We start from the raw sequence: 72,089 nt of genomic DNA on the forward strand, positions 1-72,089 counted from the left end.
GATTTGGTTTCATAGATTATGGAACCTATTGCCATTGATTCTATTCCGGATAGCATGCTTCATGATTTATATTGTGTGTATGCATGTGTACATGTTTTATACTGGGATTTGTTCTCACCGGAGTATCCGGCTGTTGTTGTGTCTGTATGTGTGCATAACAACAGGTGGGGCAGGATCAGGATCGAGACGAGGATGATTGAGAGGTCATAGCGTGGTGATCACGGGCGTAGCAGAAGAAACTAGTTGTTGTATTAGACATGTATTAATACTTTTAAACACTAGTTTGATTGTATGAATGAAACAAGACATGTATTTGCTTTTCATGAAATACAATAAATCTTATGTATGTGTCGTATGTTAAAAGCAAAATTTTGACCCACATTTTCTAACAAAGATCCAATTAATCCCAAAGATAATCGAGTTAGAGCCCGGGTCCTCACATTTTTCCATCCATTTTTAACCTTTCACTCACAGGTAAAGACATCAAATCCAACGGAGTCAAAGGATTAAAACCATACACAATTTCCAATGGAAAATAATTTGTAGTAAAATGCACGATACGATTATAAGCAAACTCAAAAAATGGTAAACATTCTTCCCAATTCTTTAATTTTTTTTTAAGAAAAGCACGTAAAAGTTTTCCTAAAATTCTATTAACAACTACAGTTTGTCCATTGATCGAGCAAAACTTTCACTGTGGAATCCTTAATAAAAATATGGTTTGGTATGCTCAAAAATTAATCGCAAGCGCACGATGTCAAGTAATAGTATAATGTACGTGAGTACGAGTATCGTTCCGCTGAAGACTGTATTTGACAATTATTATTTTCAATTATTAAATCTTTAGTAACGAAATTTGGATGATTGTTTTAATACTACTATGCTCAAATAAATATTCATATAAAAAGATTCAAGAATTGAATAATGAAATATAATATCTAAAATGGTTGATTAAAGTTAGCTACTCGAATTCATAATAAAAATAGACAAAACAATGTTTAAATGATAAAAACTAGATTAGAAATACTAGACTAGACGAGATCTGCGAAGAACTGTGCCCGAAAATCTTCGAATTTTCAACCTTAAGCGGAAAACTCCTCTCCAAGGCTTGTGGTGGCTCTGAATCCTCTCTCAATGCTCTCAAAAACGTCCCAAATCTCTTTCCATATCATCCACATCCAAAGAATAAGGTAAGAAATCGGCAAAGAACTTTTTCCAAAAATAGGTGGCGCTCGGGCAGTAGAAAATTATCGCTCGAGCGCCACACCTTCTGTAAATTGCTTGGGGAATGAGGCAGTCGCGCTCGGGCGGTAGAATTTCACCGCTCGAGCTCCGAGTCTTCTGTATTTTTTCTTCTCGGAAGGCCTCTCTCGCGCTCGGGCGGTAGAAAATTACACCCCGAGCGCCATATAATCTGTACTTTGGCTGCGCGAATCTTTTCTCGCACCCGAGCGGTAAATTTCTACCGCTCGGGCACCAGTCTTTCTGCCCAATTTTTCATATTTTGCTCCTATATCCATTTTCCGGTCATTTTTCCTGCAAATTCGCCACGCCCAAATGAGACATGATAACATGCAAATGCTTACTCTAAAACGAACAAAATGTAAATGAAATGTATGCATGCATGATGCAAACACACACAAAACTAATGCAATAAAACACGTAAAAACCATACCTATCAACCCCCTCGTACTAACATTTTTCTTGCCCTCAAGCAAAATAGGTTACAGACCACATCCAACACATGAAACAAACACAAAGTGAAAGTATTAAAAACAATTAAACTGATGGCGAAACAGCAAACTGACATTTCATGCCTCAGCGGGTTGTTGAACTACATCCAATTAGTCCACTCACAGTACTTATTAACACCCCTTCCAAAATATCGCAACACATTTTTATTTTGCCAAAAGGTGTGGTCGTGTGTGTGTGTCGTGGATTTTTCTAGCTTGTGCTTCAGATAGTTTACTTCGCAAATCATGTGGGTCGCCGAATCAACAATTCAACACAAGTTTCTCTCTCTTGAGTTCTGTTTTTATCCGATACCAACCAGTAAACACATAAAGTGGTAGAGTTTCATAGGTGAACAACAAAATGTAGGGAGTCAATAGCCATAAGTGCTCAACTGGCTCAGACAGCTTGGGAGTACGTAGATCATTTTTACTATGCGCTTGTCAGAAATTTTATCTGACATTCCTCAACGCCTTACATATCCATCTTTTTAGCCTTGGGATAGGATTCCATCCTTTTTTGGCTCCCCCACACCTTACATCCCCTTTTTATTTCATCCTTTTTTTTCCGCATAGTTTTCTCGTGCGTACTCCCTAGGATTGGAATAAAAAGTATGTTTGTTTATCTTGTCTATAGTAGAATTTTTAGATCCTATGCACAATTGGGATGAAGGGTATTTGAGGTATACTTCTGGTTTTCTAATCGAGTTCATGCTACTGGTCAGTCACTTATTTCAACAGAAATTCTTTTAAGTTCTACTCGCATCTCATATTTTTCCAGTTACCATCACATATTATTTTGAACTTAACTGTCATTCACACCACTATCAAAATCCACTATATGTGCATACAAGAAATTTCAATTTACCGGGGATTCATAACGAGTGATAAGACTAAGCAACACGCAGTTCATTTAGCCCAAATTCATCATTGGCTACCAATTTACCTGTTTCACCATCAACTGACACACATGCAAGACCCAACGAAACGACCCCCTCATATTAAGGGTGTGCAATGTCCCCATTGCACAAAAGACAAACACATAAATGAACACACGAATACATACACAGAAAAATAATGCAAGATAAATGCCATGCTGAAACAACAGTGAGAAATAAAACATAAAGCAGTGGAAAATAAAAATGTAAAGAAGGGGAAACAGTGAACTCCCCTGATCAAGGCTCCTCCTCGTCGTGCTCTGGTGGTGGCACTCCTGACGCATCCCCCTGCTGAAGATAGTCATACTGAAACTGGTAGGGAGAATGAATGGCGGAGGTGGTGGTATGGTCCCAGGGTCCACGCCCTCGTGGATGAGCGTAGTGCACATCATGGAGTCGAGATGGGCAAAATGTGCCGTGAAGTTGGTGTTGACCTGCTCCTGGTGAGCCATGAAGGCAAGCGTTTCATTCATTTTTTCATTTTGTGTTCGCCTCCGTGGTTGTTGCGGTAGACGACGTGGGGCGGCTGTGCTCGATCCACCTGTATCTCCCTCGTGAATGGGGAAATCACTACTTCGCTTAGCACGTTTCCGTTGGAGGTCGTCCACACAAATAGCCTTCATCGGCTGTAACCACTCCTCATCATCACAGAATACAACTCCAGCCCTCGCACACAGCTCTGAAATGATAGTGTGAAAGAAGAGGCCGACATGACTATTGTGAGCACTCAATATGATCTTAGAATTTATAAGTTTGCCCACGTTGATGTCGTATCTCTCGGTCAAAGCAAACAGTAGCATCGTCCGCTCTTTTTGCACTTCGCTCTTATGTGAGACTGGCATCATCCGTCAAGCCACAAATAGATACCAAAGGACAATTCCCGCTTTCAAATACTTCTCGTCAAAACAGCTTGGCGGTCCGCCCAACGGTTTCCACATCGTGCCCGGATGGCACAACGTTGCGAGTATCATATCATAGTTGGGGTCGGCTACCAATGCCCCAAATCGAGAGTCATCAACTTCAGCCCTCTCTAAAAGTGTGTTAATTGTAACAGAGTCACACGGCACAAGTCGACCTCTCACAAAAACCTTACCATCCTTCCCTTACGCCGCATTGGCGTAGAATTCCTGAACCACTGAGACCACTGCTGCCTTAGGTTGATTTCCAAATTGTTCCCATCCACGCCTCTCCAACTCCACAAGAGGATCTAAATATCTATCTTCAAACTGCCTACGGAATCCCCTCTCGGCAACGGGTTTTCTATGAATCTTAGCGTGATCATATCGACCCCTAGCAGCCTCACTCACAAAATGATGTCTATCAAACGACGAAGAGGAAGAGGAAGAGAAACCGGGAGTACCTTTCCATTTCTTGGGTGCCATGGGGGTGTTGATGGAGATGGTGGATGACCGGAAAGAGATGAGTCTTGATTCCCAAGGAAGAGTGTGCCACGTTGCCAAAAATTGGACTTGGACCGAAATTCCTGCACAAAGAAACGAGAGGCGGTGATATAGAGAATTAGGAATTTGAGGAATCTGCAGAATGAGAAAGGGGATCGCGCTTTTAATTGTAGGCGCGCTCGAGCGGTAGAAAATTACCACTCGAGCTCCGAGCTCTCTGGAATTTGTATCCAAAATCAGTGTTCGCACTCGAGCGATAGAAAATTACCGCTCGAGCGCCGAGCTCTCTGGAAATTTGCCCTTTTTTAAAAAAAATATTAATTTAGACTAAAACTAAAACAAAAGAATGACTAAAAGTAAAATAAAAAAAATAAAAACAACGAACATAATAAAATTGAATTAAGTGCAAGATAAGGGAGAGAGAGGTAGTTCTCAATTTATAGTCGAGAGCTGGACTGTCGGTCGGTTTCAATTCGGATTGTCTTGAAACCGGGTGATTCCAAGTTGTGGCTCAATTAAGCCACCCATGTAGTGCTTCAGTCCCTGGGAATTGACCGTAAACGTCCCATCCTTTCCATCTTGCAGTTCCACAGCTCCCAATGGGTAAACTTTAGAAATCACGAATGGATCAGACCTTCGCGACTTCAATTTTCCGGGAAACAGTCTCAACCGGGAGTTGTAGTGTAAAGGCCCGTATTTCGTATTCATAATTTTGCGGAATTATTAAAATTTTTCTAAATAAATAAATAACTTACCCAATTTATAAAATAAACACGTAAATAATTTTAACTTTAAAATAACAGCGGAAGTCAACATTGTAATTCAAAAAACAATTTAAAAATAATCCAACATGTTAAAATCGAGTTTGAATGATAAAAGGTGCATAAACTAAATCATGGGGTCCTCGGGTTTACTACTGCTGTCCCAAGATCGCTCACTGGTCTCCGTCCGCGGTCTCGACCTCATCAATACCTACAACAATCAAGTCCAGTGAGTCTAAAGACTCAACATGTATATATCGTGAATAACAAGTAAATATATCATAAAATCGCATGCAATGTAAAAATAAAGTATCGTAAAGCGTACGGTGAAAATCGTATCATGAATAATTATAACTACGTGCATCTCTGAAAATCATACGTAAAAGCTTTGCTCCATAGAGCTCTGTCATAACATATCATAATTTTCTGGTAGAGATAATGTTTCTAAGCTAGTGGCCCATAACATAACGTGAGCGCATGATCAGATTAAACCACAGTATACTGGGTGGTAGAGATCACCACAGCCCTTGGACTGGATATCAGTACCCATACATAATCGTAAACCGGTCGTAAGTCACCGGGTGGAGAGGTCCTCGGTTGCGCCTACCGACTTCCAAACCCATAAACATAAGGTGGCCACAAGACATATAGCATATATCTCAAAAAATAAGCATTTTATATTTTTGTGCACGTAATATAATTATAAACTTATTTTTACCGGATGAGTTGGATCGCTCCCAAGCTTGCTACGACTTACTTCTAATATGTGGCACATGCAAATAATATTATCTTTGTTTAAACTTGACAACCGAATAAAAAAAAAAACAAGACGATTAGGACCAACAACCTAATTTTTCAATCATGGCTTCGTACCAAACCGAACCAACGTTAAACGGAAGTTTAACAATGATTAAAAATACCCCAAACATACTGAAAAATATGCATAATAACTGTAAAACACGAAAATGGGTGAAAGAAATCCAAAAACATAAAACACTCTTTCGAGAGTCATTTTGGCACCTTTCACCGTAAATTCTCGTACGACCTCTAAACTCGACCAAATCACAAACAGACAAAAACACGACTTTTCTAACTCATTAAGGTAGTGTCCAGTCCAAGGCCGTGGGCTAAAAGCCAAACAAGAACTCACACCAACCTCATGAACCGAACTTACAGTTGCTGTAAAAATGCAGCAGTGGCAGTTTGTGTATATGTAAAGTAAACACTGAAAATAATGGCTTTTGGCTTGAAACATCAAACCGAGACTCTTACCAACATCCTAAGGCATGACGTGAACAATAGCTAAGGGCTAAAAGCCAACCACAAACCAATCTAACATCTAGGACATTGAAACATACTAGACGAGAACCCAAATTCTGTGCAATGGGATGTATTGAATGGTTTCTTTGTATTGTGTCGTTCCAGTGGCCATTTGATTGACCATGGCTCGATCTAAACATGTTGGAGTGTTGTATGAACCGTTGTTATGGCCTACAAGCCAACCACAATCAATTCAACACCCAACAACCGAAACCATACTCATACAGAAAATCAGAAATTTAAAACCGAAGAGCTCCTTTCTTGTTTATGTAAAAATCTGAAAGATCCGTGAATCAAGCTTGGAAAGGACACCTTGGTCACGTCCCAGACATGTGAAAGGAGGGTTATAACCATAGCTATAGTCCCTAGGGCAGCCATGATTCGAACTCACTCCTTAACCAACCAAGAACAAAAAAAACGTGGTTCAATTCTGCACCCTTAGAAAACGTTGCTGTCATTTCATTAATTGTGAGTGTATGGATGTAAACCAATGGACCAATAACACCCTATCACACTCTAAATCATGCCTATAAGCAGCCATGTATGCCTGGAATCGAGCAACCCCTGTCAACAACACAATACACTAAAACGTGAAGCGCATACCATTGGCCGAGAAGCTGTACAGATTTTTCAAGAGTTTTGCTGTCAAAATGCATTTTGTCACTTGATTTATGGACATATACTGATTTAAAATATCTAATATAACTTGATTGCAGAGACAAGGAATAATATATACATGCCTGGAATTTGTTTTGCCAAAAACAAATCAATACGCCGAATACGAGCGGCGGAGTCGGAGTTGGATTTCTCTTCTTTGTTTCTGTTGCTGTATCTCGATTCTAAGCTGCTGATTTCTCTGATATTTTCAAATGTAAGAGTGTAGGTATGCTAGAAAATGAAGGTGAATGCTATAAGATGTGTTAAAGGTGTCATAATATGCATTAAGATGGGAGTTACAAGTGAAGAATTTGAATGGTATTAGAATTGTTTCTCATTTCCTTGCTGCCGTTGGTTTGCTCTTATTATTGCTGCATTATCAACGATTTTTTTTTAGTCTAATAGGTTGAGTAAAAATGAGGTGTTTTATTGCATTTAAATTTACTACCCATTAGAGAATTAAAATGAGAAATGAATACCCCATTAAGTGCAATTAGGAATGGTTTGAATGGAGAGTTACCAAACCTTTGAAATATTTTAAATGTTGGACCCAAAATTATTACTAATTTGCATGGTATTTTATTGTTTAATTCTTGTATTTTAATTGCTTAAAGTTTAACACCCTCATTATATATTTTAGTGAATTTACACATTAAATTTAGGATATAACCTTGCATGGCATTGCATGGTTTAAAATTTAAGTATTTAAATGCTATATTTAATTTCTTGAACATACTAGACTTAGATTAATTTGTCCCCATTTGTTTACGTGTCTTATTTTAAGCTTTAATTAAATGTTGATTCAAAAGAACTTATTTAATTCCTTATCTCTAATTAATTTAATAAATCATATAACATTCTATTTCTTTAAATTAAATTATTCCTTGACTTAAATTAAATTTAGGAATATCTTTCTTATTATTAATCTTATCTCTAATCTCCAAACTCCGGTCCGGCCTCGCGTATTTATCCTGAAAAGGTAAAACTAAATATCTACTTTTAAAATAATTAATCATGATTTAATAATTATAAAATGAATTAAACACTTCATATATTTATAAAAATTCATTTTTAATTTAAATAGTAGCAATTATGCATGGCTTATACGTAATCTGATTTTCGGGTTCTACAACTCTACCCCCCTTAAAAGAAATATCGTCCCCGAAATTAAAACTTACCGAATAACTCGGGATAACGACTCCTCATCTCCGGCTCAGATTCCCATGTAGGTTCTTCCTCCGAATGATTAAGCCATTTTACTTTCACTAGCTTAACCATTTTTTTCCGAAGCTTTTTCTCTTGCTTGTCTAAGATTTTCTTTGGTCTTTCCTCAAATGACAAGTTCGGAGTGAGCTGCAATGGTTCAAAGTTCAAGACATGCGATGGATTCGCCATATACTTCCTCAGCATGGAAACGTGAAACACGTTGTGTACTCCGGCCAGATTCGGCGGAAGAGCAACACGATAAGCTACCGTCCCAACTCTGTCGAGGATCTCAAATGGTCCGATGAATCTTGGATGAGCTGTCCTTTCTTCTCGAACCGCATGACACCTTTCATCGGTGCTATCTTCACGAAAACATGGTCACCAACAGCAGTCTCCAGATCTCTCCTCCTCTGATCCGCATAACTCTTCTGTCTACTATGAGCAGTCCTCATTCTATCACGGATCTTGACTACTACATCAGCACCCTGCTGCACAATCTCCGGACCCAATTCTGCTCTCTCCCCTACTTCATCCCAATGAATAGGCGATCTACACTTACGACCGTACAGTGCTTCATATGGAGCCATACCTATGGACGACTGAAAACTGTTGTTATAGGTAAACTCCACCAACGGTAGCTTTGATTCCCAACTCCCGGAGAAATCTAGGACACATGCACGAAGAAGATCTTCCAAAATCTGGATAACTCTCTCTGACTGACCATCTGTCTGAGGGTGGAAAGCTGTGCTAAACAACAACTTCGTACCCATCACTGAATGCAATCTCTTCCAAAATGAGGAAGTGAACTTAGGATCTCGGTCAGATACTATCGAAATGAGAATACCATGAAGTCTGACGATCTCCCGAATATATAACTCCGCATACTGGGTCATAGAGAAAGTCGTCTTAATGGGCAAGAAATGAGCTGATTTTGTAAGATGATCTACAATCACCCATATAACATTCGAGCCTCTGACTGACTACGGCAAATCGACAACGAAGTCCATGGTGACATTCTCCCACCTCCACTCGGGAATAGGAAGAGGCTTGAGCATACTTGCTGGTCTCTGATGTTCCGCTTTCACTAGCAGACACGTCAGACACTCGGATACAAATCGTCTGATATTCCTCTTCATTCCTTGCCACCAATATAATAACTGAAGGTCTTTGTACATCTTTGTACTCCCCTGATGAATAGAGTACGACGACATATGGGCCTCAGATAAAATATCCTCTCGAATTGAATCGCTGCTAGGAACCCACATTCTGTCTCGATATCTCACAATACCGTCTCTAACTGTGTACAAGATACTGTCGTTGGCTTCATCTCTCTGTCTCCACTTTGCCAACTGCTCGTCTGCTAACTGTCCACTGCGAATACGGTCTAGAAGAGAAGATTGAATCGTCAAAGTAGATAGACGAGGAACTTTACCTCGAGGATATGCCTCTAAATCAAACCTCTGCATCTCAAACTGAAGAGGTCTCGAAATCATCAACTGAGCCATCACTGCGACTTTCCTGCTCAACGCGTCCGCAACTACATGAGCTTTGCCAGGATGATAGCTAATGTCACAGTCGTAGTCCTTCACTAGTTCCAACCAACGCCTCTGGCGCATATTCAACTCTTTTTATGTAAAGAAATACTTGAGACTTTTGTGATCTGTAAAGATCTGGTACTTTTCTCCGTACAAATAATGCATCCAAATCTTCAAGGCAAATACAACGGCTGCCAACTCCAGATCATGGGTAGGATAATTCTTCTCATGGGTCTTCAACTGACGAGAAGCATACGATATCACCTTCCCATGTTGCATCAACACTGCTCCTAAACCAAGTTTCGATGCATCGGTATACAAAACAAAATCTCCGGGTCCCGAAGGCATGGCCAATACTGGCGCTGAAATAAGAGCTTGCTTCAATGTATCGAAGCGCTTTTGACATTCCTCGCTCCACACATACTTAACATTCTTCTTCGTCATTGATGTGAGTGGAACTGCGATGGAGGAGACTCCCTGAATAAACTTCCGATAGTATCCTGCTAACCCAAGGAAACTACGGATCCCTGACGCATTTTGCGGCACAAACCAATCTCTGACTGCTGTAACTTTCGCCGGGTCTTCCTCAATACCGCTGCTAGAAACGACGTGGCCTAAGAAAGCCACCTTCTCTAACCAGAACTTGCACTTACTGAACTTCGTGAATAAATTTTGCTTTTGCAAGGTCTGTAGTACTGTGGTTAGATGTCTGCTGTGATCCTCTTGATTCTTTGAGTAGACGAGAATATCGTCTATGAATACTATCAAAAATTGATCAAGATACGGCTGAAATACGCGATTCATGAGATCCATGAAGATCGCTGGCGCATTAGTCAAACCGAACGACATCACAAGAAACTCGAAGTGGCCATAACGAGTCCTAAAAGCAGTCTTGAGAACATCGGCGTCTTTCACCCGCAACTGATGATACCCAGAACGCAGATCTATCTTGGAGAAGACAGAAGCTCTCGCAACTGATCAAATAAATCTTCAATCGTCGGAAGTGGGTATTTGTTCTTTACTGTAACTCTGTTCAATTCTCGGTAATCAATGCAGAGCCTCATCGAACCATTCTTCTTCTTCACAAATAGGACTGGCGCGCCCCATGGCAAAAAACTCGGGCAAATAAATTCTTTGTCAAGAAGTTCCTGAATCTGTTTCTTGAGTTCTGCCATCTCCGTCGGTGCCAATCGGTACGGTCCTTTGGAGATCGGCGCATTACCGGGCATAAGCTCAATAGAAAATTCCAGCTCTCGCACAGGTGGTAAACCAGAGACGTCATCAAGAAAAACGTCTAGAAAATCCCGGACAATTGGAACATCGGATGCTGACTGTTTGGATGTCTCGGGAACAGATACAAGAGTAGCTAAAAATGCTCGGCACCCTCGATGTATGAGTTTCCTAGCCTGGACATAAGGGATTATACATGCTAAATTAAAATACCTGTCTGGTTCGAATAAGAATTGTTCCATCCCAGGCGATCGGACTAGGACAGATCTCCGCTGGAAATCAATCAAAACTCTGTTCCTCAATAGCCAGTCCAGCCCCAGAATGATATCAAATTCTGGCATCGGCAGAACGATAAGATCCGCATACACAAGATTACCATGAAGTTCGAGGTCCATATCTCGGATCACATTAATAACTGTCTACTCCTCTCCCGAAGGCAATGCTACTGAATACGCTATGTCTAGCCCAATTGTCTTGACCTTGAGAGAATTTGCAAAGGTTTCTGAAATGAACGAATGAGTAGCCCCTGAATCTATCAAGGCTTTCGTAGCTGAACCGGCTATAAAGATTCTTCCTGAAAGATTGGAATATCATACTAAACCCAATAGTTTTACAAGAGCTATGTTTATAGACATGCAAAGGTCAAATTTCTTCTAACCTAATTTTCCGTAAATAACCCTGATTAGAACATGCAATCCTATAACAAATTATAAGTTAAAAATCTTAACTCAAACTCTTAAAACATTACATTTCAAATACGAACTTAAAGCTTTAGGATACCTGTCATGAGCCTCGTCTCCGGGTTAGTCTCCGCAGCATGGAGAGCAAAAACTCTGCATTGGGCAGGCAGATTCTTGTGAGGACAATTCTTCAATATGTGGTCAGTACTACCACATTTGTAACACTTTCCCGAACCATACATACAAGTCCCAGCATGAAGACGTGAGCACTTGGCACAGACTGGATGCTCCACTGTCCTCGGGACTGTCCGTCTCTGCTGCTGCTGTTGCTGCCCTCTGTTCCTGGGTGGACCGTGGAAATTTCTCTTATTCTGGTGTTGCTGCTAAGGAGGACGGTGTGGTGCCTGAAATGGTCGTTTACCCTGGCGATCGCGCTCAATATCGTTCTGGTCTTGCTCTGCAGCTAGAGCCCTGGAAACAGCAACATCATAGGTAGTAGGGCCAGCCACCCTAACATCTCGGCGCAAGATCGGCTGCAGAACATCCATAAAATGCCTCAATTTTGCAACAGCGTCATTTGCAATCAGGGGTACAAAGCGACAACCCCTCTCAAACTTACGGATAAACTCCGTAATAGTCATGTCTCCCTGCCTCAGGGTCATAAACTCCCTGGTCAACCTGGAACGCACCTCGTCAGTAAAATATTTAGAGTAGAATACCTCCGTGAAGCGCGTCCTGCTCAAAGTAGCCAAATCCAAAGCTATAGATGCTCCTTTCCACCAAAGACGAGCGTCTCCTCCAAACAGATAAGCGCGTCCTGCTCAAAGTAGCCAAATCCAAAGCTATAGATGCTCCTTTCCACCAAAGACGAGCGTCTCCTCAAAAATAACCTCAAGGGATTTAATCCATCCCTCTGCAACCAAAGGATCTGACGTCCCGGAGAATTCCTTCGGCCTCATCTTCATGAACCGCTCACATACAGCTTCAGGCCCCGTCTGTTTGGCTACCACAACATTATTCAACGCGAACTGTGCGAAGAACTGAGTCATCCCAGCTAGCATCTGGGCATTCATGTCTGGTGGAGGGGGTGGTGGTAAATCTCTTTCCTCGTTCTCATGATGATGCTCATCACCTCCCGTGCGATCAATAATGCGTCGAGGAGGCATGCTGTTCCATAATTATAATCCATACGTAACCAACATGCATAATTCCACTATTTTCTTTAAATTCAAACAAATAATGGATAATCATAATCTTGACATAAAATATTTCATGAAAACATGCTGTTAAAATATTTCATGCTTTAAACGAAATGCGTAATCGTAAAACTTACAGACCGAAGACGTGACTTCATGAGCTTCTCGAGAGCAGTAGTAGTACAACCCTTTACAAGAACATAGGCTCTGATACCAACTGTAAAGGTCCGTATTTCGTATTCATAATTTTGCGGAATTATTAAAATTTTTCTAAATAAATAAATAACTTACCCAATTTATAAAATAAACATGTAAATAATGTTAACTTTAAAATAACAGCGGAAGTCAACATTGTAATTCAAACAAAAATTTAAAAATAATCCAACATGTTAAAATTGAGTTTGAATGATAAAAGGTGCATAAACTAAATCATGGGGTCCTCGGGTTTACTACTGCTGTCCCAAGATCGCTCACTGGTCTCCGCCCGCGGTCTCGACCTCATCAATACCTACAACAATCAAGTCTAGTGAGTCTAAAGACTCAACATGTATATATCGTGAATAACAAGTAAATATATCATAAAATCGCATGCAACGTAAAAATAAAGTATCGTAAAACGTACGGTGAAAATCGTATCATGAATAATTATAACTACGTGCATATCAGAAAATCATACGTAAAAGCTTTGCTCCATAGAGCTCTGTCATAACATATAATAATTTTCTGGTAGAGATAATGTTTCTAAGCTAGTGGCCCATAACATAACGTGAGCGCCTGATCAGATTAAACCACAGTATACTGGGTGGTAGAGATCACCACAGCCCTTGGACTGGATATCCGTACCCATACATAATCGTAAACCGGTAGTAAGTCACCGGGTGGAGAGGTCCTCGGTTGCGCCTACCGACTTCCAAACCCATAAACATAAGGTGGCCACAAGACAGATAGCATATATCTCAAAAAATAAACATTTTATATTTTTATGCACGTAATATAATTATAACCTTAATTTTACCGGATGAGTTGGATCGCTCCCAGTCTTGCTGCGACTTACTTCTAATATGTGACACATGCAAATAATATTATCTTAGTTTAAACTTGACAACCGAATAAAAACAAAACGAGACGATTAGGACCAACAACCTAATTTTTCAATCATGGCTTCGTACCAAACCGAACCAATGTTAAACCGACGTTTAACCATGATTAAAAATACACCAAACATACTGAAAAATATGCATAATAACTGTAAAACACGAAAATGGGTGAAAGGAATCCAAAAACATAAAACACTCTTTCGAGAGTCATTTTGGCACCTTTCACCGTAAATTCTCGTACGACCTCTAAAATCGACCAAATCACAAACGGCCAAAAACACAACTTTCCTAACTCATTAAGGTAGTGTTCAGTCCAAGGCCATGGGCTAAAAGCCAACCAAGAACTCACACCAACCTCATGACCCGAACTCACAGTTGCTGTAAAAATGCAGCAGTGGCAGTTTGTGTATATGTGAAGTAAACTCTGAAAATAATGGCTCTTGGCTTGAACCATCAAACCGAGACTCTTACCAACATCCTAAGGCATGACTTGAACCATTGCTAAGGGCTAAAAGCCAACCAAAAACCAATCTAACATCTAGGACATTGAAACATACTAGCCGAGAACCCAAATTCTGTGCAATGGGATGTATTGAATGCTTTCATTGTCTTGTGTCATTCCAGTGGCCATTTGATTGACCATGGCTCGATCTAACATGATGGAGTGTTGTAAGAACCATGGTTATGGGCTATGAGCCAACCACAATCCATTCAACACCCAACAATCGAAACCATACTCATACAGAAAATCAGAAATTTAAAACCGAAGAGCTCTTGTCTTGTTTATGTAAAATCTGAAAGATCCGTGAATCAAGCTTGGAAAGGACACCTTGGTCACATCCCAGACATGTTAAGGGAGGGTTATTAATCTTATCTCTAATCTCCGAACTCCGGTCCGGCCTCGCGTATTTATCCTGAAAAGGTAAAACTAAACATTTACTTTTAAAATAATTAATCATGATTTAATAATTAAAAAATGAATTAAACACTTCATATATTTATAAAAATTGATTTTTAATTTAAATAGTAGCAATTATGCATGGCTTATACGTAATCTGATTTTTGGGTTCTACATGTAGAGTAGGACATTTTCGCCTTCCTTGAATTCCCTTTCGATGATCCGCCGATCATGAGCCTTCTTTGTCTTTTCTTTGTATGATAGCGCGAGATCATATGCCAGATTCCGGAATTCCTCCAACTGATCCAGTTGAAGCAGACGTCGTTCACCTGCTTCAGTAAAGTTAAAGTTTAGTGCTTTTGTTGCCAGTATGCCCGATGCTCTAACTCTACAGGTAAGTGACATGCTTTACCAAATAGTAGCCTATATGGTATAGTGCCCATAGGTGTTTTGAAAGCAGTTCTATATGCCCAAAGAGCATCATCTGACTTTACAGACCAATCTTTCCGACTGACACCTACCACTTTTTCTAAAATCCTTTTGATCTCTCGGTTAACTTCCACTTGACCACTCGTCTGGGGGTGATAGGGGGTAGCGATCTTGTGCATGACACCATACTTGCTCAAAAGTTTTTCAAAGAGTTTGTTGCAAAAATGGGTGCCACCATCACTAATGATTGCTCGTGGAGTCCCAAACCTGTTAAAAATATTTTTCTTTAGAAATTTCAGGACCACTTGAGCATCATTAGTGGCGTATGCTTCTGCCTCTACCCACTTAGACACATAGTCCACTGCCAACAAAATATACTTTTTCGTGAACGAACTGGGAAACGGTCCCATGAAGTCTATCCCCCACACATCAAATACCTCTCACTCAATGATATTATTCAATGGCATTTCATGACGGTTAGATATGTTACCTGTCCGCTGGCATTTATCACAAGTAAGCACATAAGAACGAGCATCCTTAAAGAGGGTTGGCCAATAAAAGCCACATTCAAGTACCTTGGATGCCGTCTTTGTTGTCCAAAATGACCACCTACCTCATGGTCATGGCAATGGTTAAGGATTTGACCGAACTCCTCCTCTGCAACACACCTTCTTATCATGGAATCTGCACAGATCTTAAACAAAAATTGTTCCTCCCAAAAATAATGTTTCACGTCAGAAAAGAATTTCTTACATTGGTTAAACGATAGATTGGGTGGTGGTGTGCTTGCGACAAGAAAGTTAGCAAAATTTTCATACCAAAGACAGTGGTTCACCTCAAATAGCTGCTCATCAGGAAACCAATCATTTATAGCATGATCTACACAGTCATTACTAATCAGCTCCAACCTAGACAAGTGATCCGCTACCACGTTCTCGACATCTTTCTTATCCCTTATTTCTAGATCAAATTCTTGTAACAATAAAATCCACCTAAGTAGTCGTGGCTTTGCATCTTTCTTAGATAGTAAATATTTCAGTGCAGAGTGGTCCGTGTAAATAACGACTTTTGACAGAACAAGGTATGAATGAAATTTGTCAAGCGCAAATACTACTGCAAGTAATTCCTTTCAGTTGTTGCATAATTCAATTGAGCCTCCTCTAAGGTCTTACTTGCGTAGTAAATTGTATGAAATACCTTATTTTGCCGCCGGCCAAGCACAGCCCCCACCGCAGTATCACTGGCATCGTACATGAGCTCGAAGGGTAGATCCCAATCTGGTGCCACCAAGACAGGAGCCCTCATCAAGTGCTCCTTCAAATCCTCGTATGCCTGTAAACCTTCAGAATTAAAATCAAAAGGCACATCTTTCATAAGCAAGGAAGATAGAGGCTTGGCAATTTTAGAAAAATCTTTGATAAAACGCCGATAAAAACCAGCGTGGCCTAGAAAACTTCTAACTCCCTTTATGGATGTCGGAGGAGGTAAGTTCTTGATAACTTCGACTTTTGCCTTATCCACCTCTATTCCCTGCTCTGATATTTTGTGCCCCAATACTATTCCTTCTTGTACCATAAAATGACACTTTTCCCAATTCAGCACCAAATTTGTCTCCTCGCATCTCATCAACACCACCTTCAAATTCTGCAAACAGTCATCAAAAGAAGAGACAAATATCGAGAAGTCATCTATAAATATCTCAAGAAAAGTTTCTATCATGTCATGAAATATAGTGATCATGCATCGCTGAAAAGTGGCAGGGGCATTACACAAACCAAAGGGCATCCGTCAAAAAGCAAAAGTGCCATAACGACAAGTGAAAGTGGTTTTCTCTTGGTCCTCGGGCGCAATCATGATTTGGTTATACCCTGAATACCCATCCAAAAAACAATAATACTCATGACCCGCTAACCTCTCAAGCATTTGATCAATGAAGGGCAGTGGAAAGTGATCTTTACGGGTAGCATCATTTAATTTCCTATAATCTATGCACACACGCCATCCCGTAACTGTCCTAGTGGGTATTAATTCATTTTTTTCATTTGTAAAGTAATCCCACTTTTTTTCGGCACACACTGAATAGGACTTACCCATGCACTATCAGATATAGGATAGATAATACCTGCATCAAGGAGTTTGATAGTTTCTTCTTTTACTACATCATGCATCTTTGGATTTAATCTTCTCTGAAGTTGCACAAGAGGTGAGTACTCGTCTTCCATCAAGATCTTGTGCATGCAGACTGATGGATTAATTCCTTTGATATCCGCCACCTTCCAGGCAAAAGCACTCGTGCGCTTTCAAAATTTCCAACAGTTTGTCCTCCATCACATCTGTCAAAGCAGCAGAAATAATGACAGGTAAAGTGTTATTCTCACCTAGGTATACGTACTTTAGGTGTGGAGGCAATGGTTTGAGCTCAAGCGTCGGTGGCTCCTCCATGCTTGACTTCTGAGGAATCAAGTCTCTTCGATCTCCCAAGTCCTCTAATCTCATCCTTATTGTCCCCTTCCATGGCTGGTTGGCATTGAGGTATGCCACTATTTCGGCTTTCTCTACATCCAATTCATCTTCTCTCAATTTAGTAGTGACAGTGGCTTCCAAAGGGTCCCTAAGAGCATCCTGCACATAGTTAGACACAAGAGCATCAAAAGCATCATTTCTATAACAACTATCAGAATGCAGTGTGTGCTTGAGTGCATTAAAAACATCAAAAGTAATCTCTTCTTCGCCCATTCTCAATCTCAACTTCCCTTCTTGAACATCAATTAGGGCCTTGCCCGTTGCAAGGAACGGTCTCCCCAAAATCAAAGGCATCTCCATATCCTTTTCCATGTCGAGCACCACGAAATCAACAGGAAAAATAAATTTATCCACTTCACTAGCACATCCTCAATAACTCCCCATGGATACTTGACAGATCTGTAAGCCAGCTGCAAAGACATCCTCGTTGGATTAGGTTCCCCCAACCCAAGTTTTCTAAACACAGACAAAGGCATAAGATTAATACTCGCACAAAGATCACACAAAGCTTTATGGAAAACTACATCACCAATCATGCAAGGAATAGAAAAACTCCCTGGATCCTTAAGTTTCGGTGGGATCTTGTTTTGCACCAAAGCAGAGCAATTTTCAGTTAGATTTACCGTCATGTGATCCTCCAATTTTCTCATGTTAGCTAAGATGTCTTTAAAAAATTTAGCATAACTAGGCATTTGCATCAAAGTATTGGCAAAAAGAATATTGATATGCAAATTTTTAAAAACCTCAAGAAACTTACCGAATTGTGCATCAAGTTTTGCTTTTTTCAGTGCTGCAGGGAAAGGAGGAGGTATAACAATTTTAGATTGTGCAGTGGGTGCTGGTGTAGAGTTAAAAGACTTACCTTTAGATGTCTCAGTCTGTTCATCCGGCACTTGATTTTTTTTTTCTCTTGATTCTAAAATTTTTCCACTCTTCAACTCAATGGCTTTCACTTGCTCTTTTGGATTGGTCTCGGTGTTACTTGGCAAGGTGCCCGGCTCTCTACTTGCTATCATCTTTGCCAACTGACCTATCTGATTCTCCAAGCCCTTTATTGATGCATCCTAGTTTTGTAGTCTAGTCTCAGTGGCTGAAATGAACTTAGATATCATCTGCTCTAAATTTGACTTTTCTTCTCTAGGAGGATCGGATCTGTACATCGGTTGTTTCCTATACTGTTGCCCTCCTTGTGGTCAATTCTGACTGTTTTGACCACCCCATGAGAAGTTGGGATGTTGTCTCCATCTAGGATTGTATGTATTTGAATAAGGATCATTCCTCGGACGGTTTTGAATCCCCACTTGATTCACCGGTGCCTCCTCATTCACATAGAAAGGACCACTGTCTTGACAGTCCTTAACATAGTGTTCTCCTCCGCATTTTTCACAAAATATCTTTTGCAGGCGCATCGCTGTCCCGTTTACATTCATGCTGTCTATTTTCCTGTTAAGTGCTTCTAATTGTGCAGTGACAGCTGAAAAATCAGTTACCTGGAGTACTCCTGCATTCCTTCGCTGAGTGTTCCTCTCAGATTGAGGGTGATAGCTGCTAGCAGCCATCTTCTCCAGTAACTCATACCCTTCTTCGGCTGTTTTCCTCAACAGATTTCCGCAAGCCGCAACATCTATCATGGTTCGGTTAGATGAAATTAAACCATAGTAAAAAGTTTGGACAACTAACCCAAGAGGCAACTCATGATGTGGGCATCTTCGCAGTAAGTCTTTCTAGCGCTCCCAAGCCTCGTAAAGTGACTCCTGCTCAAATTGAGAGAAGGTGGTTATGTCTGCTCGCAGTTTCATGGTTTTCGATGGAAGAAAGCATTTCAAGAGGAATGCCTTAGCCATGTCTTCCCAAGTTGTGATTGAACCTACAGGCAAACAATTCAGCCAAGATTTAGCTTTATCATGCAAAGAGAACGGAAATAAACGTAGTCTAACAGCATCATCTGAAACTCCATTAAATTTAAAAGTGTCGCAAATTTTTAAGAATTCGGCGATGTGGGTGTTCGGATCATCTAGCGCATTCCCCCCCGAATTGGACAGTGTTCTGGATCATTTGAATTATGGCTGACTTGATCTCCAATTGGTTTGCCCTGACAGTTGGTCGCACTATGCTTGGACGTGCTCCATCAAGCGAAGGTTGTGCATATTCAAGCATAAGTATGCGCCTTGGCTCCTCGACCCTTAGATCTTCATGATGCTCTTCCTCATGTTCGTTTCTATTAATCATGTCTCTAAGCCTCTGTTGTTGCCTTCTTCTGTGTAAGGTTCTTTCAATCTCAGGATCGAATATCTCTAGTTAAGACTCTAGAGACCTTGGCATGCACGAGAGAGATACCTGTAATTAAATCGAAGGTGTCAAACAAAGTAAAACAGAGAATGCCAAAGTAAATAATTGAAAATAAAATTGAAGATTAACAGTCCCCGGCAACGGCACCAAAAACTTGATCGAGCAAAACTTGCACTGTGGAATCCTTAATAAAAATATGGTTTCGTATGCTCAAAAATTAATCGCAAGTGCAAGATGTCAAGTAATAGTATAATGTACGTGAGTACGAGTATCGTTCCGCTGAAGAATATATTTGACAATAATTATTTTCAGTTATTAAATCTTTAGTAACGAAATTTGGATGATTGTTTTAATACTACTATGCTCAAATAAATATTCAAATAAAAATATTCAAGAATTGAATAATGAAATATAATATCTAAAATGGTTAATTAAAATTCAATGAGAAATGAATTTGTTGGGAATATCGGTTCACCTACCCCTCATTAATTAATTAATTTGTTCGATAATGATTTTATGCTTTCGACATGATTTCCTACTCAATTGAACACACTCTCTCGAGCTATGCCAATNTATATATATGTAAATTGTAGATCCACGGACTATGCTACTCGTTCATATCACAAGCTATTCTCTCGAACTCACTCGCAATAAAAAAACCGTTGTTAAAGTTAGTTACGCTCTAACAACACAATGAAAAACAGTAGCACATTCAAGAACAAAGCAACAATCGAAATATAAATTAAGTAAATCAAAGTTTGGGGTAGGATCCCCTTAAATCCCAACAAATATTTTAAAGTTAGCTACTCGAATTCATAAAAAAAATAGACAAAAAAATGTTTAAATGATAAAAACTAGATTAGAAATACTAGACTAGACGAGATCTGCGAAGAACTGTGCCTAGAAATCTTCGAATCTTCAACTTCAAGCGCAAAACTCCTCTCCAAGGCTTGTCGTGGCTCTGAATTCTCTCTCAATGCTCTCAAAAACGTCCAAAATCCCTTTCCATATCAACCACATCCAAAGAATAAGGTAAGGAATCGGCAAAGAACTTTTTCCAAAAATAGACGGCGCTCGGGCTGTAGAAAAATACCGCTCGAGCGCCACACCTTCTGTAAATTGCTTGGGGAATGCGGCAGTCGCGCTCGGGCGGTAGAATTTCACCGCCCAAGCGCCGAGTCTTCCGTATTTTTTCTTCTCGGAAGGCCTCTCTTGCACTCGGGCGGTAGAAAATTACCACCCGAGCGCCACATATTCTGTACTTTGGCTGCGCTAATCTTTTCTCGCACCCGAGCGGTAAATTTCTACCGCTCGGGCACCAGTCTTTCTGCCCAATTTTTCACATTTTGCTCCTATATCCGTTTTCCAGTCATTTTTCCTGCAAATTCGCCACGCCCAAGTGAGACATGATAACATGCAAATGCTTACTCTAAAACGAACAAAATGTAAATGAAATGTATGCGTGCATAATGCAAACACATACAAAACTAATGCAGTAAAACACGTAAAAACCATACCTATCATCCATCCATTTGAGGATGACACGTAGTAAAAAACAACAATTTTGTGCCAAGTTTAGCCCACAAAGTTTTTCAAAAGTAACTCAAAAATTTAATATTACGATCAGACACAATAGTCCTAGGCATACCATGCAACCTGATGACTTCTCTAAAGAAAAAATTCGCAATGATAGATGCATCATCAGTTTTGTGACAAGCAAGAAAATGTGCAACCTTTGAAAATCTATCAACAACAATAAATATTGAATCCCTCCCCTTCTTAGTCCTTGGCAACTCCAAAACAAAGTCTGTCACGCCCCGAGTCCGAAGCATCGGTGACATCCGGCATTGTTTAACAATTATATTGAAAACAATAAAGCCTCGTATCAAATCAAACAGTCTTTTTCATAAATAAAGTATTGTCTTACAATGACAATGAAATAAAATACATCAGAGTTGCGAAATGCGGAAAACTAAACAAAAGGGATAACTTGATTCTTGATCATGACCATCGATCACCAACCCCAAAAATCTTCCTGCTCTTCCTCATTTATTTGTTCTTCATTTTTATCTGAAATTTGTAAGGGGGTGAGTGTTTTGGGAAACACTCAGCAAGTGGGGGTCGATCGATTCCAAAGATACATAGAGAACTTAATTTTTTAAAAATTTTCTTTAACATGCTTTCAAAACTCAATATTCTTAACTTGACACGACAGAAACGAAACGAATAAAAGACAGAACTTATCAAATGATTCAGAACAAACAGAAACAATTCATATCATTTCATAACAGACAAAACACTGTTACTCATCTCATTTTCATGGTCAAATTGTCCCCAATATGTTAGTCCTCTAAGGGGTGAGGCCAGAACTTGGTTTTATACCCAACGGTGGGGGCCAAACAGAAATGGTTTTATACCCACCATTGGGGGCCAGAACAGAAATGATTTTATACCCACCATTGGAGGCCAGGACAGAATTTACAATTCTCGTCCCATTTCAAATTCGAGTTGTAACAGTGTACACAGAATACAGAGACAACAGACATAACTTATCATATTTTCAGAGTTCAGATTTTTAGATAGACACAGCGGAATCAAAGGAATTCGAAGCATAGAAGAAATACATAATCGATCGAAATTTTTAAACAGAACAGGTAACAAGTTTCAAAAATATGAACATTCATATAAGCATGTCATATTATGTATATCAAAGTTTAAAATAGAAACAAATACTTAATCAAAAGCCCACTTACCGTTGATTCAAACGTGCGACTTAGACTGGTTTAGCTTAGACGATTGATGACCGCACTCAAGCAGCACTTCGTTTATCTTGAAACGAATACTGTAGCGTGATTTTGGCAGCACTTTGACTGATTTTTGACTGACTGCACTGCACGAAATTCTCTTCCCTTCCTTGCTCTTCTTTGGCAGAAATTTGAGAGGCTTGGTGGTGTGTTTTTCTCTCAAGTCTTAAGTGCTGTTTATAGATCTTGGTGGTGTGTTTTTCTCTCAAGTCTTGAGTGCTGTTTATAGATGGAGAGTTTGGCTTTTCCTTACCCCTTTGGTCGACCACTTGGAGCCCAAGTAATGATTTAATGATGATCATAATGGTGGTCAAAGAAATGCCAAGCATCAAGAGTCATTCTTTGCACCATAAATGTGTCCTGATCTCCTAGCTCCTCCCTTAGCTCCTTCATGGATTATCTCAACGATCATTTCTTGAATACTTAATTTGTCTTAACCTTTAGCTCATCCCTTAGCTCCTTCTTTGGTTATCTCAAAGGTCATTTCTTGCACCTTTAACTTGTCCAAGCCTTTAGCTCATCTTTTAGCTCCTTTTTTGGTCATGTTAGGACAAGCTTGGTTGAGCTTCTTTGAGCTAAAAGATCGAGTCCTTGAGCTGGGGTTTTACTCCTCCAATGACAATACTTCAATGGATGTGGTTATTTGCAGCTCGGCTTCATGTTGAGTTAATCTCCAAGCTTTGAAGCTACTTCCTCGAGTTATGTTAGCTGAAAATCTAAGTTCATATTTAAGTTTACAGAAATGAAAGTTCTTTAAGCTTAGATTAAGCTAAATTTTAAGTTTGTATTTCTTACGTGATTTGCTTCGGATCGAATTTTCCCGGGTTCTCACATCCCTCCCTCCTTATTGAAAGTTTCGTCCTCGAAACTTGCATTAGCTTGATCTTTCGAATAGATGAGGGTATTGTGATCGCATCTTCTCCTCGAGTTCTCAAGTTGCTTCTCGTTCAGTAGGATTTGACCACTGTACCTTGACATAAGGTATTGTTCGATTTCTCAACACTTGGTCTTTTGAGTCCACTATCCGGGTAGGGACTTCTTTGTATTTGAGTTCTTCGTTGAGGTTTCCTTCAATCATCAGTGGTGCAACTTTGAGTACATGACTCGGATCTGGTACATAATTTCTCAGCTGTGAGACGTGGAAAATGTTATGTATTCTGGCCATGTCTGGTGGTAACGCTAATCGGTAGGCTAAGGTTCCTACCTTCTCTAGTATTTCGAACGGTCCCACATATCTCGGATTCAACTTTCCGGATTTATTGAACCGAACTACTCCTTTCATTGGAGTGACCTTGACGTAAGCCTTTTCACCGATCTCCAATTCCAACGGTCTTCTCTTCAAATCTACCCAGCTCTTTTGTCTATCTTGGGCTGTTTTGAGTCTTTCCTTGATTATGGCTACTTTGTCAACGGTTATTTGAATGAGCTCTGGTCCAGTAACAGCCTTTTATCTGACTTCATCCCAGTATACAGGCGACCTACACTTTCGGCCATACAGAGCCTCATACGGAGCCATCTCAATGCTACTGTGGTAGCTGTTATTATAAGTAAACTCTATCAACGGTAACTGCTCAATCAAATTTCCATGAAAATCCAGAGCACACGCTCTCAACATGTCCTCGATGGTTTGAATTGTCCTCTCGGTTTGGCCATCAGTCTGAGGATGATAGGCTGTACTGAGAGTGACTTTGGTTCCCATCGCCTTTTGAAAACTTTTCCAGAATCTTGATACAAATCTTGGATCTCTGTCAGACAGTATACTTGTCGGGACTCCATGTAGTCTCACTATATTGTCCATATACAAGGTAGCGAGTTTATCCAGGTTGTAAGTCATCCGTACCGGTAAGAAATGTGCAGACTTCGTCAATCTGTCAACGATTACCCAGATTCCATCATGACATTGTCTTGATTTTGGTAGTCCGACTACAAAGTCCGTGGAGATGTTATCCCACTTCCATGTTGGTATTTCCAATGGCTGTAAAAGTCCTCCAGGCTTTTGATGTTCTACCTTGACTTGTTGACAGGTTAGGCATTTGGAAACAAAGACGGCTACGTCTTTCTTCATTCCATTCCACCAGTAGTTGTTCTTCATGTCTCTGTGCATTTTGGTGCTTCCTGGATGTACTGAAAATCTCGATTTATGTGCCTCGGTCATTACTTCTTCTCGAATTCCATCGACATCGGGCACATACAACTGTCCTTCCATCCAAAGGATACCATTCTCATCAATTTGAGCGCAAATACCACTGCGGCTAACTCCAAGTCATGAGTGGGGTAATTCTGCTCATATGGTTTTAGTTGCCGTGAGACATAAGCAATTACCTGACCCTCTTGCATAAGTACACACCCTAATCCTCCTTTTGAAGCGTCACTATATACTGTGAAGTCCTTGCCATCTTCAAAGAGGATTAATACTGGTGTAGTTGCGAGTTTTGTTTTCAAGGTTTCAAAACTCTTCTCATATGCTTCATTCCAAATGAACTTTGAGTTCTTCTGAGTAAGTTTAATAAGCGGAATGGTAATTGACGAAAATCCTTCCACGAACTTCCTATAATAGCCAGCTAAACCAAGAAAACTCCTTACTTTAGTTACTGTCTTCGGTTGTGGCCAACCCTTGATTGTCTATACTTTCTTTGGGTCTACTGACACCCCAAATTCATAAATTATATGTCCTAGGAACGCCACACTCTTTAACCAAAATTCACACTTTTTGAATTTGGCATATAGTTCTTTCTCTTGCAATGTCTGTAACGTGAGACGTAAATGTTCTCTGTGTTCTTCTTAACTTGGTGAGTACACCAAGATATCATCTATAAAAACAACTACAAACCTGTCGAGGTATGGTTTGAACACTCGATTCATCAGGTCCATGAATGCTGCAGGAGCATTCGTTAGACCAAAAGGCATTACTGTAAATTCGTAATGTCCATATCTTGTCCTAAAAGCAGTTTTAGGGATATCCTCAGTTTTGACTTTCAGTTGATGATAACCAGATCTTAGATCGAGTTTTGATAAAACTTTGGCTCCCTTTAGCTGATCAAAAAGATCGTCTATTCTCGGGAGTGGGTACTTATTCTTTATGGTGATCTTGTTTAACTCTCGGTAGTTAATACATAGCCTCATACTCCCGTCCTTCTTCTTGACGAATAGTACTGGGGCTCCCCACGGGGATGCACTGGGATGAATCTGCTTCTTGTCCAGTAATTCCTGAAGTTGCTCCTTTAACTCTTTTAATTTAGCTGGAGCCATTCGGTATGGTGCCCTTGAGATTAAATTCTACTTCCCTATCGGGTATCTCACCCGGTAGTTCTTCGGGAAAAACGTTTGGAAATTCTTGAACAATTGAAATATCTTCCAACTTTGGGGTTTCTTCTTCTTTAATCTCATTGATCATTGCAAGATAAATTTCCTCTACTCCTCTAATGGCCTTCCAGGCTTGTGAGGCAGATAGCAGAGATTTTCTTTCTATGGATTTTCCGTGATATACGACTTCCTCTTTAGTTGGAGTTTGAAGTCTAACTTCTTTCTTTTGACAGTCTACTATGGCATGGTTTTTAGCTAACCATTCCATTCCAAGGATGATGTCAAACTCAACCATATTGAGTTGAATCAATTCTACTTCAAAAGTTTGTCCGCTGATACAAATTTTACAGTTTCGGTATACTTTGTGTGTCTCTATTATTTTGCTTTCCGGTGTTGCCACTCTTAATGGTTCATTAAGAGTATCATGTTCAAGTTTAAGCTTCTTAGCAAACCTTCTAGACACAAATGAATGTGTGGCACCACAATCAAACAAAGTATATGCATGCATTTCATTGAGTAAGATGGTACTTGCTACCACTTCATTGGTGTTATCAGCCTCCTCCTGAGTTATCGCGTACACCCGAGCATTAGTCTTGTTTTAGTGTTGCTTGTTGGGTCCCATCCCCTTGTTCTTGTTATCTGGACAATCTCTGATTCTATGACCCACCTGTCCACACTTGAAACATGCACCTTTCTTCCGATAGCATTCTCCGGTCTAATACTGTTTACAGGTGTCGCACCACTTCCCTTCCTTATTTCCAGTATTGCCAGAACTTTCTTCGTAAGGCCCTCTTGAATAATTTGGCTTCTTAAACTTGGGGCCATTCTGAGTGGATTGATTGACCATCGGTCGTTTGTTCTTATTTTCTTCTTCGCGGCGTTTGATATCCGTTTCTGCGCTCATTGCAGCGCCCATCAAATCTGCAAAACTGTTTGGCTTGAATACTGCCAAAGCTGACTGAATACGGCTATTGAGTCCCATTTTAAAACGATGCATTTTTAGCATTTCATCAGACATGATCGTTGGGACATAGGTTCCCAGATCATTGAACTGTGAAGTGTATTCCATCACTGTCATGCCCGGAGCCTTTTTGAAGTTTTCGAACTCGCTCAACTTCTGCAGACGAAATTCGGCTGGGTAGTATTGTTTCAAAAACTTTGTCTTGAAAATCTGCCATGTGATCTCTTCCACTTCAGCTAAAGATGGTGCCACAGTCTCCCACCATTTCATTGCTCGGTCTTCCAAAAATGGTGTCACAACCTCCACTCTCAATTCTTCAGGCACTTCCAGTAAGTATAGTTGTGATTCGACATTCTTAAGCCAGTTATGGCTGACTTCTGGATCTGGGTTCCCATCGAAAGTCGGGACTCGATTCTTCCTGAGAGATTCGTAATGGTATTTAATTCCACGGGGTTGTAGTTCAGGTGGTGGCTGTATGGCGTTGGCAAGAGGATTCACGATTCCTTGCAATGTAGCGGCTACAATGGTAGTTATTGCCATCATATCTTCTTCACTGAGATTCACTCTCGGTGGTGGTGGTGGATTTTCATTTTGGTTGGCGCCACGAGGATTTCGGTTGTTTCGGGGTGGTCTGCCTGCTATTTTCTATAATAAGTGGAAGAAAAATATCAGAATCGTATAAAGCGTAGAAAGACACAAATAATATAAATAAAGTTGTCGTGGAAAATTTTTGATATTAAGAGTTGCGAAACGATCGAAGGGATAGATTTTTGAAGTTGGTCGAAAGTTTATGGAACAAATGAAAGTTGGATTCAGATTAGGATACACTAGGCTTTTGCCAAAATTTGACTTCGCCAAATTTTGTCTATAAAAATCCCAGCAGGATTATGAACCTGGCGGGTCTGATACCACTTAAATGTCACGCCCCGAGTCTGAAGCATCGGTGACATCCGGCATTGTTTAACAATTATATTGAAAACAATAAAGCCTCGTATCAAATCAAACCAGTCTTTTTCATAAATAAAGTATTGTCTTACAATGACAATGAAATAAAATACATCAGAGTTGCGAAATGCGGAAAACTAAACAAAAGGGATAACTTGATTCTTGCTCTTGACCATCGATCACCAACCACAGAAATCTTCCTGCTCTTCCTCATTTATTTGTTCTTCATTTTTATCTGAAATTTGTAAGGGGGTGAGTGTTTTGAGAAACATTCAGCAAGTGGGGGTCGATCGATTCCAAAGATACATATAGAACTTAATTCTTTAAAAATTTCCTTTAACATGCTTTTAAAACTCAATATTCTTAACTTGACACGACAGAAACGAAACGAATAAAAGACAGAACTTATCAAATGATTCAGAACAAACAGAAACAATTCATATCATTTCAGAACAGACAAAACACTGTTACTAATTTCATTTCCATGGTCAAATTGTCCCCAATATGTTAGTCTTCTAAGGGGTAAGGCCAGAACTCGGTTTTATACCCACCGGTGGGGGCCAAACAGAACTGGTTTTATACCCACCATTGGGGGCCAGAACAGAAATGGTTTTATACCCACCATTGGGGACCAGAACAGAATTTACGATTCTCGTCCCATTTCAAATTCGAGTTGTAACAATGTACACAGAATTCAGAGACAACAGACAGAACTTATCATATTTTCAGAGTTCAGATTTTTAGACAGACACAGCAGAATCAAAGGAATTCGAAGCATAGAAGAAATACATAATCGATCGAAATTTTTAAACAGAACAGGTAAAAATTTTCAAAAATATGAACATACATATAAGCATGTCATATTATGTATATCAAAGTTTAAAATATAAACAAATACTTAATCAAAAGCCCACTTACCGTTGATTCAAACGTGCAACTTAGACTGGTTTAGCTTAGACGATTGATGACCGCACTCAAGCAGCACTTTGTTTATCTTGATACGAATACTGCAGCGTGATTTTGGCAACACTTTGACTGATTTTTGACAGACTGCACTGCACGAAATTCTCTCCCCTTCTTTGCTCTCATTTGGCCGAAATTTGAGAGCCTTGGTGGTGTGTTTTTCTCTCAAGTCTTGAGTGCTATTTATAGATGGAGAGTGTGGCTTTTCCTTACCTCTTTGGTCGACCACTTGGAGCCCAAGTAATGATTTAATGATGATCATAATGGTAGTCAAAGAAATGCCAAGCACCAAGAGTCATTCTTTGCACCATAAATGTGTCCTGATCTCCTAGCTCCTCCCTTAGCTCCTTCATGGATTATCTCAACGGTCATTTCTTGAATACATAATTTGTCTTAACCTTTAGCTCATCACTTAGCTCCTTCCTTGGTTATCTCAAAGGTCATTTATTGCACCTTTAACTTGTCCAAGCCTTTAGCTCATCTTTTAGCTCCCTTTTTGGTCCTGTTAGGACAAGCTTGGTTGAGCTGCTTTGAGCTGAAAGATCGAGTCCTTGAGTTGGGGTTTTACTCCTCCAATGACAATACTTCAATGGATGCGGTTATTTGCAGCTTGGCTTCATGTTGAGTTAATCTCCAAGCTTTGAAGCTACTTCCTCGAGTTATGTTAGCTGAAAATCTAAGTTCAAATTTAAGTTTACAGTTAGAATGAAAGTTCTTTGAGCTTAGATTAAGCTAAATTTTAAGTTTGTATTTCTTACGTGATTTGCTTCGGATCGAATTTTCCCGGGTTCTCACAAAGTCCATAGAAATATCAACCAAAGGTTCACTAGGGACAGGAAGTGGTGTATACAATCCATGTGGTTGTGTTCGAGACTTAGTTTGCCTACAAGTTTTGCACTTATCACATACTCGCTCAACATCACGTTTCATATGTGACCAGTTGAAATTTTCATGCAATGCACTTAAAGTTTTAGTCACATCAAAATGCCCCATCAAACCACCCCCATATGCTTCCCTAACAAGTAATTCATGAATTGATGATTTAGGGATGCACAATATATCTTCTTTAAACAAGAAACCATTATGCAAATAGAATTTTTAATGTGGACCATGCATACAAGTTTCAAACACATCCTTAAAATCCTCATCTAGCACATATAACTCCTTCTCATGCTCAAACCCCCAAATTTTGGACTCCAAGGGAGAGATCAGAACGTACCTCCGTGATAGTACATCAGCCACTACATTTTCCTTACCTTGTTTGTACTTGATTATGTAGGAGAATGTCTCTATGAACGCCACCCACTTAGCGTGTCGCTTATTCAACTTATGTTGCCCCTTAAGGTGCTTTAGAGACTCATGATCCGTATGGATCACAAACTCCTTAGGCTTCAAATAGTGCTGCCACATTTATAAGGTCTTCACAAGCGTGTACAACTCCTTGTCATAGGTTGGGTAGTTCAGGGCGGCCCCATTGAGCTTCTAACTAAAGTACGCCACTAGCGATCTTCCTTGCATCAAAACTCCACCAATACCTACCCCTGAAGCATCACATTCAATTTAAATAGTATTAGCAAAATCTGGCAAAACAAGTAAATGAGCATTAATTAATTTTTGCTTAATAAGATTAAACGACTTCTCTTGCTCTTCGCCCCAATGGAATGGAACGTTTTTCTTAATCATCGCCGTCATTGGCGCTGCCAGTGTGCTAAAATCCTTTACAAACCTCCTATATAAGTTTGCAAGACCATGAAAACTTCGGACTTGACCAACTGCAGTAGGCATTGGCCAATCTCGAATAGCATTTATCTTGTTTTCATCCACTTGTATCCCCTGTGAACTTAACAAAAAACCAAGAAAGACAAGTTTGCTTGTGCAAAAATCACATTTCAAATGTTTAACATGTTCATGCAAGTTTTCGCTATACACTAGGATATCATCAAAATAAACCACAACAAATTTCCTATGTATGCACGCAAAATATGGTTCATTAACCTCATAAAGGTGCTATGAGCGTTAGTTAAGCCAAAAGGCATGACCATCCACTTATGTAACTCGTATTTGGTTTTAAATGCAGTTTTCCACTCATCACCTTCCCTCATTCTAATTTTGTGGCGACCACTTTTCAAATCAATCTTGCTGAAAATACATGCACCATGCAATTCATCTTACATATAGGTATGAGATGCTTATACTTAATGGTTATTTTATTGATTTCTCTACAATCCACACACATATGCCATGAGCCATCTTTCTTAAGAACTAATAAAACAGGTACAACACAAGGAGACATGGACTCACGCACAAAACCCATATCTAACAAATCACTTACCTGCCATTGAAGCTCCTTAGTCTCCTCCGGATTGCTCCTATAGGCTGGACGATTAGGCAATGCACTCCAAGGCACGAAATCAATTTTGTGCTCGATTTCCCTCAATGATGGTAATCCTTGAGGTAGCTCCTCCGGAAATACATCTTCAAACTCCTGCAAAAGTGAAACAACAATGCTTGGAAGGGACCCGACTATATCGCTTGTGTTAAGGAATATCTCCTTGTAAATAATCAACATAAATGGTTCATGTGTGTGCAACATTTGCTTCAACTCACTCTTTTGGGCCATATACGTTTTTTTCTTGGCCTTTTTCCTCTTATTTTCTTTACCTTCATTTTCTTTTCTGTCTTTTTTTTTGTATGGCCGTCTCACTCTTTTGATCACTCTTTTTTTTCAGCCATTTCATTTTTGCTTTCAAAGGCCATCTCACTTTTTTGTTCACTCTTTTTTTCGGCCTCATATCTCATCTTTTTTTTTCAATTGGTCCTCCAATACTGCAATAGGGATAAAGGAAGTAAAACAATGGGTTCCTTCTTGAGGACCAAAGAATACCTATTCCTAAACTGTTCATGCGTCACTCACCTATCATATTGCCATGGTCTCCCTAACAAAATATGACAAGCATGCATTGGTACCACATCACACAACACCTTATCAACATACTTCCCAATAGAAAAAGATACCAACACTTGTTTGTTCACCTTCACTTCCGCACAATCATTCAACCATTGAATCCTATATGTTTGAGGATGCTTCAATGTAGGTAAACCCAATTTCTCCACCATCTCAACACTAGCTACATTAGTACAACTCCCCCTATCTATGATTAGATTGCAAACCTTTTGATTTACAAAACACCTAGTATGGAATAAGTTCTCCCTTTGGTTAGTATCCTCCTCCTTGACTTAGGAACTCATGATACGCCTAGTCACTAGTGCTTCACCTACAACCGTCTCATAACCCTCATCAGGATCCTCTAACGCAGGCATCTCATCATTATTATCCTCGTCATCTCCCTCACTTTGAGACTCATAATCACCATAGTCATTTAATATCATTACCCTTTTATTAGGATATTGACTAGCAATATGACCAACCCCTTAACTCCTAAAACATTTAATATCTCTAGAACGATTAAGAGGAGTTTCAGATTTACCTTGCACTCCTTGTTTAGGTGCTTCTTGCTTGGTCTCAGTTTTGGCCTTGGTCATCACCTTGCTCTCCTCTCGTTTCACCATATTTGATCGCCAAGAAGATGACGAACTCCCCATTGGATTGGTGCGGCCAACTCCTCGCTTCTTAAGTTGTTGCTACACCTTTATGGCCATTTGTACAATCTCGTCTAGATCCAAGTAGTGTCGAAGCTCCACTTGATCTTGGATTTCCCTGTTCAAACCACAAAGAAAACGTGCCATCGTTGTCTCACTATCATCCTTTATATTGGTCCTAATCATGAATACTTCTAACTCCTTATAGTAGTCCTCAACGCTCCTCGTACCCTGCTTCAAGTTTTGCAACTTCTTAAACATCTCCTTATAGTAATGGTTGCGCACAAACCTATTTCTCATGACTCTCTTCATCTCATCCCAAGTTTCAATAGGTCTCTCATTATATCTCCTCCTAATAGTCACTAGTTGATCCCACCAAATGAGAGCGTAGTCTAGAAATTCAACCACTGCCAACCTAACCTTCTTTTTTTCGGAGTAGTGGTGACATTCGAACACAAACTTTACCCTCTTTTCCCACTTTAAGTATGCCTCCGGGTCAGATTTCCCATGGAACGATGGAATTTTCATCTTAATACTACCCATGTTATCATCTTCCCTATCATCATACCTACCCCATACGGATTCTCTTCTTCCTCTACCAAACCCTCTACCTCGTCAGTTCCTACCCCAATTCTCATTTTGGCGCTCCTCGTCTCCTCCCAGATCATATTCCTCCTCATCTTCTCCTCTACCCAAAGCCTTAGGCTTATACTTATCCCCACTAGTACTAAATTCAAGTTTATCAAACCACTCATGTAATGGCTCCAACTCAGCCCTCATCATCCTGCTAAAATGACCAAATAATACCTCCATTTGAACCTTAGACAACTCTTGGTTAGAACTATCTCCTACCTTTCCTCTCCATTTTTCTTTCGGACATTGTACCTGCAAGAAAACGTTAGTACAATAACAAGAAATTTCTCACCCAAATCCGTACGGTCACTCCAAAGAAAATTGCTCGTCTCTCCCTTTTTTTGTCCACTCCTCACTTCAAATGCTCACCGGTCACTCCAAAGAAGATTCACTCGTACTCAAGTATTTTCACTCGAATTTGAGAGTTCCCTCAGAAGTGCTTAAGCTTTGTATCGATGTACATCAAACAATCAAGTTCAAATTGTGAACAATTGTGATCGACTCACTTGGACTGCGTAGACAAGAAATTTGAAAATACATTTTTTTTACTATGAGAGACTATTGAATATGACTCACTAAAGAGAATATAACAAAACAACAAAAAAAATAATGAGGAATTTTTGGAATTTTGGTACTCTTTTTTTTCTTTTTTTTTGTGCACTAGGATGGTTGTGCAACTCGAAAATCCCAAGATAAAAATCACAAAATTTTTCGAGAATCACAGATTCACGAAAAGACGACGAATGATAGAACAAAACAGATCTGCAAACGGAATGAAAGAATAAACAATTATGATAATAACAGTGGATACTTATTTGAATTCAATGAGCCAAAGCTCTGATACCAAATGATATGAATCATCGTACGAAGAAAGGCAAACACGATTAAATTAGAATCGCACCCTCAATTCAATAACGAACAAGAATCGTTGTTGTCCAGATCTTTTGAATCTAGTATGAGTTTTGTGATATTCACATCTAAGTTATGAAACTTCGCAACAAATATTCACATGTGAAACAATTGAGAAACAGACGAACCTTCAAAGAACTGGTCCTTGAAAATCCGTATGAGATCAATCGACAAATTCCTCAAGAATAAATCTGTAGAACCCAAATTCAGTACACGTAAAACCCATGCATTTATTTAAATTGTTAAATTATTTATTTAATTTTTAAAATTAGTTTAGCGATGCATGATTTATGAAATTTCATTATTTTAAATTATTTATGTTTTTGTGATGCACGTTAAACAAATGTTTTCTTGAGTTTCGTTTTTCAGATGATTATTCGATGCGGGATCGAGGAAAAGAGACAGGCGACGATTTTTGGCGATTTTTGAAATGTGGTATTTTATTTCAAGCCAAGAAAATGTCATTTTAAAAGGTTTATTAAGTTTTAGTATTTTTTTTAGCATAATTTAATTATTAGGTGATTTATGATTTTAAACTTTTAAAGATTTAGTATGGGTGTGCTTTTATTTTAAATTAGGGGATTAGTGTAATTAGTGTGGGTTAAAATTTTAATTAGCATGTTGATAATTTGTCTAAGCTAAATTAATCCCCCTAATTATCCAACTCACACACACGTTACAAATTTATACACTAAACTCACGCACACACACATTTACACACACACACACGTTCAACACACACAAATCACACATACACTTTCCATTTCATTTCATTTTTGAGAGGAAATTCTAGGGTTCATAGAACATGAGCAGCCGCCCCCTCCCTCTCCATTTTCCAACAAGTTTTCGTAAGTTTTCTTCAAGAAAAATCGAGCCACAAATCGTTCCGGATCAACCTCGCATCTTTCCCGTTTCGGTATCGTCGGTTCGGTAATTTTAAATATCAAAAGGCATGTATAATCTTTTTTCTGCATCGATCTTGTCATATTATATGTTGTGATGTTTATTTGAGGAAAAACCTGTCCAAATCCTAGATAGAAAGGAGCGGAGACTTCGGAACAAAGTAACCAAACTGGTCAAAGTCCAGTGGCTGAATCAATCAGTGGAGGAAGCCACTTGGGAGACCGAGGCAGATATGAGAAACTGTTACCCAGAATTGTTTGGTAAGACTTAATTTTGAGGACAGAATTTATATAAGTGGGGGAGGGACTGTAGAACCCAAATTCAGTACATGTAAAACCCATGCATTTATTTAAATTGTTAAATCATTTATTTAATTTTTAAAATGAGTTTACCGATGCATGATTTATGAAATTTCATTATTTTAAATTATTTATATTTTTGTGATGCACGTTAAACAAATGTTTTCTTGAGTTTCATGTTTCGGGCGATTATTCGATACGGGATCGAGGAAAAGAGACCGACGACGATTTTTGGCGATTTTTGAAATGTGGTATTTTATTTTAAGTCAAGAAAATGTCATTTTAAAAGATTTATTAAGTTTTAGTATTTTTTTAGCATAATTTAATTATTAGGTGATTTATGATTTTAAAATTTTAAAGATTTAGTATGGGCGTGCTTTTATTTTAAATTAGGGGATTAGTGTAATTAGTGTGGGTTAAAATTTTAATTAGCATGTTGATAATTTGTCTAAGCTAAATTAATCCCCATAATTACCCAACTCACACACACGTTACAAATTTATAAACTAAACTCATGCGCACACACATTTACACACACACATACACACATGTTCAGCACACACAAATCACACATACACCTTCCATTTCATTTCATTTTTGAGAGGAAATTCTAGGGTTCATAGAACAAGAGCAACCACCCCCTCCCTCTCCATTTTCCAGCAAGTTTTCGTAAGTTTTCTTCAAGAAAAATCGAGCCACATATTGTTTCGGATCAACCTCACATCTTTCCCGCTTCGGTATCGTCGGTTCGGTAATTTTAAATATCAAAAGGCATGTATAATCTTTTGTTTCTGCATCGATCTCATCATATTATGTGTTGTGATGTTTATTATGCGTAAAAATCTATGTATGTTGTGCAAAATTTGAGCAGAAAATTGTTGGATCGATTTTGAAATGTTTTTGGATCTAAAACTCTAAATTTGCTGTCATTTTAAATACTGCGACTTTTCGATCGATTTTCTGAAAAAACTTTCAACATATAAAACGTATTAATTTTTGGTACCTTCGATTTGATATAAAATTTGAAATATTTAAATAAGAAATGAGTGAGTTATGATCGTTTTCGTGGGACTGCTCAAACTGCGTTTTTCTGAAAAATGCGTTCTTGATGTGTTCTTGAAGTTTTATTTTTGCAGGCTTATTTGGGGGGATCGGCGGGTGTTCGCTGCTGTGTTTAGGTATGTTCAGTATGATGTTGGGATGGTTTTTGGTGTGTCGGTTCGTGTCGATAGGCATTTGATTTCTTTTGAAGTCGTAGGATGCGTTTTGGTGTCAAAAGGTCGTGTTTACGAGTTGTGTTGAGTTGGTTGGAGTGCGTAGTTGTTTTGGGACGTTTGTTTGAGTTTGTATCAGTGCCATAACATCTTAGGATGGGTCTCGAGGTGTTGGTTCACGGTCCGTATGATCGAGAGAGTAGGATGAAGTCACAAGTGTAGGGAATTCCGTTTGTTCACGATTCCAGCACCCACACGGACCAGAAGCCGAACCTGTACACGGGGTCCGTGTACTTTTTCCTTCAAAATTTGATTTTACAGCACCTACAGGGACCCTGACACCGACCATTACACAGGGTTTGTGTCCTTTTTTTAAAAAAAAAATTTTAGGGATTTTTTTGGGGTTTGATGTCATGATTTAGTACAATGATTAAACGAGGTTAATTCCTGAGAGATTTAGAACATTTTGTCATTTTTGGGTGTGAGCATGACTATAAGTCTAAGTTATACAAGATAGGTATTCGAACTCATGTTAGTATGTGCAGTAGTGGCCCCAAGCGAGATCCAACGAATCCCTCAACGCCAAGTAAGTATGTTTGACGTGCAAAAGAAAATACTTTTAAGTTTTTGAGGTATTGCTAAATGTCTTGTGACCAAATTATGAATGAGTTTGGAAGTCGGTGAACGTGGCCGAGGACCTCTCCACCTCGATAAAGCATGACTGGGTTGAGATCAGGATTGGAAAGCGGTAAAACATGACCAGGGACCAATCCACCCGTTAAAGCATGAACGGGGATCTCATGTATGTGGTAGTGGATTTTCTCTGCCAGCCCAGTACTGTGGTTTAGTCTGATCAGGCACTTTTATGTATGGGTCACTTGCTTTGAAACATATCTCTACGCAAAATTATGTTATCTATGCTCAAGTATGTATGATGCAATCATGTTTATGAAAAGTTTTATGACGATGGCACGTCTATGTTATGTATGTATGTCCAAGCTTATGTATGCAATGTTCAAGTTTCAAGTATGTACGCTCTAATTTAAAGATGCATGTGATTTTATTACGTATTACTTGTTATTTCGAGTTTATACATGTTGAGTCTTTAGACTCACTAGACTTGATCGATGCAGGTGAGGACGAGTATGAGGAGACGAGGGGTGGGGACCAGTGAGCCGGTTTGGACCGTGCGGGAGGCTAAACCCGAGGATCGCTAATGTTTTAAGATTTTATGCATGACGATTTTAATACTCTGATTTTCATGAAGAGATTTATGATGTTTAAACGATTATTACTTTTGGCAAACTTGGTTGTGGTTGTTTTTATTGCAAATGTTTTTAGACGAGCCAGTTATTTTAATGCAAATTTGAAAGTTTATTTTGTATTTAAGAAAATTTTTATTTACGTTACAAAATCTTTGAGAAGTTTGATTTGAAGAACAAAGCAAGACTTTGAATGTTTGAGAGGAAAACTCTAAAAGTTTTGAATAAACTCAAGATAATTGTGTCTAAAGTGTCAAATTTTCATCCATATAACGTTTAAAAATAAAAAATATACTCAAAATCTAGTTACCAAGATAATTAGGATTCTTAACAAGGAAACTAAGATTTCCAAACTTACTCTTATGCGTCACGAACCCTTCGGCACTCTGCACCTTGCTTGTAAGTCTGCTCATAAGCCCATGCAATGCTTCTTTGAATCTCTTCAATCGTCCCCTCGTGATTGGTCCCTCCGGCTAATCTAAAGGATCCCATGCCTTCCTTGGAGCTTGGCCTACCATGATCGCATCAACGCTTTTCTATCCGAATATTCAATAATAGGCTGGTGAAAGGATTCCGGAGATGACCAAGATAAAATATATTCAATAAATATTTTCAAGGCTTATTAATATGATTAAATTTATCTAAAAATAGTAGAGTGCAAATTATTTTATGAGACGAGCACGACTGGAACAGCCCCAAACCATTCCGAAACAAGACAATCAACTCTAGGCACGATTTGGTCCTTTTTTGAAACGTTCAGCTTCTATACGGCTCCAAACATACCAGGCTAAAACTAGCCCTTAACCAAGCCCTATACCATGACCTTAGACCCTTACCAAGTCACTGATACAACCTTTACCAACTCAGTTTGCATGGAGACATCGTAGAGCAACCGGCCGTGACAGCGCCTTGCGCGAGCGCTGTCTTTTCTTGTCTCCGGCGACTTTCCTACCTGACCAGCCCATAAAAAACCAGAACCATACCCAGCTTAACACCCTAAGACACGATCCAGACTCTAGCCTGAGCCCTAGACCAGCCCGAACCTACCCTGACCGACCAAACCCGTGCAACAACAACAACATGCGTGCGCTGCGGCAGCTAGCACTCCGCATATTCTATGCGCAACTAGACCAATTCATACCTTTCAATGGCTGATAGATAACATCTAAACACATCCTAATACATACCCATACATAACAGCAACAACCCGGACGTTCCACACGAAGCTTACGCATCAAAAATTCATGAAAACTTAAAGGATCATTCTCGAAAAAAATTCAGCATGCAAATACAAGTTTTGATTCAAAACATTCACATATATAAATGTTTTTCATGCATATATATCATCAAATAACAGTATATGACAAGATCAATGTGTCAAGAAGGGTTTAGAACATGCTTCTATGTATAAACGCTTGAATAAATGAATACCGGTGTGAGGAAACGCAGAGGATGAATGAGGAACGATTGGTAATCGTTTTTCCTTGACAAAACTTGCAAAAACTCACCAAATTATTGTAGGTAGGAGTGGAGAAGGGGTGGTGAAGATATCTTATGTGATATGATAAGTAAATAGAGCAAGGAATCTCTGGATAGAGTAAGAAATGTGCCTTTTTGAAAGGCGTTTCCTTAGTTGTACATACCATATCACTATTGTTACTCAAAGATATACCCCATCGTTATCGAATTCATTTGCAACTCTCGTTATACCAATGGTTGCATGTTCGATCGGTATATATGAGTTGAAAGGTTCGTACTGTACGTTAACCATAACTTACGGTAATATCAGTGATACATAGGGGATCATGACACAATGCTACTAAAGAATAAAGCTAATTAGGGTAAGTTTGAATAAGAATAAATGTTATTTTGAATCACATGAAGTTGTGAACCCACGACAAGCTATATCCCTTAACCATTAAGGGTCACACAAGTATCAGATTATGTGTTCTCGTTGAGATAGTCGAATTCAAGGAGTTGAATTTAGGAACTATAGTTTGATGGATATCAAATATATTGTTTATAAAGGAGTTTATAATATGATTCTTTCTGATGGAGGCTGTGGAAGTTAGCTTAACTGCAAATTAAATGATGAAAGTGGAAATGTAAATTTTAGTAAACGATTTCACAAAAATGGCATTTGCCAAAAATGGATCAGTAAAAATTTTGATCTTTGAAATTATCATTTTTCATTATATGAACAAGATTAGTATCATCGATACATCGGCACTATCAGATCGTCAATCGAAGTTATAATGAGTTCACAATTATTTATTAAAAAAAATTATAATATACTAATTAAATAATAAATTAGTAGTGGTTACTACTATGTACAAGAATCTAATAGAAAATTTTATAGAAGTTTAAAATTGATTAATAGTTAATAATTAATTAAATTATGATTATTTAAATTTATATTGTTGGTGTACTATATTCTCACGCCTAAGGCGCATCGGAAGTTTAAAAATTTTATTTTTGAGCGTCGTAAGATTTAAAAAATTAATAGGGTGTTAAGATATATTTACCTTTGCATATTTAACGCTGATTCCGACTATTCCAGTTTTTAAGTGGATATAGCACTTCTTGTAATTCCCTACGAACAGATCTCCCCTTTAATCGTCTAATGAGGTCCACAATCGAACACTGGATTTCTTGTTTAGAACACACTAGAGATCTTAAACAATTTTGTATCGATACTGGATCGCCTAAATTCTAGAAATCCGACGACGATGTGAATGTGAACATTTCTTGTGAAAATGAGAAGGCCGAAATATTACGAGGGAAGAAAGGAGTAAAACTTTTGTATTTTTTCTGTCAAATTCTACGTGTAAAACTCGTGTTATTTTTTATGACCCTTAATGAAATATTTATAAGCTTTAATCCTGATCACATGAGGAATCCCGATCATATTAAAATTCTTAATNCAACGTTTGATAATTTTGATATATATGTATATATATGTATATATATATATGTATAGGATCGGTTAATTGGTGAAAGAATGTTTAGAAAGGGGTTTGAATAAACACTTAACTATTTTTACAACCTTTTCGAATATTGAGTCAGTTTAGTGACAAACTGAAGCTCGGAATCTTGTCAGTAAATATCAATCAGTTAACAATAAAGTGAGGAATAAACTGACTGATAGATAGAATAAAAATTGAAGTAATAACACACAAGATTTTATGGATGTTCGATGATTTCAAACATTCCTACGTCACCCCTTCTATCACGAAGATATGATATTCACTAAAAGACTTTGATCGATACAAACGGTTGTACAGTCCCACTTTAGTTGGACTTAACAATGCCAAACTAAAACTCTTAGTTACAACACAATTTACAGTATACGACTGGATTTGAAATAACTTAGCACGACTGATTACAGTAATATCAGTTTGTGCTTGCAAACTCAAATTATAGCCTTAAATTCTATGGATGAATACAATATGCGTGAGCTTTGAAATATTTCAGCAGAGCAACAACTTAGGTAAGAGTTTTTCAAGAGTCGAGTTGAGAGTGGTTCAGTTCAAAGTTGTTTTAGAGGCTTCTCAGCTGCTCTTCCTCTGCTATTTATAGGCTTTGCCTCCAACGGTAATATTTAATGCGATTTGAACTTTTCTATCTATTGTTTGTCACGTCAACATTCTTCTGACAATCGTACACTTCTGTTTTTCCGAAATGCAGGGATCCCACTACCAGTTGCATTCTTGCTTTTGTACTATCTGTCGGTTGAATGTTCTCTTCCGCAACTGATGACGTGTAAAGCTGAAAGATCAGCTGATAGGCTATAAATTGATAAGCTTACAGCTGTTTTGTAGTAATTGATCAGTTTCCAACTGATCAGTCAGTTGTCTGCGTAGTCCAGTCAGCTGGTTCAGTTGCCATCGATTATCTTCGCATTAATCTTCAGTTATAGGCAACCGATAGTTTGCATATTTTAGATCAGTTACTATCAGTCTTCTTGATTAGTTACGTTCATTCTATTAATTTCTCAGTTTGTCAAACTTCCAAAATTTAGTTTCCAACAATTTATCCCTTTTTGGTGTTTGACAAAACTTAGAAAATATGAACTGATGTACTGAACTCATTGTAGATAAAATAATCTTTTATTGAAAACTCTTTCAATGTACAGATTCGTACAAAGAATGAAAGAATCTTCTAACTGACTTAAAATAATCTTCAAAATCTGCCATAATCTTCGACTGAGTAAGAGTAGAGACTATCTTCTAACTGATCTTTTATTTCTTAGCTTTCTTATCAGCGGACCTTGATCAGTTGGTTGACTGGGTCTTTTTTTAGATTCTGTTTGCTGATCTTCGTCTTCCTCCTCTTGTTCAAATGCCTCAACTCTTCTGGATAAAATGCGAACATCTGAGTTGACATTCAAAACAACATTCATCAGAAGATCTTGCATTAAATTTATTCGCTTTGTGACAATATTTTCCAGATAATCGAAGCGTTTGTTGAAAATTTCTTGAGTGTTAAAATGGGCTTCATTTGACGCTCTGTCTTTTCGGATTTGTTCCACTTTGAATAATAAGTTCATGATATCCTTGGTGACTTGTTGAAGAGTCTTGAACGTATTCTTCTTTATGGAATCAATTTTCATCGTATGCGCTAGTTGCGTTGATTTGATGTCAGAAATGGAGCTCATCATGCTGGCAAGGTCGGTCTGAATGGCTTGAAATTCATCGAATATAGAGTCTGTAGCCATTGATATACCAGGGGACTTGACTCCAGAGGTTTATAGTCCCTGTTCCCTGTTTTCTTGATTAAAGATCACCAAAGTCTTGTCAGTTACAGTACTTACCATTTCTGGAACATCTTCTGTTAAAGTTCTCTACTGAAGCTGTGGAGGAGAAGAAAGATTTGGATCAGCAACGGTGCTTGAAGACTCTTCAGTCTGTTGGTCAGCTGAGATAGTAGATGGTTCTTTAGATAATTGCTCAGCTGATACTGAGATTGATTGTTCAGTTGGTTGAACAACTGAAACTATAACTGGATCTTCAGCTGGAACCTCTTCAGTTGGTACTTGGTGCAGCTGAGCCTCTTCAGTTATTGCTACTTGTTCAGTCATGGTAGTTGACTGAACTGGCTCTTCAGTTCTTGTGAAAACTGTCTGTTCAGCCATGACAGTCGGCTAAACTGGATCTTCAGTTTGAATTGAAACAGCCTCTACGGCTGGTTGTTCAGTTGTTCTGGGTTCCTCAACTGCTTCTTTCTGCTGAATATCAGTGGCAACTGATTTAATAACTTCGTCGATATTTGCCAAAGATAGCTCGACATCAGTGTAAATTTGAATATCATCAGTAGAAGTTGGAAGAACTACAGAAGATGAGTCAGCTTCTTTGGAAGAGGGAGCGGCTACTGATTCAGTTGGTGCAGCAGCTGATTCCTTTGATTGCTCTTGTTGTTGAGCCAATTGTTCAGCTTGCTCTTTTGATGGACGATTATTAGAACTTGGTGGAATAGTCAATTCTTGGTCCAGTTCCCACTGTTTAATCGCCATCTGCAGTGTGATAAGATCCGAGTCCAGTTGATCATGAACTGCTTTGTCATTAAAGGCAGTTGGACTGTTAGGATCATAATTTTGCCTTAGCTGAACAATAATCTGACTTAGCTTCTTTGCACGAATTTGATCAAAGAAATACTTTTTTTTTGCAAAGCTTGACGAATTGTAGCCGCTTTCACTATCTTCAGCACTAAATTTTCTAGATCAATAAACTTCTTCAGAACTAACTTCTTCTCAAGTTTCCTGGCAAATACTTCAGTACTGAACCTGACCCATTCATCATAAGCTTTTAGCTTATTCTCTGAAAAACTCATTGATCTCGGTCCAAATCAGATCAATGTGAGTGTGAATCACATTTGTGGGTATGGGCTCTTCTGCCATTTTGCCCTTTCCCTTCATGTCAGTCAGAGCATGAGGGATATTCATCCCTGATGAAGTTGCATCAATGTTTTCTCTGATCACTATCCCCTTGGGTCTGGCAAAAGGTAGAGAAGTGGGGCCAGTGATAGTTATCAATGGAGCTTGAACTCCAGCAGATTTCTTTTTATCACAAGATTCGGGGATAGTCTTTTCGTATTGAGTAGCTGGAGGAGGTAACTGAACCTCAGTTGAAGTTTTGGTTGCAACCGCCCTTAGCGGTGTAGCCTTGATTGGCTGCTCAGCTGCAGATTGCATGAGTCTGTCAGTTGGAAAGGTGACGAGTGCAGCTACTGATTTAGTCTTTAGCATCCTTGGCTTTTTGGAGATCGTGGGAAAAGGAGTCTTCTCAAATTCAGTTTCACTGACAATCAGTTTGTGCTTGATTGTCTTTTTGGCTTTCTTGACTGATTTAGGAGCCTCCTGCGCCCCAATCTTCTTTTTCACTTTGATAAACTTTTCAAGAGTGATGTCCAGTTTTGGTTTTGGCAACTGAACACTTTTTACGTTGAAGATCTTAAATTTGGATAATCTCACAGAGGAATCATTCACCAATCCTTTGCTTTTTATCAAATAGCTTAGCTGCACGGCAAATCCCTTGGATTGTTTTGTAGACTGAAACATATTGTTCAGAAGATTGAATATGATTCCTTTCCACTGAAATCTTTCTCCAGTCATGATAGCAGTGATGACTTGAAATTTTTTTTTGGTAAGAGCCGCGAAGGATCCTACCTTGGCTAGTAATCCTTTGGCCACAATGTCAGCCAATAATTGGATGTCATACTATAGCTCTTTCTTATCATTCGAAACTTTGATCTTCCTTCCATCTGCTGAAAGTTGAGTTTGCATATCTTCAACATCAGATGATTTCAAGTCGAAGATATTAGCTAACCCATCAGAAGACAGCTGAAATAAGTTGCTGAATGAGTCTTCATAGATTATCAGCATGTTGTTGATAGTAGTAGTGATGTTCCCATCAACAGATATGAATCCATTTGCATAGAGATCCTAGATCTCATTTGGATAGATGTCTTGAGAAGACATTCCCAGAAAAGTCTTCAGACCGGCAGCTTCCAGTTTAACAAATATGTTCTTGATCTCCTCGTTTGGAACAAACATGATTGAATCAAATTCGATTTCCATAGCATTGAGAATGAAAACTGGTACTTGTTGCCATTTGCTTAATTTTGATTATCTACGATAAGGAGAAAGCTCTGCGTATTCTTTTTGCTCTGAAATGCTCGTAAAGGAAAACTGAAATGGAGCGGGGACAAGTACATTTGTATGTGACTGTTCAAATTTTTCGACACATGTCAGTCCAAGGAAATTTGAATAAAAGCGTGTATACGTGTGATGAAATCGTGTGTAGAATATGAATGGACTACGTGGGTCCACATTTCAAAACACTATTCATTGAAAGACATGAATTAAATGCGTACATAATCAGTCACATTACTTATTATGGAATATTTAACAATAAATCAGTTAACTTACTGGAGAAGATCAGTTGGGTCAGTAACTGAGTGATCAGTTGAAAGCTGATTTAGTTCAGTTGAAGACTAACTGACTATTTTCTTCTCAGTTAACAATTTATATCCGATATTTCCCCTCAATAAATGTATATAAATAAAAGAAAGAGTAAGAAAAGCTTAGTCTGATAAGTCAAAAGCTTTCAGTTGACTAGTGTCTCTTCGTCTTCTTCTATTTCTTTAATGACAACCTGTCTATAAATAAGAGCAAAAACATTAGATGGTAACAAATAAGCACACATGGCTAATTCAAGTAGTTCCAACTTCCCTGTTTCTGCATCAACACTCCATCGTTTAGAGAATTTGAAGGAAACCATTGAAGAATATGTCTAGTTAAAAGTCATGTCCTCTTGGATCAAAGTGCAAGATCTCCAGATCGTTCAGCTTAATGGATTGGTTCTTACTGCCAAACAAAGAGCTACTGCAAGAAAGTATAAGCGGCGTTTTGAAGTCAGCCATATTTCAGAGCTTGCCACTGATCAAGTTCTGTTGCATGTGATGCTGAGGAATGAGTTGAGTATGCTTGAAAAGATCTCCTCTTCAGACGCCTTCATAAGACTTAATTGCCATGATATGTATAATTGTATATCTCTCTGGCAAGATGCCGTTGAGAGAGAAATGAATCGTGTAACTTGATTTCGATTTTATTCAAGATAATTGTTGTTACGATTCATTGTTGTCTCTTTTCTTATCTGCAAAACTGACTGGCATCAGCTGACAAACAGTTCACTAACTGAATGGATAATAACTGATAAATGACTAACTGACTAAAAATGAACAGCAACTGACATAACAACAATAAAACTGATATAATTAAGACAAGTCAATTAAATCAAGTATATTGCGAAAGTGAGAAAACTTAGTCTCTGGTAATGGTTTGGTGAAAATGTCAGTAGCTTGTTGTTCAGTTGGTACATATTCCAGTCTGACTGCTTTCTTCAGAGCATGATCTCTGATAAAATGATGCCTGACATCAATGTGCTTGGTCCTTGAGTGAAGAACTGTATTGTATGTGATCACAATTGTTCTAGAATTATCACAAAATATGGGAGATTCTTTTGCATCGACTCCATAATCTTTCAGTTGTTGCTGAATCCAGAGCAGTTGGGCACAGCAGCTTCCAGCAGCAAGATATTCTACTTCAGTTTTGAAAGTTGCGATGGATGTTTGCTTCTTGCTGAACCATGAGATTAGTATGTCTCCTAGAAACTGACAAGATCCACTTGTGATTTTACGATCTAGCTTACATCCTGCATAATCTGCATCTGAATATCCAACTAAATTGAAAGAAGAGTCCTTAGCATACCATAAGCCCACATTTTGTGTGCCTTTAAGATATTTTAAATTGCGTTTGGCAGCAGTAAAATGCGATTGCTTAGGATCTGCCTGAAATCTAGCACATACAAACAACAAATACTATATCAAGACGACAAGCAATTAGGTATAATAATGAACTTATTAAACCTCTGTAAAGTGTCATCTCCACTGATATTCCCCCTTGATCATTGTCTAGTTTGATTGATGAACTCATGGGAGTAGTTGCAGCTGAACATGTTTCCATGCCAAATTTCTTAGGCAGTTCCTTCGTATATTCGGTTTGACTGATAAAAATACCAGTTTCCAGTTGCTTCACTTGCAGACCGAGACAAAATGTCATTTCACCCATCATACTCATCTTAAATTTTTCCTGCATTAACGTAGCAAATTTCTCGCATAAGGGTTAGTTGACCCAAAAATAATATCAACATTTATTTGCACAAGTAAGATATGATCATTCTTTGAAAATTTGAACAAAGTCTTATCAACTCATCCAACAGTAAAATCATGATCAGTTAGGAATTTTGAAAGTGTTTCATACTAGCTCTTGGATCTTGTTTAATACCATATAAAACTTTGTTCAGATGATAGACATGATCAGGAAAAGAATGATTGATAAAACCTGATGGTTGTTCAACATAAACTTCTTCCTGCAACTGACCATTCAGAAATGCACTCTTCACGTCCATCTTGTAGACTTTAAAATTCTTGAATGGTGCATAGGCAAGGAACATTCTGATTGCTTCCAGTCTTGCAACTAGTGCATAAGTTTCATCGTAGTCAATTCATTCTTCTTGCCTATATCCTTGTACTACTATTCTTGTTTTGTTGCGCACAACTGAACCATTTTCTTGCATGGCATTTATCCAGTTAGGGTCAGCAAGAGCTTCATCAGGTTTCTTCGGTTCCAGTTGGGAAACGAAAGCTGAATGAATAAATAAATTAAACATTTAATTCCTAGTTCTTACCAGATCAGATGGATTACCTATTACCAATTCTGGTGGATGTGATTTCTTCCATCTGAGCTCAGCATTTGTTGCATTCATATCAGCAACTGCCTCAGTTGGCAACTGAATGTTTTCTTCAGTTTCAGTTGGAGCTGTATCAGTTGGTAACTGAATATTATCATTGTACTCCACCAACTGATTATCAGTAACAATTTCTTGTTCAACTGATTGATCCAGCACTTCTGGTTCTTGTGCTTGAATGATGTTTCGATTAATATGATTCTCTTCTTCATTATCATCCTTCAAACTAATATCTGTAAGGCGATCAACTAGCTCAACTGGATCAGTTGGCTTATCAGTTAGCACAGATTCATCAAATACAACATGAATAGATTCTTCTACATTCAAAGTGTATTTGTTAAAAACTCTGTAAGCTTTACTAACTGAAGAATAATCAAGAAATATTCCCTCTGCATATTTAGCATCAAAAGCTTTTAAATGATTTTTGACATCATCAAGAATAAAACATCTGCAGCAGAATATTTTGAAATATGAAACCAAACTTTTGCGTCCATGCCATATCTCATATGGTGTTTTCAAATGATTCTTATTAATCATTGATCTATTCTGAGTGTAACATGCAGTGTTTACTGCTTCTGTCCAAAACCTCTGAGAAATAACAGAATCAGCCAGCATTGTTCTAGCAGCTTCTTTAAGGGTCTGATTTCTTCTCTCAGCTACACCATTTTGCTGAGGAGTTCTTGCTGCTGAGAGCTCATGCTTGATCCCAGTATTTTCTAAAAATAGTGAAAGATTTTGATTGATGAATTCAGTCCCTCGATCAGACCTTATTCGATCAATTCCAACTGATTTTTCATTTAAAAGTCTTTTAAAAAGCTTAATCAATTGTACAACAGTTTGGTCTTTGGATTTGAGAAAAATAACCCAAGTAAATCTTGAATAGTCATCCACGACTACTAAAGTGTATTTCATTCCCCCTAAACTCATGACTGGTATAGGACCAAAAAGATCTATATGTAATAGTTCTAAGCATCGGGAAGATGATTTACAACCCTTGTTTTTAAAAGATGATCTTACTTGCTTACAAAACTGACATGCTGAACAAATTTTTATCTTTTGAAAAGTCTATTTTGGGCAAACCAGTTACAAGATCATTGTTACTCAGATAAGCAATAGATTTAAAGTTTAGGTGGTTCAACCTATAATGCCACAACTAGTTCTTAGAAGATTTGGAAGCTTCAAAACAAACTGGTGCATAAGGTTGTTCAGTCCAACTGACTTTGTATGTGTTCCCACAACGATTGCCAGTTAGGATGACCTCATCAGTTGAGTCTCTAACTGAACAAGTGTGTCTGTCGAACATGAACTGAGAATTTATTGTCGCATAACTGACTAATTCTAATCAATTTATACTTCAAATTTTCAACTAGTAAAACATCTTGGATAGTAAAATTACCGTGAATAAGCTTACCCTTACCCACAGTTTTACCTTTGGAGTTGTCTCCAAAACTGATGGTTGGTCCAGTGTATTTGATCAGTTGGAATAGCAAACTTGCATCCTCTGTCATATGACGCGAGTATCCACTGTCCAAATACCATATTGATTCTTTGTTTGTACCTGTCACCTGCAATCACACACAGTATATAATTTTGGTACCCACATCTATTTGGGTCCTAAACTGATTAGTCTTTTAGGAGCCCAGACTTGGATCAGTCTAACTGACTTTCCAGTTGCAGTGTTCCATATGGTGTTTCCCGGCTTGTGTGTGCTTGGTGTGTAGTGTGCAGATGAGACAATATGAGCTTTAGCTTTGTTCAACTGGTTGTTCAGCCGATATCTTTTCTGAATTGACATATTATTATAGTAATTGGAGTAGCTATTAGAATAGTTCTTGATAGGATCGGTTTGGGGGAAAATAGTCGAGCTACAATAGCTCAGTTATTGAAATATTGAACACCGATGAATTAAATCGAGTTTGATATAAAATCAAGCGGAAAACACTCGAAATAATCCTTCGTAGAAACCGATTAAATATTTTGTAAAGCATTTAAAAATATATGCAAGTTGAATGAGTAAAAATATTTTAGTTGAAACATTTTATTAAACAATTTGTATGCAATATTTTGGTATTTGAAGAACACATAAAATGCTTCAACAATGCATATTCAAAACAATGAAAATGATACGTAAATGCAATAAACAAATAGACACGAATTTGTTTATAGATGTTCGTAGACTTCAAATGCTCCTACGTCACCCCTTCTATCACAAGGATAGGATATTCACTAGAAAACTTTGATTTATACAACACCTTGTACAAACTCATTTCAACGTAGGACTTATCTCCTAGCACTCAAGATTGTAGGCAGCACCTCACAATCAGCATATTGTTTAATGTCTCATATGCAAAGACTACAAAGACAATGTTTTACGTCTTTGTGTAAAGACTCACTCAATTAATCTTTGAAATTCAACTCTCTTGTATATGTTTGAGTGATTGTGTGTGAGGAATTTATCTGTTACAGTTTACATCTCAAATGTATCCTCACACAAGGACTTGTGCTCTCAACTAGCTGATTTATTCATGCTAACTACTCATGCTTTGAATCCCCTTAAAAATCTCTTTTTTGATCTTCAAGATGATGTATTTATAATCCCCAACAATGATATATACATTAGACACAAGAATATGACCGTTCGGAAAGTTTTTGTAGTGTTTCTGAAATTGCAACGATCAAATTCGTCTTGCTGGACATTTTACAGACTTGTCAACTCAACTGGTCGTTCAGTTCAACTGGTTAGCAGCTGGTTCAGTTCAGTTGGTCTGGTTCAGTTCAACTGGACTGGTTCAACTGGTCTTCAGTTGGTCTGGTTCAGTTCAACTGGACTGGTGCAGTTCAACTGGTTCGGTTCGGTTCGGTTCAGTTCAGTTTCAGCTGGTGTGCTGAAATCAGCCTAGCTGATTTCAGTTTTTGCAAAACCAGTAACTTCATTGTCATTTATCAGCATCTTAAGCTTCTATTCAGACTTTGACTTTTGAAAATGATTTGTAGATCATTGTCTTATCTTTTCAATGCATACTGAATCACTTCAGTTTGATCACTGAGCTGAGAGATATGACCAAAATATCACAGCTGCTCAAACCCAACTGATTGATGTCTTCGTGTGATCAGTTACGATCAGTTTGACCTAGATAACATCCGAATTTGCCCAACTGACGTGAAAATCAACTTCTTCAAAATTGAGTTTTCTGATAAGTCCAGTTGGCAGATTGTCATTTGAATCATCCTGCTGGGAGATATCATCAAAATACCTAAGCTTGCAAGAAATTCAGTTTGTGCAGAATACAGTTTCGGTTTGCTTCTTGTGTTTGCAACTTCACACGTGAGTAAATATGTTAGAAATACAATAACAAGTTTTTTTAACATCAAAATCAAGATTGCGAACATGAAATGTTCCAACAATCCCCCCTTTTTGATGATCACAAAACTTGGATAAACAATCAATTCGACTAACATATTTCTCCCCCTTTTTGTGTGAATCAAAAAGTCATATTTTCAAAAAAAATTTAAACAAAATTTTCTCCCCCTCAATATTTAAAAATAATAACTCCGTTAAAATTTTAATGAGTTCTCCCCCTATATTTTTGAAATTTTGAAAATTATAAAATAGGAGGGATAATTAACCAATTTTCTCCATGGTTCCTTTTCTGCTGCAGCACATATGCTCTGCATTGAACGAATAAACATTATTTTCTCGAGCATAAATAGGCTGCAAATTTTATACCATGTAAACCTCTATGAGTCTAGTTTGTAACGCAAAAAGCGGTTTGTCATTTGGACACTCGAGCAAGTAGATATTTCATTTTTCCTAAGGTTGCTGCAAGAAAATTCAGTTTTGCATATATATGTTTAAAAAATCTGAAATTTTATAATTTTAAACATCAAAATCAGTTTAAATGTTCTTTAAAAAACAACCTGCTCTGTTACCACTTGATAGGATCGGTTTGGGGGAAAATAGTTAAGCTACAATAGCTCGGTTCTTAAAATATTGAACACCAATGAATTAAATCGAGTTTGATATAAAATCAAGCGGAAAATACTCGAAATAATCCTTCGTAGAAATCGATTAAATATTTTGTAAAGAATTTAAAAATATATGCAAGTTGAATGAGTAAAAATATTTTAGTCGAAGCATTTTATCAAACAATTTGTATGCTATATTTTGGTATTTGAAGAACACATAAAATGCTTCAACAATGCATATTCAAAACATTGAAAATGATACGTAAATGCAATAAACAAATAGACACGAATTTGTTTATGGATATTCGGAGACTTCAAATGCTATTACGTCACCCCTTCTATCACAAGGATATGATATTCACTAAAAGACTTTGATTTATACAAGACCTTGTATAAATCCAATTTCAACTTAGGACTTATCTCTTGCCTAACTGAAACTCCTAGCACTCAAGATTGTAGGCAGCACCTCACAATCAGCATATTGTTTAATGTCTCATATGCAAAGACTACAAACACAATGTTTTACGTCTTTGTGTAAAGACTCACTCAACTAATCTTTGAATTTCAGCTCTCTTGTATATGTGTGAGTGATTGTGTATGAGGAATTTATCAGTTACAGTGTAAATCTCAAATGTATCCTCACACAAGGGCTTGTGCTCTCAACTAGCTGATTTATTCATGTTAACTGCCCATGCTTTAAATCCTCTTAAAAAGCTCATGTTAACTTCAGTTGGGCTGGTTCAGTTCAAATGGACTGGTTCAACTGATCTTCAGCTGGTCTGGTTCGGTTCAACTGGTTCGGTTCAGTTCAGTTCAGTTTCAGCTGGTGTGCTGAAATCAGCCTAGCTGATTTCAGTTAGTACATAACCAGTAGCTTCATCATCATTTATCAGCATCTTATGCTTCGATTCAGACTTTAACTTTTGAAGATGATTTGTAGATCATCATCTTATCTTTCCAACGCATACTGAATCGCTTCATTTTGATAACCGAGATGAGAGATATGACCAAAATACGTAGCTGCTCAAACCCAACTGATTGTTGTCTTCGTGTGATCAGTTACGATCAGTTTGACCTAGATAACGTCCGAATTTGTCAAACTAATTTGAAATACAGCTTGTTTCAAATTCAGTTTTTTGATAATTCCAGTTGGCGGATTGTCATTTGAATCTTCCTACTGGGAGATATAATCAAAAAATAGAAGCTTGCCAAAAATTCAGTTTGTGTAGAATTCAGTTTCGGTTTGCTTCTTGTGTTTGCAACTTCACACGTGAGTAAATATGTTAGAAATACAATAATAAGTTTTGTTAAAATTAAAAATCAAGATTGCGAACATGAAATGTTCCAACAGTTCTTTCTGAACCTTTTTGATGACTGATTTTGTGAATCAGTTAAAAATTTTGGTTTATAACCAATATTACCATACCTTCTAGCCTTGTTCTTATTTTCAATAGGCTGTTCAACTGGTTTACTTGGCTCAGGTTGTTCTTTTACCACAGCTGATTTTACAAAGTGAATATATTTCCCTTTGCTCATGTTCAGCTTTGGCTGCTGAGTATCACTAATGGAAGTTTCATCTTTGTTGCTTAACGCTAAACCAGTTTCATCAGTAACTGATTTTTGTTTATCTTGTATTTCAGTTAATGCAACAGATGATTTGTTCCAAGCCTGAATAATCTCAGTTTGCTTTGAATTCTCAAGCATCAACTGCTGAATCATTGATTGATTCTTGCTTCTTTCAGCATTGATCTCAGCAATCTCCTGTTTAAGACTCAACAAATCAACTGATTCATCAGTTTTAGTTTTATTGTCTTTGGGATCAGTTTGATTTGCTCTGACCTTCTAAAAAGATAAGGCAAGCTTGTGATACTCATTAACCATGTCATGAAGTGTAGAAATGAGTTTATCTCGTGTGAAATCAGTTGAGCTGAAGTCGAATGCCTGTTGACTGGTTGACTCCAGTTCTGTGTCATCATCATCATCACTGGAAAAACTCAAGCTCTCAGGTTCCGAATCATCACTGTCAAATTCTGCCCACTTTGATTTTCTTTCCTCAGCTAGAAGCACCTCATGTTTCTTTCTGAATGATTTCTTATCATCCTTGGTTCTTCTTTTGTGCTCATAGGGCTTCTTTCCTTTTTCTGTTGAGCCTCTACTGTCCTTCTTTGGCTTAGGACAGTCAGCAATAAAATGACCAGTTTTGTCACAGTTTTAGCAAGCGTTTGGTTCTTCTTTGGAGTTGCTTCTCTGGTATTGTCTTTGAAATTTTCCTTGATTTTTTTCTCATGAATCTTCCAAACTTTTTGACAAACAATGACATTGCGTCATTATTCAGCTGATTAGCAGATTTGTCAACTGAACCAGTTGGTTCCAGTTTGACAGTAGTTAAGGCAGTTGTGGCAGCTATGGCAGCTGGTGTAGAAGGTTCTCCTTCTCTGGTTTGTAGTTCAAACTCGTAGGCCTTTATATCAGCAAACAAATCATGAAGTTCGACCTTGTTAAGGTCCTTTGATTCTCGCATTTCCATGGTCTTGACAATCCCATTCTTTGGGAAGACCTGTGACCACTTTTAGTGCTACTTTTTTGTTAGAATACATATTTCCAAGTGCATTCAGCTCATTTACAATACCACTGATCCTTTCATCATATTCATGCATAGATTCTCCAACCTTCATCTTGATATTGTCGAATTTTTGAACAGCAACTGATAGTTTATTTTTCTTCGTCTATTCATTTCCTTCGCATAGCTGAATCAGTTTCTCCCATATCTCATTAGCAGTTTTGCACATTTTGATTTTGCTGAAAGTGACTTTATCCAACGTTTTGTATAAGATATCCTTAGCCAAATTGTCCATGTTGTCTTTCCTCTTGTCTTCAGTTGCCCATTCCTCTTTGGGCTTTTCAATGCGATGTGGTACCCCATCAGTTATGGCAACAACTGTATTAGCTTTTAATATTTTCGTGGGTCCGTCAGTAATAACGTACCACATGTCATCGTCTTGTGCAGCTAAATGAGCCTGCATTCTGATTTTCCAATCATCGAAATTTTCTCTGGAAAACATAGGAATTTTGTTGAATGAAGACATGGTAATTAGTTTAGTGGATAAGAATATTCAAGGACAAGATTCAACTGCTATGATATCACTTGATAGGATCGGTTAATTGGTGAAAGAGTGTTTAGAAGGGGGGTTGAATAAACACTTAACTATTTTCACAACCTTTTCAAATATTGAGTCAGTTTAGTGACAAACTGTAGCTCGGAATCTTGTCAGTCAATATCAATCAGTTAACAATAAAGTGCGGAATAAACTGAATAATAGATAGAATAAAAACTGAAGTAATAACACACAAGATTTTATGGATGTTCGGATATTTCAAACACTCTTACGTCACCTCTTCTATCACGAAGATATGATATTCACTAAAAGACTTTGATCGATACAAACGGTTGTACAGACCCACTTCAGTTGGACTTAACAATGTCAAATTGAAACTCTTAGTTACAACACAATTTACAGTACACGACTGGATATGAAATAACTTAGCACGATTGATTATAGTAATATCAGTTTGTGCTTGCAAGCTCAAAGTATAGCCTTAAATGCTATGGATGAATACAATATGCGTGAGCTTTGAAATATTTCAGCAGCGTAACAGCTTAGTTAAGAGTTTTTCAAGAGTTGAGTTGAGAGTGGTTAAGTTAAAAGTTGTTTTAGAGGCTTCTCAGCTGCTCTTCCTCTGCTATTTATAGGCTTTGCCTCCAACGGTAATATTGAATGCGATTTGAATTTTTCTATCTGTTGTTTGCCACGTCAACATTCTTCTGACAATCGTGCACTGCTTTTTTTCTGAAATGCGGCGATCCCACTACTAGTTGCAGTCTTGCTTTTGCACTATCTGTCGGTTGAATGTTCTCTTCCTCAACTGATTACGTGTACAGCTGAAGATCAGCTGATAGGCTATAACTTGATAAGCTTACAACTGTTTTGTAGCAACTGATCAGTTTCCAGCTGATCAGTCAGTTGTCTGCATAGTCCAGTCAGCTGGTTCAGTTGCCTTCGATTATCTTCGCATTAATCTTCAGTTATAGGCAACCGATAGTTTGCATATTTTAGATCAGTTACTATCAGTCTTCTTGATCAGTTACGTTCATTCTATTAAATGCCCAATTCGCCAAACTTTCGAAATTTAGTTTCCAACAATTATGTACATAATAGTCACCACTATTAACATTATTCTTTAATTAGTAGATTCTAAATTTAATAAATAAACAATTGTGAACTAATTATAACCCTGATCAACGAAAAGACATCGTCGATGTACCGAGAGAACAAATCTTGTTTATATAATGAAAGTCAAAAATTTCGAAGTTCAAAATTTTCACTGATATTTCTAGCAGGCGCATCGGAAGTTTAAAAATTTTATTTTGATGTTCAAAACATTTATTGGGCATTGTATGATTTAAAAAATTCATAGGGTCTTTAGATATATTTACCGTTGCATATTTAACACAGATTTCAACTATTTCAATTTTTAAGTGGATATAGCATTTTTTTGTAATTCTCTACGAGTTGAGCTCTCCTTTGATCATCTAATCAGGTCCGTCCATGACCGAAGACTGAATTTCTTATTTATATCGCCCTAGAGATCTTAAACAATTTTGCATCGAGACTGGATCGCCAAATTCCAAAAATCCAACGGCGATGTTAATGTGAACTTTTCTTGTGAAGATGCAGTGGCCGAAATTTTATGAGGGATGAGAGGAGGAAAAAATTTTGGTGGACAAAATTTTGTCTTCCAAATTTGTGTAAAACTTTTGTTATTTCTTATGACCATCAATGAAATATTTATAAGTTTTGATTTCTGATCACATCAAGAATCTCGAAAATATTAGAATTCATAATTCAAATCTCATTAGGATTCCTATTTTCATTTATTAATTAAAACTCTCATGTTTTATGTATCATGCAAAGTCAAATAATAATAATAATAATAATAATAATAATAATAATAATAATAAATTTTATACCCCTCTAGAATATTACATGAGAATCATGTACATAATAGTCACCACTACCAACATTATTATTTAATTAGTGGATACTAAATTTACTAATTGAAAAAATGTGAACTAATTATAAACCGATCGACGATAAGCCGTCGCCGATGTACTGAGGGTACAAATCTTTTTTATATAATGAAACTCGAAAATTTCAAATATCAAAATTTTCAGTAATTTATTTCTGGCAGCTGCCACCAAAATAAGTAGTTCCACTCTTATCATTTATTTAGCAATTAAGCTAACTTCCACAACTTCAAATATATAAATCCACTATAAAATTCTTTATAAACAGTCTGTTTGATCTCTATCAAACTACATTTGGCAAATTAAACTCCTTGAACTTGACTATCTCAACAAGAACAAACAATCCGATACTTGTGTGAGCCTCAATGGTTCAGGGATATAGCAAGATGTGGTTCACAACTTAATGTGATTCATAATAACATTTATTCTTATCGATGTTTTCCCTAATTATAATCACTTTTTTCATCAACCCAATCAAGAATGTCATAACTCAATCTGATTGCACCTATCTGATCATGGTTAGAGTGTCTAGTAGCATCGTTCCATGATCTCGTAGGTATTAATAATATGTCTCCTCTTCCCACAATCTCTTGAAGATTGGATCGTTGATGAGACATCGGTTTCTTTGGTTACGCAAAGACACGTGTTTTCGCAGTAGAATAAGATTATATATATTGTTTGAGGAATGACACCCAACTCTTGAACGAAATTCATCAACCAAAAGCCTCTGACAGCAGCTGATGTAGCTATGTATTTGTCATCATTGGTTGATTCCGCTGTAGTGTCTTGCTTGGAATTGGAACTAGAATCATTATAGCCTTCTAATTTTAATTCTACACCCCCATAAACCAAGAAAAAATTCTTAGTTATTCTCAAGTACTTAAGAATGTCCTTCATGTCTTTCCAATGCAATGGATCGGGATTCAATTGTATCTTCTTGCAATTCTCAGTGCAAATGCAATATCAGGCATAATAGATATCATACTATACATTATACTGCTAATAGCAGACACATATGAAATTCGACTCATTGTTTCAATCTCATCATCAATCTTAAGGCACATTGACTTAGATAGAGTCACACCATGATACATTGGTAGATATCCNATGCATTATCAAGATTGATTATGATTTTCAAGAAATGAAAATGCCACACGAGAATTTTAAATAACGATCGTAGAAGGATTGAAATATAGCATATATGTAATAACAAAAAAATATATACAATAAACATATCAAAAAAATCAAGACAAGATTCTCTCCACTATGGAAATAAAAATGGCCACCAACCATCAAAGAAGCTCGCGGTTGAGTTCCTCCACTCCACCACTGTGTGTCGCCTTCGAGCCACCGCGAACCTGCCACGCTGCCGTCGGATTTCTAAAATTTCGGCGATCAGCTCTCGACGCAAATTTCGTTTTCATATCTAGTGCGATCTATACGAGAAATCCACTTTCTGATCGTGGACCTGATTAGACTATTGAAAAAGAGGAAGATCCGTTCATAGATATTTACAAGAAGAGCTATATCTGCTTAAAATCAAGAATAGTTGCAGCCGATGTTATATACGCGAAGGTAAATTATTCTAGAACACTCTATGAATGATTAAATCATACGACGTCAAAAGAACGTTTTGAACGTCTAAACAATTATTTTTTAAACTTCCGCTGCTTCTTAGATACGAGAAAACAGTACATCAACATTTGTTCCAAAGAAGTCCACGCTATGTCAGATGCCACAAGATACGAGTGTGTTTAATTCGCACCGATGAATAAAATCCATTCTTGATCTTGGCCTTGCAATCTATTAAATAAAGGAAAATTTGAAAAAAAGTCTTGTAATAACCTCTTGGTAGAGTTTTGGTTATCTAAACTTGATCTTTATTTTCCCATATTCAATCCAATTTTCATACTAGTGCCGAACATCGTTTTATGCACTAAAATTGAAAAAACAAAAAACCCAATTTATTGCATCGACACAAAATTTTGACCGATTAGATTAGATAGATCACTAAAATCCTGTATAGCTAAAATGCTCCATCAAAAATAGTTTTTTGGATTTCTTGAAAATCGGTAAAAACATATCTTAGAAAAAAAATAAATTTATAAAACTATTTCAATTTTATTTCACGTAAGCTGAAATATAACTCTTTTCAACGCAGCAAGTCAACCTCAAATATATTCGTTGCAAATAAAGGAATCAGCCCAACAATCTTTTCATATTTCAAAGAGCTAAGTTTTAATAACTTGGGACATATGTATAAACACGATCTCTATAAACTTAATCCCGAAGATTTTAAGATGTAATCTTTGGAACTCCATGTAACAAAATGCCACTAAGATAATTCATGTAGTTTAGTTAAATAGGATGGCTCTTGTAAACACACTAAGGAACAATTAACAAGACTCATCAGCATCAGGATCCCATAAATATCCAAAAGATCCCTAGATCTTCCTAGATCGAACCTCACTGCAATATGAATAATTTTTTCAATTTTACGATCCCAACAATCTTTGCATCTCTTTTATTTATTTAATTATTTTTCATAAATATTGTAAACCAAGCCATGCTCTTGACTAATTTTCTACGTCTGATTCAAGAGATATTTCATCTGTTTCAATTTATCATTGCTAGAATTTTGCCTTTAATTTAATATTCTTGTTTGTTCAAGTATTTGTTGGTTTATGATTTAATTCTATGAAAGTTATATGTCGATTAATCAGACAATTTAATTTTATGTATGAATTTCTATCATTATCCATGTATTCAATGATTTGTAATTGTCATTAGTGGTTGACACAGGAGTAGAGATAAATTATGTGTGTTATGCTATCATAACATATTTAGTCTAAATAAATTACGAAACTCAATTTATCAATTGCAACTATCTCGGTTTTTAGATTTAAGGATTAAATATTTTCACAAAGAAAAAATGATATTTTTAATCGATATGGAACATTATCGTGCCTAGTTAGTTACGGATAAGTTTTGTCTAATACTGAGTTTTTGGTCAATTAAATTAGAAAAACACAAGGATTTTAGCGTATATCCTACAATTCTTATGTTAATGGCTTGAAACTGCATTAATGAATGAATTGTTAGCCGATTAACAGTGATACAAATGAATAATGGAAACCTACACTGAATCAAAATATGCTCCATTGAATACCTCATGTTATTCTATTCCCTTTGGTTATTTAATTATCATTTAAATTCATTATTTTTCCTTGTTTTCTAATTTTAGTTTTAGTATTTTATTTAGCCATTATCCAAAAAAAAACCCCTTAATTTTTTTCCCTTGAAAGAAATCATCGTCCGTTAACTATGGATTTGATTGTGCTCCCCATTACACTCATTTTGTTTCGAGAGTAGAAATTTAAGTTTGGTAGTTCAACAACAGCACATCAAATTTTGACGCCGCTGCTAGAGACTGGTGCACGGCGAACTCAAATATATTATAGAAATCGAGAAAACAATTAAAAGATTGAGGAAGGAAGCAAGCTTATGAGGTAAACAACCATCATCATCGTCATCTTCTGGTTTAAATGTAGCTTTGGGAGTCAAGTGACATTGAAAGAGGATCTGATCTTGATCTTGAGACTGAAACAAGTTAGAGTGATGTAGAAACAATGATACAACTAGTTGAAAGAACCAGAAGGGAGTTAGCTAATCTTAATGTTACTCATTAGCCATTATGCATTCAATTTCTTATTGCTGATGCTACTTTTGAATTAATATCTGGTTTGACTCACTTGTTGCCTTCTTTCTGTGGTCTTGAGGGTAAAGATCCTCACAAGCATCTGAAATAGTTTCATATTGTGTATACAACCATGAAACCGCAAGGGATTACAAAAGCAAATTTCATTGCAAGTTTTTCCATTCTCTTTAGCTGACATAGCTAAGGATTGACTCTACTACTTCCCGTTTGGATCAATAGAACTTGGGATGCAATGAAGCAAAAAAAATTGGAGAATTTTTTCCCAGCTTAACGAGAAGCAAATATTAGGAAGTACATTTGTGGATCATACAACTGCATGGGGATACCTTATATGAATATTGGGAGATATTCAAGAAATTTTGTTCCAGTTTTCCTCAACACCAAATTCCAGAACAACTATGAGTTCAATACTTTTTGTGGGCCTCTCGATTTTTTATAAAAACTTGATTGATGTTGCAAGTGGAGGTGCAATGATGTACAGGACACCTCAAGAGGCAAGGGCTCTTATCTCCAATATGGCCTCCGATACACAACAATTTGTAGCTAGACAAGATAACCCTCCACAACAACTTAGTGAGGTAAGTTCTAGTCCTATCGATCAAAGTTAGAATCATTGATTTCTCTTTTGGAAAAGTTGGTCGTAGGACAAGAACAACAGGTAAAAGCTTCTGGTATATGTGTGATTTTTGGACATTCGACGAACATGTGTCCAACAATACAAGAAGATCCAACACAGCAAGCTAATGAAATTGGCGGATTTCTTGGACAACCACAATGTCAATATGATCCATATTCTAATACCTAGAGTATAGGATGCACGGATCGCCCGAATTTCAGCTACAAGAATCAAGGAGGCCAACAGGGATTTTTTTAAAAAAAATCAACAAAGAACCAACATTTTCACAATCTTCTAAATCAGGTATATCTGTAGATTAAATTGTTAAGGGCCTAGCAAATAACACTAAAACATTTCCATAGGAAACAAGGTCTAGAATTCAGAATTTGTGCACTCAAGTGGGGCAGTTGGCGACTGCAAATAATAGGTTGGATGCAAAAAATTCAGGTGGTCTACCTTCTCAAACAGTGGTGAATACCAAAGAGAATGTGAGTGAAATTACTTTGAAAAATGATAACGAATTGGAGGTTCAAGAAATTGTAGTACCACTACCAGCCAATTAATAAGAAGAGAATGAGATAAAAGTGGAGCAAAAAGGACTCAATCAATATGATGCACCGAAAGGTAAGTTTCCTCATCAAGATGACCCAATTGTAGATACAATGTAATATTCCTTTATTATATGTTTTTAAACCAGTACATCGTTATGCTAAAATTTTAAAAGAATTGTGTATTGTGAAAAAAGAGAGAATTTGAAGGGTTGTCAAAGAGTAAAGATAGCATAAAATGTCTCTACTGTTATTCAAAGAAATATTGCTATATTGACTATTTGGTTTTTTCATGATGACTTTTATGTGCTCGAGATGGAAAATGATTATTATAACAGGTAATAGTAATGGTACCCTTGCTATGGAATTTGATGGTGAGATTGCTATGTTTAATATTTATAATGATATGAAATATCCTCTTGGTGAAAGTACTATTAATACTTTTGATATCACTTGTCACAAGAAAATTCAAAAATTGCTGAAAAGAATAATTTAGAGGAGATTGTTGAGAGACCCATTGAAAATTATAATACCAGATTTTTTCCCTATAATTCACAGACATCTAAAATTGATAGAAAACTTCCTCGATATCGAACAAGAATGTACTCATTGAAAAAAGAAGAAATATTCAAAGGATAGAGATTTCCAAGAAATTCAAAGAGAATAAGCATATGCTGAAATTAGCTATGAAAATATTCAAGTGGCATAAAGTGGACAAAGTGACCACCTATGAAGCACCATGAGCAACAAGAAAGAATGGAGTCGAGCGAACAACAATTAAAAGAGGTTATGCTGAGGAGGGAACCTAAGGGAGTGAGTATCTTTTCTTTTATTTTTTTTATTGATTTTTTTTAAAAAAAAAATTTATCCTTTCCTACATTTTAGCTTACATTGAAGACAATATCTGATTTATCTGTGGGGAGGGTTTCAGAATGTTTTGAAGCAAAAGGGAGTTTCTCTCCAAAAGATATTTAGTTGATATTTATTGTTTCTCTTTTCTGAGTCCTGGATGCTTATGACACTTGTCCATGAAAATTGATGATTTTTCCGTGTGAAAATTATTTTTGCATTCTCTTTGCTACATTTCGGGTTGTTGCTCTTGACAATTAGTTGAAAAGAAAAATGTATGAGGTTTAGAACAAATACTGTTATTCTTTGATGAGCTTTGAGCCTACAAGAAATCATTATATCATGCTCCATTATTTTTGATTGTGTGTTGGTCATAAATTGTTATCTTTTCTAGAACTTATATTGTTATACGTGTTCTAATTAATCCCTTGTGGTGGATTGAGTGCATTGTTCAAAAAATATGGGCACTAGGTTAAAACTTCATCGTCTCTGCCACTATTTTGATCCTACCCTTATTCGTATACCTCTAGTGGGCCAATTTTGAGTTTGATCTTTTTCTTTGAAGAATTACCACCATACCAACCATGATGATATCTTTTTAATTATTTATCCCTCTTTTTGGACCTTGAATTGAAGAATTATATAAAGTTTTTACAATGAGCATCACTTGGATCCAAGATAGTGTAAATTGTTGAGTTTTAGTTATTCAAGCTCTCTGAGTCTTGTAATCCTCTTCTATATTTTTCAATTTTTTTTAAAAAAAAAAGAAAAAAGAAATAAAGAGAAGAGAAAGAGCAAATTATGAGAGAGATTGAACATTTTTTTCTTGGATGTGATAATGAGATTAAAGCAGAATTTTGATCTTGGATGTGATAATGAGATTAAAGCAGAACATTTTTTTTCATGAAAATTTTTTTTATCCTTTTTGTCTTCCCTTACCCCTAGCTAGCCCCGTTACAACCAACTTTAAGCCCTTTGATCGTGCATTTTAATTCATTGATTTTGTGGAAGAGGCGTGATATATTTGTAAACTTATGGTAAAAATCTTCTATGTTTTAACATGAGAGTTTTTTTATAAATACCATAAACACTTTTGAGTGTAATGAGCGATAATGCGAGAAGTTGTTGGATCCTATGTGTTTTAATTTTAAGGCAATTGATTGAGGTGATTGATCGTGATGTTGGCATGTGATAATCTCAACTTTTAACTTGTTTCAGTGCATGAAAAATGTTTGGGATGAGTTGAGGAAGAAGAAGAAGGATGATGAGTTGAGATGATGAGTTGAGTAATCATATGCTTGATAACAAACATGATTTAGGTGTGAGAGATTTTGATAAGCTCATAATATTTTTATATTTTTGTCATCAAATTTATTTATGTTCCTGTTTCCAACATACTTAATTCATACATTTTTATGTTATTTTGTTGTGGAATAAAATTTTATTGTATTGGAGAAAATTTGGGCTACAAAGGTAATTTTTATCACAATTGAGGTTACCAAGATGAAGATTTAAAAGAAGAACCAAGATAGAAGAAGTCATGGAACAAGGCATGGTCACACTTTTATGTGAAACGTCTGCCCTTTTTAAATGCTTAAAAGTACTAGAAAGTTTTTTTTTATTTTCAAAACTTGAACGCCGGAACCCCTTTGATCCATAAAAATATTTTTATAAAATATTTTGCACCATTTTAAATAAAACAACCAACTAGTATTTGAAATTCCAAAGGAAATAGTCAAGCATGAAATTGTCAAATGTTTTACAAAACATAAAAAAAAAGCAATAAACATGAAAAGTATAATCCTCTCAAAATCCTCTCAAAAGCATATATAAGTAGTCTTAAAAATCTTTTAACACAAATCGTAATCATAAATCATAATCGCGGAAAAGTAGAAGCGCTGGTCCTCGGGTTGTGTGCACCTTCAGTCCAGTCAGATCATCTATCAAGACCTCCCTCAACCTCACCTACATCCATCACACCTAGTGAGTCTAAAGACTCAACACACCATAATCTTGATAACAAGTAATACGTATAAAATCACATGCAAATGTGAAAGATACCTTTACGTAAAAATAACATTGCATGAAGATGCATAAATTCTAAACATCACTATTCTCATAGTCATTTTCATAATCAAAACTTACCCTCAATCCTTTATCTTTTTCCTTATTCATAACATGTATCCTCTTTTCATGATTATAAACATATTCCTTTTTATTTAATTTAGATCGTTAATTGTGACTTTCCTCAATCCTCAAAAAGTCGATGGATCCATCTACATATAACCACAGTACTGGGCATCAGCGACAATTTCTCATCTACTGAGCCTTGGCATATCCTCATCGAATGGAAATACGATTGTCGGGCTCCCTCTGGGGCCTTTTCCCATAAGTGGGCTCCTTCTGGAGCCTTTCCCCTCACGACATTCACATTCTTATCCTCATATCCTTAATAGTCATAATTACTTCATATCATTCAACCTTTTTACCTTTTCATCACTTTATAAAAATCATGAATTAAATATCCTTTTTCCTTTTAAAAACAAGCATGCAACATATTCTTTTTTAACTTTATCGTTTCGTCGTAAATTCCATAAATAATTCATAAAATTCCATGAACTTTTAACATAAGCATTTTTGCATATAAAAATCCTTAAACATTCAAAATACTCATAAAAGCATATAAAACAGTATTCAGAGCACTGCCATGACGTTTACTAATTTTCATGTGTAAAAAGACCGTTTTACCCTGGGGCGTAACATTTTACGTTTTTGACTTTTTCTTCATTTCATTGACTCTAACATGTCCCAAATAATTATTTAAGCTTAAATTAAAATTTTCATAATTTTATTTACCTTAAAAAACTAGGTTTTTTAATTAATTCGTAAATAGTCATTTTGAAGGAGTTTTAATCCCGAAAAATTCCAAACTTTAATATAAAATTCCTAAATTCAAAACTTAGTCTTTTTATATTATTTTAGCCGTTGTGAACCACGACTCGACCCCCGTGAGCCATGTTTCAATTATTTTATAGAATGAATACCCTAGACCTACGTTTGAGTCACCATCGAGCCATGATGGATTTTTGTCGAGCCAAGCTCGAGCCCTCTCGAGCCAACCCCTAGCCAGCCTCCCCATGGACCCTACTGGACTCTTAGGACCCAACCTAGGACTCAAAACCGAACACCCTTTTACGTGATTGCTGTGGCCGAGAGTCCTCACTTGCATAGACTCTACGTTTGAAAGCCTAGAACTCTAGCCGGCGACCTAGCTTCTAAACCAGGCCCATGTGCACCCACTTAGGTCCATAGTGAGACACCCCATCCCAGCCCGTGACCCCTGGCTGAACCGCAACGACACCTGCGCACTGCTGCACCAAGGCGTGCAGCAGCAACCTTCTCGGGTGGGAGTCCTAGCAAGCTAGGACTCCTTCCCGAGCCCTGTACTCGAGTCCTAGCCACCCTTGACTCATACGAACCCTAAGCCAAGCCCTAGTGTAGAACCCGAAAATCAGATTACGTATAAGCCATGCATAATTTCTATTATTTAATTAAAATGAATTTTTATTTAAATATGAAGTGTTTTATTTATTTTAAAAGAAGATGTTTAGTTTTATCTTTACAGGGTAAATACGCGAGGTCGGACCGGAGTTTGGAGATTTAAGATTAAATTAATAATAAGAAAGATATTCCTAAATTTAATTAAGTCAATGAATAATTTAATTTAAAGAAATAGAATGTTTTAAGATTTATTAAATTAATTAGAATTGAGTTGTTAAATAAATTCTTTTAGGTTCAAAATTTAATTAAAGCTTAAATTAAAATATGTAAACATATGGGGATGAATTAATCTAGGTATAAAATATTCAAGAAATTAATCATAGCATTTGAATATTTAAATTGGAGGTCATGAATGCCATGCAATATTCTATCCTAAATTTAATGTGTATATTCACTAAAATAGATAATGAGGGTGCTAAACTTTAAACAATTAAAATGCAAGGATTAAATAAGAATATACCATGCAAATGAGTAGCAAATTCGGTCAAGTCCTTAAACAAAATTCAAATGCTTAGTAGACCTGATTCAAGTCACCTCTTAATAGCCTTCATGGTGTATTCATTCCCCACTTTTAAATTCAATAACTATGGGTATTACATGTACCATAATTCTCTTCAAAGCTCCTCAACCTGTTATGCTAACAAATCAACGTGTAGATGCAGCAATAATAAGAATAAAAAAATCAACGGCAGCAAGGGAATGGAAAGCAATTCAAAATTTCTTCAACTTCTTGACTTGTAACCCCCATCTTAATGTATATTATGGCACCTTTAACACCTCCGATAACATTCCTCTTCATTGCCTAACAAACCTTGTAATGCCCGAGATTTGAATTATCGTAATCCAGAATGATTTGTTGATAATCGAGGTAATTATAGACGGACCACTCCGAGACCAGAATTGGAAAGGCAAGAGTTGGACATAGGTGAGCTACAGTAGGTATCGCGCACACGCGCGGCAGAAATGCGCGCATATACGCGCAAGGCCATTGCCGAGGCAGAGAACCTCGCGCATATGCACGAGCAGAGGGCGCGCATATGCGCGAGCTGGTGGACTGGAATTATCCGGAGGTCGTAGGTCTCGCGCATATGCGCCGATGAGGGTCGCGCATATGCGCGAGACGTGTTTTGCAAAGAAATGAGCCACTTGGCTTGTGCATGCACGTGGATGTATATATAATGTTTTCAGCTTTCATTCCTCAAAAAGAAAGAGGGAGGATCGAGAAAGGTCAGGGGAAAAACGAGAAAAATCCTTACGCCTTTTTAGATTTGTGATTGTGAAAGATCTATTCGTCAGAATTTCAATCCGACTTCGGTACTGTGTTCCTATCGACGTAGGCTACAACTGGACATAAGTTTTGCTACGTTCTAATATGTTTTGAAATTATGATATTGTCAGAATCGGATATGATTCCTATATGATGTTCTTGACATGTTAGACATCGTATAATCAAAACTGGATTGAGGAAAAGATACCATATGAAATTGTTATGAATTTTGGAGTCGATTTGATATCAGAATTGAATTGTTATCGATTATGAGGTGTTGGGATTGAGATCTGATTGATATGGTATTGCTGGGTATATTGAGATTATGACGTTGTGCTGTTGAAACAGAAATTGATTGACTTCTGATTATATCCAGTATTGATTGAGTGGTGTATTGATATTGTACCCTCGATACTGTTATTGCCAGATTGATATTGACAGGCTTTGAGTCAGAGACTTCGACATAGTCAGAGTAACAGAGTGAAAGGTATAAATTAATGTTGAGTTGGGATTGCACAAATCGAGTGAGGTTTGACTCGAGTTTCCCTAAATCACATACTTGAGTTTATTGCATTGATATTTGCAATTTATGAGAATTGATGTGCGTGATCTATTGATTCATAGTCAATGTATGTATTGAGTCATAAGCTGATTCGCCTATTCTTCGGCTGATTCGCTGAGTCCTTGGCTGATTCGCTTATTCTATTGGCTGATTCGCTTATTCTGTTGGCTGATTCGCCCAGATACTGGATATACGCATTATATCGATGCCGTTTAGGGTTGATTCATTCCTATCGACTGAGATTCGATATATTTGTCAATATCCAGACCCCGGGATCCCTAGATTAAGAATGAGTCGAGACTGAGATGACGCGTCAATTGAGTCGAGTCTGAGATGACTAGTTGATTTACAGTTTTATATCATTCATGTTTGTTGACTTGCTACATGTTCATGATAGCTGTTATATGCTTTTATATATGTTTTTATATAATTGCATGTTTACATTGGTTATATTGGGATGTATATCTCACCGGAGTTATCCGCCTGTTGTCTTGTTTTGTATGTGTGCATGACAACAGGTAGGGCTGGATCAGGGTCAAGAAGAGAATGAGAGAAGACAGTTAGCGTGGAGATCCGGACTTAGGAGTATATCTATTACCTCACCTGAGATGTAGTGAAGAGACGGTAGTTATTATGATTTACTGTTGTACAGGACTTGTACTTAGATCTGGATAGTGATCTTGTAAATAAGATAAGACTTATTTCTTATGCTGTGTACTTTCGTAATTTTAAAAAAAATTTAGACCCTGTTTATTATAATTGATTAATTATTCTCAGAAAGTGATTAAGAATTGAATTAAGTTCGGGTCCCCACAAACCTACACCCTCACCTTCGAAAAACATCAGAAAAATAGCAGCTGAAATCGAGAGAACAGCAGCAGAAAAGTAGGAAAGAAAAGAAGTTCCAACTCCGACTCTGTTGCGTCGTATTCGTTGTATTGATTTGTTTTTGTCAAAACAAATTCCAGGCATGTATATATTGTTTATTTGCTCTTCAATAAAGTCCTATAGATATTTTTAAAGCATTATATGTTCATGAATCACGCAACAATTCGAAATTTTGAAAGCAACATTCTGAAATTTTGCACAGCCTTCTCGGCCCTTTATATTCAGCTTTACGGTTGGATTGTTTTTACTGAATCCAGGTGGTTGCTCGGTTCCAGGCTTACACGGCTGTAGTTAGGCATGAATTAGAATGTGTTAGGGTGTTATTGGTCCATTGAATTGCATCCATACACTCACAAATAAAGGAATGACAACAACTTTTTCAAAACTACATATTTGAGCTTCGTTTTTGATCATTTGGGTGTTTATAGTGTGTGTTCGAATCTTGGCTGTCCTAGGGACTATAGCCATAGTTAGAACCCTCATTTATCATGTCTAGGACGTGACCAAGGTGTCCTTTCCAATCTTGGTTCACGGATCCATCAAAATTTTACAACAACAACACAAGTGCATTTCGGTTATTCATTTTCTGTGTGAGTGGGTTTCGGTTTTGGGTGTGTTGTTTGGATTATGGTTGGCTTCTAGCCCATAGCCATGGTTCATACAACACTCCATCATGTCTAGATCAAGCCATGGTAAATCAAATGGCCACTGGAACGACACAAGACAATAGAACAATTCGATGCATCTCATTGCGCAGGATTGAGTTCTCGGTTGGTATGTTTCGGTGTCCTATGTATGTGCTTTGGTTCTGGTTGGCTTTTAGCCCTTAGCCACGGTCCAAGCCATACCTTAGGATGTTGGTAAGAGTCCTTGGGCGGTGGTTCAAGCCATTGGTCATTAAATTTTAGAGTTCACCTCACAAACACCCAAGTTGCTACTGCTGTAATTTGATAGCAACTTGCTGTTCGGTTTAATTGCTTGTTTGAGTTCTTGGTTGGCTTTTAGCCCATGGCCTTGGACCGGAAAGTACCTCAATGAATTAGGAAAGTCATGCTTTTGACCGTTAGTGATTTGGTCGAGTTTAGAGGTCGTACGAGAATTTACGGTGAAAGGTGCCAAAATGACTCTTGAAAGAGTGTTTTATGTTTTTGGATTCCTTTCTCCCATTTTTGTGTTTTACAGTCATTATGCATGTTTTTCAGTATGTGTGGGGTATTTTTAATCATGGTTAAACGTCGGTTTAATGTTGATTCGGGTTGGTACGAAGCCATGATAAAAAAATCAAGTTAATGGTTCTATTCGTCTCGTTTTTAGTTCGATTGTTAAGTTTTTTTGTCAAGTTAAGATTTTTTGCATATGTCACATATTAGAATTAAGTCGCAGCAAGCCTGGGAACGATCCAACTCATCCGGTAAAAATAAGGTTATAATTATATTACGTGCATAAAAATATAAAATGTTTATTTTTGAGATATATGCTATATGTCTTGTGGCCACCTTATGTTTATGGGTTTGGAAGTCGGTAGGCGCAACCGAGGACCTCTCCACCCGGTGACTTACGACCGGTTTATGATTATGTATGGGTACGGACATCCAGTCCAAGGGCTGTGATTGATCCCTACCGTCCCGTATACTGTGGTTTAGTCTGATTAGGCGCTCACGTTATGTTATGGGCCACTTGCTTAGAAACATTATCTCAACCAGAAAATTATGATATGTTATGACAGAGCTCTATTGAGCAAAGCTTTTACGTATGATTTTCAGATATGCACGTAGTTATAATTATTCATGATACGATTTTCACCATGCGCTTTACGATACCATATTTTTACGTTGCATGTGATTTTATGATATATTTACTTGTTATTCACGATATATACATGTTGAGTCTTTAGACTCACTAGACTTGATTGTTGTAGGTATTGATGAGGTCGAGACCGTGGGCGGAGACCAGTGAGCGATCTTGGGACGGCAGTAGTAAACCCGAGGACCTCATGATTTAATTTATGCACCTTTTATCATTCAAACTTGATTTTAACATGTTGGATTATTTTTAAAGTGTTGTTTGAAATACAATGTTGACTTCCGCTGTTATTTTAAAGTTAAAATTATTTACATGTTTATTTTATAAATTGGGCAAGTTATTTATTTATTTAGAAAAATTTTAATAATTCCGCAAATTTATGAATACGAAATACGGGCCTTTACAGTTGCCACTTGCTTAGAAACATTATCTCTACTAGAAAATTATGATATGTTATGACAGAGCTCTATTGAGCAAAGCTTTTACGTATGATTTTCAGATATGCACGCAGTTATAATTATTCATGATACGATTTTCACCATGCGCTTTACGATACCATATTTTTACGTTGCATGTGATTTTATGATATATTTACTTGTTATTCACGATATATACATGTTGAGTCTTTAGACTCACTAGACTTGATTGTTGTAGGTACTGATGAGGTCGAGGCCGAGGGCGGAGACCAGTGAGTTGGCTTGGGACATCAATAGTAAACCCGACGACCTCATGATTGAATTCATGTATCTTTTATTATTCAAACTTAGTTTTAATACTTTGGATTATTTTTAAGTTGATGTCTACGTTGGATTATTTTTTTAATTGTTGGTTGAAAACCATATTTGTTTCCGCTGTTAATTTAAAGTTAAAAAAAATTATTTACATGTTTATTTTATAAATGAGACAAGATAATTATTTATTTAGAAAATTTTTAATAATTCCGCTAAAATACGAATACGAAATACGGGCCTTTACAGTTGGTATCAGAGCCTATGTTATTTCTTGTAAAGGGTTGTACTACTACTGACCTCAAGAAGCTCATGAAGTCACGTCTTCGGTCTGTAAGTTTACATTTGCGCATTTTATTTAAAGCATGAATTACTTTGACAGCATGTTTTCATGAAATGTTTTTACGTTCAGATTTTTAATTATTTCAGTATTTATTTAAATTTAAGATAAATTATGGAATTATGCATGTTAGTTACGTATGGGCTATATATGGAACATTGTGCCTCCTAGACGCCAGGTTGGACGCCCGAGAGGTGGTGGTGAGCACCGTCATGAGGACGGTGAGGGTCAGAGGCAAGAGAGGCAGGGACCTTCACCCCCTCCACCAGACATAAACGCCTAGATGTTAGCTGGGATGACTCAGTTCTTCGCGCAGTTTTCGGGGAACAACGCTGTGGCAGCCAGACAGACGGGGCCTGAAGCTGTCTGTGAGCGGTTCATGAAGATGAGGCCGAAAGAGTTCTCAGGGACGACAGATCCTTTGGTTGCAGAGGGCTGGATTAAATCCCTTGAGGTTATTTTCTAGTTCATGGGGCTTGAAGATGGAGATAGGGTCCGTTGTGCGACTTATCTGTTTGGAGGAGACGTTCGTCTGTGGTGGGAAGGAGCAACTGTAGCTTTGGATATGGCTACTTTGAGCTGGGCGCGCTTCACAGAGGTATTCTACTCTAAATATTTTACTGACGAGGTGCGTTCCAGGTTGACCAGGGAGTTTATGACCCTGAG

General features: G+C 37.4%; 2 protein-coding genes across 2 annotated transcripts; both read right to left on the reverse strand.

Annotated features, from left to right (window-relative positions):
- Positions 1-17,327: 17,327 nt before the first annotated feature.
- Positions 17,328-18,616, reverse strand: LOC140959348 (uncharacterized). The gene is made up of 2 exons (XM_073417203.1): positions 17,966-18,616; positions 17,328-17,903 (listed from the first exon to the last, which is right to left on the reverse strand). The coding sequence occupies exons 1-2, from the start codon at positions 18,614-18,616 to the stop codon at positions 17,328-17,330; spliced, it is 1,227 nt and encodes a 408-aa protein (XP_073273304.1).
- Positions 18,617-19,324: 708 nt separating this feature from the next.
- On the reverse strand, positions 19,325-27,497 carry LOC140959349 (uncharacterized). Its single transcript, XM_073417204.1, has 2 exons — positions 27,077-27,497; positions 19,325-19,467 (listed from the first exon to the last, which is right to left on the reverse strand). The coding sequence occupies exons 1-2, from the start codon at positions 27,495-27,497 to the stop codon at positions 19,325-19,327; spliced, it is 564 nt and encodes a 187-aa protein (XP_073273305.1).
- Between the last annotated feature and the right edge of the window lie 44,592 nt (positions 27,498-72,089).

Source organism: Primulina huaijiensis, chromosome 15 (genome assembly GCF_012295235.1).
Source record: "Primulina huaijiensis isolate GDHJ02 chromosome 15, ASM1229523v2, whole genome shotgun sequence".
Classification (NCBI taxonomy): domain Eukaryota; kingdom Viridiplantae; phylum Streptophyta; class Magnoliopsida; order Lamiales; family Gesneriaceae; genus Primulina; species Primulina huaijiensis.

Bases quoted from the DNA above. Each gene is read 5' to 3' on its own strand.
- LOC140959348 (XM_073417203.1), bottom strand. From the start codon at position 18,616: ATGATAGCAAGTAGAGAGCCGGGCACCTTGCCAAGTAACACCGAGACC. The intron at 17,904-17,965 runs GTGCTAGTGAAG...GACATGGAAAAG, and splicing joins CATGGGGAGTTATTGAGGAT to GATATGGAGATGCCTTTGAT.
- LOC140959349 (XM_073417204.1), bottom strand. From the start codon at position 27,497: ATGGCAATAACTACCATTGTAGCCGCTACATTGCAAGGAATCGTGAAT. The intron at 19,468-27,076 runs GCATGACAGTGA...GTTTGCCTGTAG, and splicing joins AAACTTCAAAAAGGCTCCGG to GTTCAATCACAACTTGGGAA.